Source organism: Rhinopithecus roxellana, chromosome 19, assembly GCF_007565055.1.
Source record: "Rhinopithecus roxellana isolate Shanxi Qingling chromosome 19, ASM756505v1, whole genome shotgun sequence".
Lineage (NCBI taxonomy): Eukaryota > Metazoa > Chordata > Mammalia > Primates > Cercopithecidae > Rhinopithecus > Rhinopithecus roxellana.
Window position 1 is genome coordinate 37,220,860 of NC_044567.1, and position 72,089 is coordinate 37,292,948.

Below are 72,089 nucleotides of genomic sequence, written 5' to 3' on the forward strand. Positions count from 1 at the left end.
GACACTGTCACAGCTATTTTAGGACCTGAAATGTTTATATGAGCCTATTCCAAACTCTAATACATAAACAATGAGCTCAGAACTGTACACAAAGGGAAAGAAAAAAACACTGACAGTGCCCAGGTCCCTCATCAACTCCCCAGAAGTCAAGGAGGTCAAGGCTGGTCTCAAACTCCTGGGCTCAAGCAATCCGCCCACCTCGGCCTCCCAAAGCTCTGGGATTACGGGCACAAGCCACCACACATGGCCTAGTAAGTTCATTCCATATGTTTGGAATGAACGTGTTTCCAAGGATAAAATCTTACAATGACATCTTTCTTACCTGTAAGATACCTGAAGAGCAGAGAGAGGGTCCCCAGGCTGGCTAAACATCCAGAACACTGGGGGAGATTTAAAAGCACAGATGTAAATGATTGTGCCTCTCCCCTTACTTACTGAGTCACAGTCCCAGGGGTGGAAGCGCCCAGAGATCTGTCTTTTCAGAACTTCTCCGGCTCTCCAGATGGTGCTGACAATCAGGCAGATTGACAGCCAGTGCTGCAGGCAGCTCGTCCCAGACGTCGGGAGCAGGGGAGTCACCCAGGGCTAGGTCAGACTGAAGGTTCTGGTGGACCAGGGGTGGGGAGGGGCTTGAGAGTTGGCCTTTCCAACAAGCTTCCCAGAGAGGCTGGTTTGCTGATCCTCAGACCAGGCTTTGAGGGTGCACAGCACTTTTCCTCTACGTGTGTGTCCACATACCTGGCGCCTTTGTTGTTGCATTGCCCCAGGTATAAAGTGCAGGGTGCCCCCTCTATGCCTTCAGCCCTGTTCTCTCCCCTGTTGACCCCCAAATCTCTGGGGCTTGGACTTGCCTTTATAAAGGGAGCTCTCAGCTCAGGGGTGGGCCCTCCCCACTGGCCCCCTCTTCCCAAGGCCCAGCATCAGCAGGAGGTGCTTGAGCAATTCATCCTGAGGGGTCTATGTGGTGTGAAAGGCTTAGGGACACCATTCTGTTTATTGTCAAGGGTCAGGAAACAAAGCCTGGAAACAAAGTCTGGAAATGCTCAACTCAGTGGTGATGAGTGACAAGATAGGGCGGGGTGCGGAGGAGACTCGCGCACACAGCAGGACCCAGTGAGCGCCAATTCTTCCTTCTAACACTGGCACCAAGGAGAGACCGCTGTCCCTTCCCATAAAGATAGTGGACAAATGGAAGCATCGCTTGGTGTGCCAGCTCCTTTGGGGCAGGAGAACAAGAGGTGACTTGAAGCGGGGTCGGGAGCCCCATCCCAAGCACAGTGGATGCTGAAGGGAGTCCCAGGCTCCCCAGGTCCTGGGCTTCTCTTGATTCTCAATGTTAAGCTTGTTGATTGAATATAGTTGGTTAATGTGGACTCCAAGGCAAGGAAGACACAGGCCAAGAACCAGGGGCTTCAGTCAGCTCTGAAAAGTCAGGAAGAACATTTCTTTTTTTTTTTTTTGAGATGGAGTCTCACTGTGTTGCCCAGGCTGGAGTGCAGTGGTGCGATCTCCACTCACTGCAAGCTCCCCCTTCCCGGGTTCACGCCATTCTCCTGCCTCAACCTCCTGAGTAGCTGGGACTACAGGCACCTGCTACCACGCTTGGCTAATTTTTTGTATTTTTAGTAGAGACGGGGTTTCACCGTGGTAGCCAGGATGGTCTCGATCTCCTGACTTCGTGACCTGCCCGCCTCAGCCTCCCAAAGTGCTGGGATTACAGGCGTGAGCCACCGCGCCCAGTGAGGAAGAGCATTTCTAACATCCAAATGCAAACGTCTGCCACCCCGGGCTGCTCCCCTCTGGAAACTGAACTGCAGGGCACAGCAGGGCCCAGGTTTGCCTTTCCTAATTCCCTGCACCACCCAGCTCCCACCTCCCTCACTGTGCAGGATAAGAGGTCCACACACCCATTCCTTCTCACCTTTGAAATGGCAGTGGTGGCTGCAACGTGGGAGCTGAGGGCGTCCCGAGCGGGTGAGACCCCCACCAGGGGCCCTGGGTGCCTGCCGGCCACAGGCTGAGCCATCCAGGCTGTGCACAGCCACGCCTCAGCTACCAGGATTTCCTTCCTGTGGAACTGGGCCTTCCATCCAGAGAAGCTTGCAGCAAAGAGCAGAAATGGGTTTTCTCAGCCGGGAGTGGTGGCTCACGCCTGTAATCTCAGCACTTTGGGAGGCTGAGGCAGGCAGACCACGAGGTCAGGAGATCCAGACCATACTGGCTAACACGGTGAAACCCCGTCTCTATAAAAATACGAAAAATTAGCCAGGTGTGGTGGTGGGAGAATGTAGTCCCAGCTACTCCGTAGGCTGAGGCAGGAGAATGGTGTGAACCCGGAAGGTGGAGCTTGCAGTGAGCCGAGATAGCGCCACTGCACTCCAGCCTGGGTGAGGAGCCAGACTCTGTCTCAAAAAAAAAAAGTGGGCTTTGTCTCTGCTGGTGTAGGAAAGCTGTAGCAGGAAGGTGGTACCAACAACACACAACTGCCTGTCCCGTGTGGAGTCCCAGACCTCCTGCCTCCCGGCTTTCCTGCCCCTTTCCTTTGTAAGTGTGCTCTTTAATTAAGTGTCCTCTTTTTAATTGTGTCCAAATGTTCACACTGCCTCAAGTGATGCTGGAGCCACAGCCTGGGGCCACTGCATGTCTCTCCTCTGGAGCAAAGGGTCTTTGTCACAGTGTTTCTCTAAAAGCATATCCATCCTGAGTGAGTGACACTTAATTTAGAAACAGGTACAACTGGTGAAGAAAAGGTTGAGCATTAGAAAATGTCTCTGGATTTCAAAGAAGTTGGCCACTATCTATGGAGAACTGGGGGTAAGTAACTGCTCTTTAAGTAAATGAGGACAGGCCAGGCATGGTGGCTCACGCCTGTAATTCAAACACTTTGGAAGGCCGAGGCGGGTGGATCACTTGAGGTCAAAGAGTGTGAGACCAGCCTGGCCAACATGGCAAAACCCCATCTCTACTAAAAATACAAAAATTAGCTGAGCATGGTGGTGTGCACCTGTAATCCCAGCTATTCAGGAGGCTGAGACAGGAGAGTTGCTTGAACCCAGGAGACGGAGGTTGCAGTGAGCCGAGATTGCACCACTGCACTCCACCCTGGGTGACAGAGCAAGACTCTATCTCAAGAAAAAGTAAATGAGAACAAAATCCCAAAGGCTAGAGCCACCGCCCAGAGCATGCTCAGGATCGAAATGCTCCTGTGGTTCCCTTCCCGCCTGAATGCTCTATTTTAAAATGAAGGTCCAGGACAAGCGGAGAGCATGTCATTACTAAGGCTCAGTGTTAAATAGAGACACTTCCACCAATGACAGCCACAATGGGCCACCTGAGCTTTCTTTGGTTTTCCCTGCCATTTGCGTGGTCCTCGACTGCACTTGAACGAGGAGTCCTGAGGGTGCTCACAGCATGGTCTATGGACCAGCAGTACTGGGGTGACCTGAAGCTTGTGTGAAATGCAGCATCCCAGGCTGCTGTGATGCCAGGAGAGGGTGAAAGAAGAGACAAGAGCAGATGCCTCAGCTAAAAAGAAAGCCAGAGGAGAGGGTGGGTATTTAGGGAGTGGGGATTTTTAATTTCAAGTGAATTCTGTAACTAAGGAAAACAGGCGGTGGTGGTGGGGGTTGGGGCTGGGTGTTCTGGCACTGTCCCTAACAGCAATCATAGTGCTGGTTTGCTCCTGTGCTGCCGTCCCTCCTCTCTCTCAGCAATAGGAAGAACACGTGTGCTTTTGATGCATGTGGTGCAGCAGGCCTGGGATGCTGAATTTCACACAAGCTTCAGGTAACCCCAGTGTTGCTGGTCTGTGGACCACGCTGTGAGTAGCAAGGTCACAAACTCCCCTGAAGGAGGGGAGTAGCTGGGCTGGGTTTCTGAGAGACCCTATTATGATTGGAATACTTTGGGCCTCCCTTCTTGAGAACATAAAACAGCTGCTGGGTGTGTTGAAGCCATATTCACCCCACCACAAAGAAGGTCAGCACCTTTCTCCACACAATGGTATAAGGTTTTGTTTTCATATAAAACCTCAACAGATGAATGAGGCCACTATCAATAATTTCAGAAAGAAAGGCTAAAATACCAACTATTTTTTTTGACAGGGTCTTGCTCTGTCACCCAGGCTGGAGTGCAGTGGCTCGATCTCTACTCACTGCAACTTCTGACTCCCAGGTTCAAGCAATCTTCTTGCCTCAGCCTCTGGATTAGCTGGGACTACACGTGCATGCCACGCCTGGCTAATTTTTGTACTTTTAGTAGAGACAGGGTTTCACCATGTTGGCCAGGCTTGTCTCGAACTCCTGACCTGAAGTGATCCACCTACCTCTGCCTCCCAGAGCGCTGGGATTACAGATATGAGCCACCGTACCCGGCCCCCAAATACCAACTATTCTTTAAACAAAAAGATTATTATGTTGGAGGCACAGTGGCTCATGCTGTAATTTCAATACTTTGGGAGGCCAAGGCAGGCAAATTGCTCGAGCCCTAGAGTTGGAGACCAGCCTGGGCAACATGGCAAAACCCTGCCACTACAAAAAGTTTTTTAAAAATTAGCTGGGCATAGTGGCATTCATCTATAGTCCCAGCTACTCAGGAAGCTCAGGTGGGAGGATTGCTTGAGCCTGGGAGGTTGAGGCTGTAGTGAGCTGTGATGGCACCACTGCACTCCAGCCTAGGTGACAGAGTGAGACCCTGTCTCAAAAAAAATATATATATACACACACACACACACACACACACACACACAGACACACACACATACATTGGGAGAGATGTCCCTCATAATTAATCTAGGTTAATACAGATGATTTTATTTAACAGCTGAAATGGTTCTGTTACCTGGGAGCTTGTTTTATATTTAGTTGATCTTGGAGGATCCATCATGAACTCCCCTAGAAGTGCCCACAGTGACGTGTTCCACGAGTGCTTGATGGAAAACCATATATTTCTAAGGCTCTGGTGGCAGGCAGCAGTCATGCAATAGCATGAGGAAAATCCATTTAGTAGAGTTGTCCAAAAGTGCAATGGCCTGGCTCAGTAAGCTGTAAATTATCTGTCCCTGTGAGGAGTAGAAAGTGAGGATGGAGAAGGAAGGAAATGCCAGACAGGGGTTGAACCAGACGGGCTTCTTCCAGCTGTCAGCTTCGTGACTACAGGTACTGTCCACGTCTCCAGGATCCACCTGTGATGCCTCTTATAATGTAATCACTTACCCCCATTTTTCTTGGGCAGTTTATTCCAACAAGTGAGCTATGGTGCAGGCATTGGGCCATGCAGTATCTGTTTGACTTTCAGGGGCTTAGGTCAGCTTGGTGGAGTTCTCTGGGTCCCTCTAGAGAATCATCCAACCCAGGGATGGCCTGCAGGGTCCCGCCCCACCCCTAAAGCACTTACATTCACACAAAATCCTGGAGCTGAATATTCTCAGCAGGCTTATTCCTCATAGCCAAAAGCCAGAAACAAATCCAGATGTTCTTCCAGGAGCAAACGGTGAAACAGTTGGGGTCATTGTGGAAATGGAGGGAAGCCTTTGGAGAGATGTATAGGAAGAATGAACAGGACTCGGTAATGGATTCTTTATGATGTGGGGGGATACAGGCTGAGGAAACTCTTCTAGAGTCTGGAATGGGGTCCCTAGGTGAGCCGTCACACCATTTATTTAGACAGTAAGTCTAGGTCACAGCCAAGTCAAGGAAGATGACCTAGACTATAGAGCGGGATCAGTTTTAATATGTAATGTCAAAGAGACATTTCAGCCTGGAAATCACTTAGGCAGCTGTACATATAATTCTGAGTGGAGATAAAATCTGGAGGTTGTAAGAATAAAGTTAATAATCAATGCATTAAAAATCAATTTGGTCACCCAGAGGGCTTGGGGTTCTTTTTTTCCAGCATACCAATGAAAGAATAACAGAGTCCGGGGTGAGTTATGACGCACTTCAGATTTTAAATCCCAAGCAGGGGTTGTGAGCACACTGGCAAAAATTGAGGAGGAGCATCCAGAAAGGTAGGACATTCCAGAAGGAGAAGCATCGGTGTCAGAAGCCAGGAGCAAGATGGAAACAAAAGGGAGCCACTTACCTGGACTGCTCCTTGGACGTGGTAAATGGAAAGTGGCCATTAGATTTTCCATCATGGAACTGTCAAAAGACAAAAGTACAACAGATTTAGTTTAAATATCCTAATTGGCTTTCTTTGCTATTCTAGAATCAGGCAATACTTCATTCCATAAAACAGACTGAGCGTTCCTCCGAGCAGAGTTGGGGAGATGGGCTTTATGGATAGAAAAGGCTGAAGCAGAAACAGAGAACAAAACATGGATTGGTTGCAAAGTTACTTTCCTTGTAAACATGAAAGCAGACGGGAGGGACTGCCTATCATGCTGGCTAAACCTGGCCTGTTGGGGGTTTGCCTTTTATCTCTCTGTGTCCTGACTTCTCAGAAGGTCAGATCAACAACTTAGTTTTGGTTTGGAAAGATGGAACTTTAGCGCAAGGAACTCCATTCCAGTCTGGTCTTGTTACTGAACTGAACCTGGGTCGGCTTGCCCTGTGCGGTAAAACCAAACACCCACACCCAGGTTTGCAACAGGAGAAAGGAGGGTGTTAACTTGTAGGACACCAAGCAAGGAGAATGGGGCAGCTTACGCTTCAGACCCAATCTCCTGGATGACTTACAAGCAAGGGATTTTAAAGGCAGGGGAACATTTCAGGAAAGCAGAAGTTACAGGGAAACCATAAATCAATACAGAGGGTATACCTTGGTTTGGCCCAAAAAGGTGGAAGCTCTTGAAGCAAGGGGCTTACAGGTCATAGGCGGCTTCAGGATTCTTTGATTACAATTGGTTAAGGAAGCCAGGCTTTCTCTAAAAACTTGAGGTCAGCAGAAAGCAATGTTAAGGTCTGGCCTATGGGCATGACTCTCTCCAGGCCCCTGAGGAAGAAATTTAGAACAAAGAGCAGCTGTCAGAGTGTAGCCCTCAGCTCTAGGTCACCTAAGGTCTCTGTGATAGGAATATAATTATATTATATTCCATGTTATAGGAATATAATTCTTAATTGACTTTTTTAGAGTTGTTTTGAATTCACAGCTGAAGGAACTTAGTGTATTCCATCCCAAAATATGCCACTCTGACATAAAGATTATTTTGAGCTGAAGGCAACTGAGACCAAGCAGACACAGGACAAACTCTCTGCCCTACCCCCATCTACCAGAAGGGCAGGATGGCTCTTACCAGTCCGGAGGTGGCACCAGAAAAATCAACATCACAAGCATGCCAAATCAAGCTTATCAGTCAGCTTCGCCCCCACATATCTACCTTCCCACAACTTGTTATCCAAAGAAGCTCAAGGTCCCCTTCCTTTGTCTTTCCACTTCTCTACAAATATATTGCTCTCCCATTAGGGTGCTAATACACCCAAGTTCTAACCACCTTTTTGAGTTATTACTTATCACTGAGCTCTCCCATGTGTATTTGTGATATAGGAATTAATAAATGTGTTGTTTTCTCTTGTTAACCTGGCTTTCATTGGTCTAAATTTGTGGAGCCAAGGCAATAAACCTAAGATGGGTGGAGGAAAGATTTTTTCTACACCTATACAGCAAAATTGAGCTGAGCGTGCAGAGAGCTCTCATATGCACCCCTCACCCCCCACCCGGCAACACACACACAGCCTGCCCTACTGTCCATGTCCTGCATCAGTGGGGCACATTTGTTACTACTGCTAAACCCACACCAACATATCATTATCGCCCAAAGTCTGTGGTTCACATTAGGGTCACTCTTGGTGGTGTGTTGTCAGTGAAAAGAGCCAAACTCTGTAAAATATTTGAAGAGATTTATTCTGAGCCAAATATGAGTGACCCAAGGTACAGCCTCAAGAGGCCCTGGGAACATGTGCCCAAAGCAGTTGGGTTATAGTTTGGTTTTACACATCTTAAGGAGACATGAGACATGAATCAGTATACGTGAGATGTACATTGATTCAGTCCAGAAAGGTGGGACTGCTCGAAGGGGGTCAGTGGGAGGAAGGCTTCCAGGTCATAGGTGGATTCAAAGATTTTCTGATTGGCAGTTGATTGAAACAGTTATTATCTAAAAACCTGCAATCAATAGAAAGGACTATCTGGGTCAAGATAAGGGGTTGTGGAGACCAAGGTTCTTACCATGTAGATGAAGTCTCATGGGGGTTGCCTTTAGAGACAATAGATGGGAAATGTTTCCTATTTAGACTTTTAAAAGGTGCTAGACTTTCAGCTAATCTCTAGAGGATTGGGAGGGCTTGGAAGGGGAAAGAGTTAGTTATGGTAATAGAGATTCTTTACAGATGCAAATTTTCCCCATAAGAGACAGCTTTGCAGAGCCATTTCAAAATATGCAAAAAAAAAAAATCGTATTTTGGGGTAAAATATTTTTATTTCCTTCTTTGTCATATGATGTTATACAAGAGTCGGGGGGAAAGAAAGTAAGCTGTGTTATATATAAGGTTAAATAAAGCCCATCTGTTGAGATGTTATGGTTTACAGGGTATGATTCCCCAGGCCCCTTAGATAGGAATTTGGGCAAGAGAGAAAAAATGTCAGGTTAGTCCTCAATACATTCTGTGGGTTTGGACAGATGTCTAATGCTGTATTGTCATATCATACAGAGCAGTTTCACAGTCCTGCAAATCCCCTGTGCTCTGCCTGTTCATCCCACTCTCCCCCAACCCCTGCCAACCACTGCTCTTTTTACTGTCTCCATAGTTTTGCCTTTTCCAGAATGTGACAGAGTTGGAATCTTACAGTATGCAGCCTTTTCAGATTCGTTTCTTTCAGTTAGTAATATGCATTTAAGGTTCTTTCATGCAGCTCAATAGTGTTTGGCAGAGACTCAAAGGCAGGGAGAGGAATGGGAAATCTGTGTGGTGGAAAAGGTGAAGAGGAGTCCTGATGGGGTTGCCAGCTGCTTGAGGAAGCCAGAGGCGGCTGCTAGTGAAGTGGCCTCATTGTCTGGGGTGACACCCAAGGTTCATTGTCTCACAGCCACAGAGATAAAGGACATGGACACAAAAAGGGTGGGGTTAAGAGTGGAAATTTAATAGGTGAAAGAGAGAATAGCTCTCTGCTACAGAGGGGTCCCAGAAAAATAGGTTGCTGATGCACAGTGAAATGCAAAGAGTTTTATAGATGAGCTAGTGGGGAGCAGTGTCTGATCTACATCGGGTGCAAAAAAAGTTAGGACCAGATGTGCCATCTGCATAGGGCACAAATCTCTGGACACCCCCACACCCATCTTTTATTACACAGGTGGGTAGCTACTCCATGTTGCTTATTTCTTTCTTACTGTGCATGTGTTACCAAAAAAAAAAAAAAAAAATAAGGAAAGGTGAATCCCCCATAGTGGACATGTCTGGCCCCAGGTAGTATTTTTTATCAGTGCAGCTGCAGGCCTCCCCCCAGGTGTTTCCATCTTCCTTATCTATATCTGCAGCTCAATCTTTCAGGCTGCTCTTTGTTAGAAAGAAACGCTTTCTTGGGTTCTGCCAAGGACTGGTTTGCCCTATCTGCCTAAATAATTTCTTCTATCTCCTATATCACTGAAAGAGGGGATCCTACCTGACTGGAAAGAGGGTGCCTATTTGGTTCTCCCTTTTAGTCCTAAGTTGGAAGCAAGGGCTAAAAGGTGGGAAGCCATCAGTGCAGTCCTGACCATTAGGGTTGCTGTGTGCAGAGGTGTAGTTTGGCTTTTCCAGTTGGTTACTTCACAGGCTGTGGGTCAGAGCATCACCAGGTTCTTGGGTGGGCTTTTTAAATCCCACGGACTGAAACCCTTCTTTATTATCTCCAGTCACTTGAACATCTTTCTTTGATAGAGACAGTTTATTCAATGTTGTTACTTAGAAAAAAAGCTGCTGCTACTACTACTACAATTACTATTTATAATAATGGTAATAATGACAAGAATGATGAATCACAGCAAGGACCAAATAATTATAATTACTGATTTAATATTTATGCATAAATATTTATTAAAATATATAATCTATATATTACATATTTTATACTATGACATTTATAGTATCTACATAATTATATATTATTGTATATTTATGACAATTTATATTTATAAGTAACATAATACAAAGAAGAATATTACTACTACTACTACTACTACTATAAACCTCAGGACTCTCCCCCAACTCCAACATAACCGAAGATCCCCTTTAACCGTCTGGCCACCCAATCCCAAGTTGCCCTTGCCGGTCGAGCTTGCTATATATAAAGGCGGCCGCCAGGTGTCGCCAGACAACCAGCCTGAAAGCCAGCCGGAGGGATCTGGATCCAGGGCAGGCTGGCAGGACGCCAGCCCTCGTCCGGGTCCACCTTGGGTCGCATTCCCATCTCGGGGCTCCCTGGCAGGCATGAGTGGAACCGTGAGATCCCTGGCAGCCAAAAAAAAGCCTTGGAAAATTTGAGGGGAAGCGCCCGGGGCCAGGGACAGCTGCCGGGCTGGGGACAGACTCCCCAGCGCCTCCCGGGCCAGATCCCCACCCAGAGTGGACTTCAAAATTCACCGGAGTCGGCCTGCCTCGGCCTCCCCAGGGGCATTTAGAAATTTCTGCGGACAGAAAACCCCTCCTGTGTCCTCTTCAGAACTATAACTGTTTGTATCTAATCACTATTTATGTAGATTTAGTATTTATAAAGTATAATTTATACTTATGATTCTATAAATTTATATTATTTATATTCATATAGTTTTTAAATGTAAATAAATTATTATTTGTTTATAATACTTGCTTATAACAATTACTATTGCTATATAAACCTCAAGTTCCCCCATCCCCCTGCCCCTTCCCTTCCCTCCTTACCTCCCCACAGGCCTCCCTCCACGCCCTTCTCCCCTTCCCTTGCTCCCTTCCCCTCTCCCAAATTCTAGTTGCCCATCTGCTTGGTTGGGCTGCTGGTGGATCTGATCAACTTTCTGAGGCCACATCAAAACTGCAGAAAAGGCTGATCGACCCAGCAACTCTAACAAAGATCATCCATCGGACATCTGGTCACCCCTCTATCCCGGAGCCAGAGGCTGCAGGCTCTTCCCCGGTGGGGAAGGTGGGGCCCCAAAGTCCAAACACAATATCCCATTATGCAGACCGCAGCTAAATCCACTGCGCCTTCCCCGTTTTTCTCGTACTGCCCAAGTCAGTCTCCACCTCCGAGACAAGACACCGAAAAAGGTGTAAAGCTCAAATCGGATGATCACGACCCACGCGTGGCCACGGACGGTGCCATATTACCCTTTGCAGTCCTCCTGGAACAACCCGGCCGGTCCTTACCTCCGGGGCGGGGCTCAGAGATAATGGGTGTAATGGAAGGCCTGAGGACAGGGGCCCAAGCCAGTCGGCGTCCGGGCGGGGTACCCCATCCCCCATTTACACTCTCAGAAGGCCCATCGATTCCCGCGTGTACTAGTTGACCCGCTCAGGCCACAGCACTCCGAGTTCAAGAGCGCGCCTCCAACGCTGACCTGCAGGTTTAATCTCCGACGAAACGGCGAAGAGTACACCCGGCAAAGCTGGGCTCATCCTGCCAGTGCTGCCAGTCGCCTGAACTCTGCACCCACCCTGTGGCCAGATCCCCTTCCTTGCCGGCTTCTCCAGAGCGCTGGAGAGTAAACCTTAACAGTGCAGCCAGGTGGCACCCGACAGCCGGTGCGAGCAGCCGCGGATCGGATTGGCATAGCTGGCGGTAGAGGCCTCTCCAAGTCCCAGGCCACCCGGTAGCGCCTTTCTCAGCCGGGGGCGGGCAGAGGAGCTCTCAGTTGCTATGGCCTAGAATGGCGCGACCCCGCAGCCGAAGGGGACTTGAAAATATTTCCTAACCACCGTTCCGCTCCGAGGACTGCTACCTGCTAGGACAGACCGCCCACGCGGCTCCAGGAAGGGCGATCTTCTCCGCGAACCGGGAACGTTTCCGGAGACCCCCGGGGCCGGCGCCCAGCCTCATCTTCCCAGTGAAGCGGGGTCCCGGGCTCTCTGCGGATTCGAAAGTTTTGAGGCGGGAGAGACCTTGAGGTTGAAACTGTGAAAGGGAGAACGTGGTGAATCGCTTTTATCCTATCTTTTCAGAGTGGGGAAGCCTTTCTAAACCACAAAATAAACCCAGAAGCCATCAAGGAAATGATTGATCAGCTTGACAACATAAAGTTTGAACAAAATACACAAGCAAAGTCCAAAGATAACAAATGACTGTGGGAATCGCTTCTGCAAATACGCGGACGATAAGAATATTGATTTCATTCACAGTAACCAAGATACCGAAGCAGCCTAAGCATCTACCAGTGGGTGAACAGATAAAGGAAATGCGGTGCATGTACACCATGCCCTACTATTCCGCCTTTGAATAAAAGGAAATCCTGCCATTGGCGACAACATGGATGAACATGGAGGCCATTGTACTAAGCAAAGTAAGCCAGGCACAGAAACAAATACCACTTGGTCTCTCCTGTATGTGGAATCTGAAAATAGCTGAACTCATAGAAACGGAGAGTAGAACGGTGGCTACCTGAGGCCGGGGGAAGGGCAGGAGTGGGGAGATGTTGGTCAAAGGGTACAAGGATTCAGTTAGACAAGAGGAATACGTTTTAGTGATCCACATGACACGGTGACTGTAGTTAATGCATTCTATATGTCAAAATTCCTAAAATAGTAGATGTTAAATATTCTCACCACAAAAAATAGATGAGTTGGTGATGGATATCTTAATTAGCTTAAAGTAATTGTTCCACCAATATATACATATATCAAGACATCACATTGTATCCCATAAATATATACAATTATGATTTGTCAATTAAAAATAAACTTTAAAAATCGTTTGAAAAGATGTCAGCATTATTTACTACAATAACAAAAATCTGGGGTAGGGGATGATAGCTATTCATTAAGAGGGGCTGGGTTAAATAAACTCCAGTATATCCACACCGTACACTGTGTGACTTTTGTTTTGTTTTAGATGAGATAAATGTCGATGATGAAATGTTAAATGAAGAATTTAAAACAAGAATTGAGTTACCCCTACTTCAACACATTAAATAGCTAGTAAAGACCGTGTGGTATGGACAGAGGGAGATGATCTACAGAATAGAAAAGAGATAGAAAACGAATGCATCCAGGTGGTTTTTGACAAGCATGTGAAAGCAACTCGTGGGAGGAAAGGTGGCCTTTCCATCAAATGGGAGTAGGGCAATTGCACATCACAGGCACAGGAAACAAGCAGGCAAACCAAAACCCTTGACCGAGACACTGTCAACTTTAAAATCCTAAGCCCCCACCAAACGAATGGACCCCCTCTTGGCCAAGGGGACCTCAGGAAAATCTTAAAAATTTAGTTCCAGTCATAATGGGATGGGAGGTCAGGCGTGCCTCATTATACCCCCTGCCTTTTGGGGTTTAGACCAGCATTAATGTTAACATAGAGATCAGAAGACTGACAGAACAGACTCTGTGGCAATAAAATACCAAATTATAAACAGGACTTAAGGCCATGCCAGGCAAGGGTTAAGTCACTAACCCTACGCCTAAATAAACTGTGTTCTTAGGGCCACAAGGTTTTTCTTTTTCTCTAGCAGCTAAACAACCACTTGCCTCGAGATGGACAAGATTAAAACAATGTCCAGCTCCACCACCCACTGACTTACTGAACTCCTGCTCTACTAGCCATAACTTCCTGATAAGACTACCAACCATGGAGTGTCTCTGGCTGGTTTACAGAGGCTGCACACTTGTGTGCCTTCATGTCCTGAAAAGACCTGTTGACATATAGGACCTAACTGTAATACATTTAAATGTTAAGTCTCCACCCCAAAGTGAACATGGGTCATATGCTACATGCACGTCTGTTCGATATGCATGTGTCAGCACCACCTTCATGAATATTCATAGCTCCTCCTATAACCTGTTGAATATGTATGTTTAGCCAACCTGCTCAGCATAAAGCTCCTACCCCAACCCCTCCTCCTTCAAAGTGCCTCTTTCTGGTCCCTTGGCTGGGATGGCCACCTTGCAGGCTGTAATCCTTATGAGAAATAAAGTCTTCTCACCTTTCTAAATGGATAAATTGTGGGGGTTTTACCCTCACCCCTCATACAAACATTAACTCCAAATGGATCACACATTTCAATGTAAAATGTAAAACTATAAAACTTTAGGGAAACACAATTCTTAGAGACTAATGGGATCTAGGCTAAGAAAGGAGATTTTGTACTTGACATCAAAAGTATGATTCATAAAGAGAGATGGTTAAATTGGAAGTCATCAAAATTAAAAACCCAGGCTCTGTGAAAGGTCCTCTGTTTTTTGTTTTTTTTTTCCTGAGATGGAGTCTCACTCTGTTGCCCAGGCTGGAGTGCAGTGGCACAATCTCAGCTCAGTGCAACCTCCGCCTCCCAGGTTCAAGCGATTCTCCTGCCTCAGCCTCCCAAGCAGCTGGGACTACAGGTGTGTGCCACCAGGCCCAGATAATTTTTGTATTATTTTTTACACATTTCTGTAGAATTTGTGGCTTGCAAATATTTTCTTCTGATCTATACTTTGTTTTCATCCTCTTAACAGGACCTTTCAACTGGGTGTAGTGGCTCACGCCTGTAATCCCAGCACTTTGGGAGGCCGAGCCAGGCAGGTCACCCGGTCAGGAGTTCAAGACAAGCCTGACCAATATGGTGAAACCCCATCCCTACTAAAAATACAAAAATTAGCCAGGAGTGTTGGCGGGCATCTGTAATCCCAGCACTTTGGGAGGTAGAGGCGGGTGGATCGCGAGGTCAAGAGATTGAGACCATCCTGGCCAACATGGCGAAACCCTTTGTGGATGGAAAAACTTCATTCAATGTTTTTATAACAATGACAAATAATAATGGTAATCATTACAATAGTGATGAACAACAGCAACAATAACTATTATCATTATTAACCTCGGGGGATGAAAGAGTAGGGTACAGACTCTGGAGAATGGCCACCTACCCCTGCTGGGTCCCAGGGTGGCTGGAGTCAGAGCCCCAGGTTTGCGCATGCAACATGCTCTGTGAAGGCAACGGGCGAGCAGCAGGAGGAAAGGTAAATAGCTCTAAGAGAGTGCGGCAGACCAGTGAGGACCCTGGGAGGGGAAACGGGGAAGGGCGAGCAGGGAGAGGGACCCAGTTTGGGCACCCACTGCCTGGTCAGTGAGCTGCCAAAGCTTCCTCCACAAGGGCTGGACTGGTCCATGCCTGCCTACCCGGCCCCAGGCCAGCAAACTGCGGGCACCAGCTGATGGTGCACAGAAATATGCACTCCGGATGAATCACACACCTCCATGTTAAACTAAAAGAGAAAACCTCAGTAGAGAATGCTAAGCTTTTGTGTCCCCTGCAGAAATGTTCTTCAGTGTGGCAGAGCAGAAACCCAGGTGGTAGGCAGTTGGCTGGTGTGGTGCCAGGGCAGAGCGCTGACCTGTTAGAGCAGCCTGGAGTTTTGCCAGCTGTGACCCACCACGCCACCCTCTGCATCTGCAGGGTAAGACCTTCAGGTTTAGCACCGCAAACCCAGGCATTTGGAGCCTGTTGGGCCAGCATCGCTGATTAGGTGCAGATGGGCCTGCTGACTTCACCTGAATTGTAGCTGCCAGCCTTCTTGAGAAATGGGGGTGCAGATGGGACTCAGCAGGCTGGGGCCTCGGGTACACCATTACTGCCTGAACACACGTCCCCCAGGCACTTGGGGCCCCCAACACCCAAAGCGGCCACGAGGTGCTGGTTCTCCCTCTGGCTAGGGGAAGCAAGGAGACAGCAAGTGTGGCAGCCAGGGCTGGGCCTCAGCACTCCCAGGGTGGTGGGGATGTGACAAGTGCCATCAGGCCAGGTCCACTGGGAAGATTTGTAGGACTGGGGCTGCCTGCTGGCCTTGAATCCTGAGCCACCCACCAGTGGCAAACTGCAGTTTTGTGGACTTTGACCCTCCGGCACCTCTCTAAGACAGCTGGGACAGGGCTGGCAACAGCAGCACCAACGCCTGTGTGTCCTGAGCAGGGCGTGCTGCACTCACAGGCTCCAAGCAACAACATCATTAACATTTTTCCCCACTGCAAGGATCATGCAAACCCTACCAGTTTCGTTCCAATGTGTTTCAGAAAACATACTTGAACACAGACCGGGAGTTTTGACAGATAGGCTTTAGGAGCTTTGTCACCAGCACTAGAACACAGGGATCTCCCGACGAGGTGCTCATGGACCTGTGGGGCCTGGAGGCCAGGGGGCTGGGAGGACCTGGAGTGGCCGTCAGGGAAGTCTCAGAACCACGCCTCCTCCTCCCCTAGTCACCCAAGCAGACCAGGGAGGGGACATCTGTCATTCTCTGTCACTTTCTTCTCCACCCCACCACCTATGCATTGAACACAGACGGCGCATGAAGCCGCGCCGTCTGCAATCAGCCACAGCCACTGCTCCATCCAAGGACTCTCCACCGGAGGCCAGCAGGATACCCTGGGCTTCCTGCAGGGGCTAAGCTGTGCAGGGCCCCAAGGCAATGAGAAAGGTTCAGCCTGGAGGCTGGTGGTTAGACACAGGTCCTCGAGGGTCCCTTTAAGGTCTCAACCCTAGGATCCCATGGGTTGTTACCTCAACCGTATTTTATTTTAAATGTTTTAATTAAAATAAGTTTTTAAAAATGTGGAAATCCCTGAGAATATTCACTTCTTTAAATACAGTGGGAATAGGTATGGATGAAGTATGTTTCTCCTCTTTTAATCCAGGGGTGCTTCTCAGAACTCTTCCAAGTGCCAGATCCTGGGCCACTGGCAGCTTGGTCCCGGCAGCAGTTCAGTTACCCCATCATGGCTGGGGCACCAGGGGAACCCCACAGGTGGGCAAAAATTACCATAGACTAAAACCTAGGCAGTTTAACACAAGCAACCAGCACCAACATCATGGTACTTGATCTTCCGACTTCCTGCACTACCAATTCTGTCTCATCACATTCTCCTCTGGCCTCTCAGCCCCCAGCATGCAGGCTTCAGCCTCTGTTTCTGCTGAGGCCCTTTCTCCATACACCCTAGAACACAAAACACAGGACAGAAACAGAGACTTTACTGGGAATACTGACATTTAAAAACTTACCAGAGATATGAAAAATCAACTACATGAAATATGGCGATACATTAAGGCTTTGTGAGTAAAAACACAATAAAGGGTGGGTGTGTAAAGCTATTTTCCAAACATCCTTCCAAACCAAGGCTTTTGAGGGAACAAGTCCTCCCAGCAGGTGGCAGGATAGGCCCAGCAGTGTCTTCAGCCCATTGCTGTCACGAGTTAGGAAAGGCTGAATTCTATTTTACATGCAGAAGAAAACATTTATTTAATTAAAGACACAGGCTACAATACAGTTCTTCATAAAACACTAAAATATTTTATCGATATCTTTCTGTTGCTTTGTCTCATGAAAGCACGATTTCCTTTGTGAAACCTGAAGTTTCCTATTCTATCAATGAGAAGGTGTATCAAGCGGATAGTCCATCCAGTGTATCCAACATCAGCTACAAAATGTCTCCCTTTTCCCTCATTTTGCCTTTTTCCCTTTGTCATTCTTGAGTCTCTGTTAGTGCACTGAGGAAGTGAAGACGTGTACTTAAAGAAATGCCAACCTCTGCTGAAGATCAGATTCCATATTTTGTATTTTAGTTGATGTAATGATGACTTTAGTTATACTGACTTTAGTTGATGTAATGATTCTAATGAACAGGAAAGATTTTGTTTCCTATTTTAAAAGACACCACTGAATCATGCTGAATATTTTTCAATTTATTATGGATGTGTATTCAAGGGGTTGCCATTTACCTGCTTCAGTCTTCCTTCTAAACCAATCCTAAGACATACCTAAGCTGAATTCATATCACATGAAAATTCATCACATGATGTCCTACTTAGATCAAAAAGTATAAAAACGGACGTAATGGAGAAAGATTTCATTGCAACCAGGACAGAAAGACATTAAGGCACACAGTGCTGAGAGCGGCGTGCTGACAAGATCTCTGGTGGGAGACCATTGCCTGGACACCTGCTGGGCTTTGTCCTGGACACTATTCATTCACTTGAGCATGTTTGGTACCCAGGGTTCCTTCAGGTACATCAGTATTCGGTGGCGTGCCCAGAAGTCACATGACTCTCATGTTGGGGGTGCAAAGTCAGACTCAACTTGCTTTGGGAAGTTTTTTTGGGTGCAGGCTGTGTCAGGAAGCTTCGTGGCAGGGAAAAATCAACAGCATCAGCTAGAATGGAAGTACGTCAACTGATGATGACCCTGCACATGTGGCTTCATTAGCAATGCATCTGCCAGTCTCCAGAACAGTGCAGATTCAATGCAATCCAGGAGGAAATTCACTCACGTGACCAGGCAAAATGCAACTAACAATTCACGGTGCTTTTCGGTTGTGGAGACCTTTCTCTGTGCTACTGTTTCCCAAAGGAAAGCTGTGTCTTCAGAAACAAATAAACTGATCAAGAGATACTGTCAAATGTTTCATGTAGAATTGTTTCTAATCTTCTAGCTACAGGGTACTTTGTGACCCAGAGAGTGCGCCACTCTCCTGCCTGTGCGTGGGGCTCATCTACTCTCAAGCCATCCAGGGTCTCTCAGTGCTATAATTCAGAGGATCTGAGAGAGCACAAGGGAGACTGTTGACATGAATGATTTGCTCTGTTGGCTACACCTGTCTTACATGTGTCATTCAATACCTTTATATATTATATTTCAGGACATTCCAGGTCTCATGCAAATCTCGCAGAGGAAATTTTCCAAGGGTTTTAGACCCTCCTCTCGCATTTGGGAGGTTTTGTTGATTTCTAACTTCAGAAATGAGGTGTTGGAACATGCCATGTTCCGGTTTCCATGGCCACCACAGAGCTGGATGACAGGGATGACCACAGAGGCACAGTCCTGAAAGCATTGCACAATAAGAATGCAGAGCATCTATTCAGGGTAGAGAATGGTTACAGAAACATGCTCAGCTTGTCATGGCAGGTACAGTGGGCATGGGAAGTGGGCACAGGAAGCTCAGCTGGTGTCTTCAGGGGCACCCCCAACCTCTGCTGTGATACCAAAGGAAGATGTAACTCACCACAGGGAGGAGGACCCCGCATGGTCCTGCTCTGTCCTCTTCAATCTGCTTGGTGCTTTTGCTGTTGCAGAGCTCCTGTGAGGCAGGGTGCCATGCAGCAGCAGCACTGAGGACAGCGTCCACAGTAACAGCCTCTCAGATGTGTGTGAGGCACACGTGCAAAGTCAATGGCAGGCCCGGTGCTATGACATGAGCAACTACTTTTTACAATTATTTTAAAACAATATATGGCAACATTGGGAAGCTGCCTTCCTTTAAAATGGTTCAATGTTTTTAGTTTGGACAAGCCATGACTAAATTAATTTTCACATGATTGTGTGCAGGCACAAGCTCATGCATGAGGCATGACCAAAAATAGTTCTGCAGAGATGAGGCCAGTCTACAAGCCAAGGGCACACACATGACAGGGGGCACCTTTCGATGATGGGGACACAGGAGGAGCATGCTGAGAAACCCTGTGAACCGACCTTCCCACCGCCAAGGTTGCAGCCTCCACCACTGCAGCTCTGACTCACAGTTTACACTGCTGAAGTTAAATAAAATACAGAGATAAATCTCTAAACTTAACACTGATTATTTAGGAGGCAAGAATGGCAATGTGGGGCATACTCACAGATCAGATGGTCTTTAGTATGTTCCAAGAACAAATATAAAGTTGAGAGTTTTTATTTTAAAATTCATGTGGAACCAAAAAGAGCCCACATAGCCCACGGGCAATTCTAAGCAGAAAGAACAAAGCTGGAGGCATCACGCTACCTGACTTCAAACTGTATTATAGGGCTACAGTAATCAAAACAGCATGGTACTGGAACAAAAAGAGGCACACAGACCAATGGAACAGAATAGACAACCCACAAATAAAGCCGTATACCTACGAGTATCTGATCTTTGACAAACCTGACAAAAACAAGCATTGGGAAAAGATTCTCTATTCAATAAATGGTGCTGGGATAACTGGCTAGCCATATGCAGAAGATTGGACCCCTTCCTCTCTCCATATACAAAAATTAACTCAAGATGGATTAAAACAGAGGTTCCCAATCCCTGTGCAATGGACTGGTACCAGTCTGTGTCTTGTTAAGAACCAGGCCGCACAGCAGGAGGTGAGTGGCTGGTGAGCAAGCATTACCACCTGAGCTCCACCTCCTGTCAGATCAGCGTTGGCATTAGATTCTCATAAGGGTGCAAACACTGTTGTGAACTGCACGTGTGAGGGATCTAGGTTGTGAACTCCTTTTGAGAATCTAACTAATATCTGATGATCTCAAGTGGAACAGTTTCATCCCGAAACCATCCCACTGCCTACTGCTCTCTGTGGGAACATTGTCTTCCACAGAATGAGTCCCTGGTGCCAAAAAGGTTGTGGACTGCTGGATTAAAGATTTAAATGTAAAACCCAAAACTGTAAAAACCCTGGAAGACAACCTAGTCAATACCATCCTGGACATAGAAACGGACAAAGATTTCATGACGAAGACACCAAAAGCACTTGCAACAAAAGCAAAACTTGACAGATGGAGTCTAATTAAACTTAAGAGCTTCTGCAGAGCAAAAGAAACTGTCAACAAAGTAAACAGAAAACCTACAGAATGGGAGAAAATATTTGCAAACTATGCATCTGACAAAAGCCTAATATTCAGCATCTCTAAGGAACTTAAAGAAATGTACAAGAGAAAAACAACCCCATTAAAAAGTGGGCAAAGGACATGAAGAGACACTTTTCAAAAGAAGACATACATGTGGCCAATAAGCATATGAAAAAAAAAAAAACTCAATATCACTGATCATTAGAGAAACACAAATCAAAACCACAGTGCGATACCTTCTCACACCAGTCAGAATGTCAGAATGCCAATTATTAAAAAGTCACAAAATAACAGATGCTGGAGAAAAGGGAACAATTGTACACTTGGTGGGAGTGTAAATTAGTTCAACCATTGTGGAAAGCAGCATGGCAATTCCTCAAAGAGCTAACAACAGAACTACCATTTGACTCAGCAATCCCATTTGGGATTTATATACCCAGAGGAATATACATCATTGTACTGTAAAAACGCATGCACACAAATATTCATTGCAACACTGTTCACAATAGCAAAGACATGGAATCAACTTAAATGACCATCAATGACAGATTAGATAAAGAACATGTGGCACATAAACACCATGGAATATCATGCAGCCATAAAAAATGAGATCATGTCTTTTTCAGGAACATGGATGGAGTGGGAGGCCATTATCCTAAGCAAACTAAGGCAGAAACAGAAAATGAGATACCACATGTTCTCACTTATAAGTGGGAGCTAAATGATGACAACACATGGACACATAGAGGGGAATAGACACTGGGGCTTACTTGAGGGTGCAGGGTGGGAGGAGGGAGAGGAGCAGAAAACATAACTAATGGGTACTGGGTTTAATACCTGGGTGATGAAAAAATCTGTACAACCAACGCCCATGACAGAGTTCACCTATGTAAACTGATAACAAACCTGCACATGCACCTTCAAACCTAAAATAAAAGTTTTTTTTTTTTTCTTTTTTTAAAGAAAGGTGAGAGTTTTATTAGAGAAATGTTAGGTACGGCTTGGAAAGAAAGCATATTGGCTCTGGCGAAGCTTCTGAGAGCTGGCGAGCTCTGACTAGTGAGTGACAGCCGGAGGTAAGGTTGGTCTTTGAGTCAGAGCAGTGTGTTTGAGGAAATATGAGCTTAAACTGGTCCCCGGGTTACAGTGGGCCTTTTCAGCAACTAGTCTTGTGGAAAAATCAATTCTCAGAACAGGTTCTCTTGGTATGACCAGTGCTCTCGTCCTGCAAGCCTGTCCCCATGCCATGAGCACCCAGTAGACAGTCCCTCAGGGCCGGGGGTCATGGGGCTTCTGCGTCGTGGGCAGCGAGGACTTCAAGCGTCCTCTCCATTTCCGGGTCACCCCCAGAAGCAAGGCTGCCATAGCTAATTTGTGTATCAGAGATGTAATCACAGCCATGACCCAGGGAAATACCAGCCATAGGGCACACTGGGAAACTCAGAACAAAATCAAACAAAATCAAAATTTGCTCTAGGGACCCTCACAGTCCTGTTGCTTTCTGATAGCTTTACGCCTAGCAACAGAAAGCCTTTCTTTGCACCCTCTTTGCACTTCTTTTCTTTGAATATTTGGTGAAAGAATCATTCCAATGACTGCTTTGTAGTCAGTGTGATGTTTGAAAGGGTGCTGTAGATCCAGGAAACCCTGACAGAGAGGCTGTGACAGAGTGTACTTAATTTGCATTCAACTTTCTTTTCATTCCATTCCTTTGTGAGAAAGGGTCTAAAACGGATCTGTGATATTAAAGCCTGTGGGTGGGCCATCGGGTGCAACTGCGGCATATGCAGCAGACTGTGCCCACAGGAAATGTTTCCTAGGAACTTGCACTGTATTCCCTGTTTGATGTTCTAATTATATGCTAAATTGTGTGCCTCTGAGCAGCAAGCAGGAACCCTTGGAAGGTCAAGCACCTTCTCTGGGGCAGCAGCACCTCTGCCTGAAGACCCAGAGGCAGAATCTGAGGGCAGAGGCAGCAGCAGGAGCGGGACTGAGGCCAAGGCCGCTTACCTTACCCCATCATGACAGTAGGAAGAAAACGCCCTAGGAATCTCTCAAACCCACTATTCATTATGACTCTCCCTCTGAAGCTCAGGCATTCCACCCTCCTCGGCCTCCCAAAGTGCTGGGATTATAGGCCTGAGTCACCATGCCTGGCCTAAATACATAATTTTAGAATTATGTGAGACCTTGAGATGAGCAGAGACTGCAACATCCTTCATTTCTGAATGCATTTGTTGAGTCTATAGGAATAATTGGGTGGAAAAGTAAGACTATTATAAGCAAAGCAGCATTAATGCCAAAGGGAGAGGCAAGTTGAGATTTTTACCAGTGCAAATTGGCTGACAGGGCTGCTAATGAAATTCTCCACATAAGGAATCTGGGTGACTAAGCAGTGGTTCTGAAAACCTGATGGCAGGCAGGTTGGAAAATAGAGAGAAGTTGCTTAAGCCCTGATGGAGGGTGGGGCCTGATCCCATTCTGGAAGCTTCTAGAGACAGAACCCAAGTCATCTAAACTACTGATTGAGGACAGGCGGGCTCGGTGGCTCAAGCCTGGAATCCCAGCACTTTGGGAGGCCGAGCCAGGCAGATCACGAGGTCAGGAGATCGAGACCATCCTGGCTAACACGGTGAAACCCCGTCTCTACTAAAAAAAAAATACAAAAAACTAGCCGGGCGACGTGGCGGGCGCCTGTAGTCCCAGTACTCTGGAGGCTGAGGCAGGAGAATGGCGTGAACCCGGGAGGCGGAGCTTGCAGTGAGCTGAGATCCAGCCACTGCACTCCAGCCTGGGCGGCACAGCGAGACTCCGTCTCAAAAATAAATAAATAAATAAATAAATAAATAAATAAATAAATACATAAATTGAGGACATAACCCTCTAGCTCCATAACAAAGGAACAAAGCCCGTCCTTTCTGGAAGAACTTACCAACTTAGGTGTCTGCTGCTATTTTGTATTTAAATTGTGGCACGCAATAGAAAACTAGAAGACATGAAAAGTTTTAAGACAATGTGATTCCTGATAAAAAAATTAAAAAGCCTAATTCTGTGAAGAAAGTTTATGGTAGCTTGATGTGGATAGCATTGAATCTATAAATCACTCTGGACAGTATGGCCATTTTCACGATACTGATTCTTCCTATCCATGAGCATGGAATGTTCTTCCATTTGTGTCTCTCTTATTCCCTTAAGCAGTGGTTTGTAGTTCTCCTTGAAGAGGTCCTTCACATTCCTTGTAAGTTGTATTCCTAGGTATTTTATTCTGTTTGTAGCAATTGTGAATGGGAGTTCACTCATGATTTGGCTCTCTGTTTGTCTATTACTGGTTTATAGGAATGCTTGTGATTTTTGCAAATTGATTTTTTATCCTGAGACTTTGCTGAAGTTGCTTATTGGCTCAAGGAGATTTGCGGCTGAGATAATGGGGTTTTCTAAATACACAAACATGTCATCTGCAAAGAGACAATTTGACTTGCTCTCTTTCTATTTGAATACCTTTATTTCTTTCTCTTGCCTGATTGCCCTGACCAGAACTTCCAATACTATGTTGAATAGGAGTGGTGAGAGAGGGCTACTGCTGTCAAAACACCTTCAAGGCAATACAATTAGATGAAAGTATTTTAAAAAAAAGTTAAAAAGTCAAAAGAAGTAGAACTATAGATGATACAAATACAGAAATCAGTAGATGAAAAAAATTAAAGTAATTTAGAAGAAAAAATGGATGAATTGGTATACAAATGAAGAATTTCAGCTGAGAAAAGGAAAATGAAAAGAGAAAATTCTAGAACTGAGAACTGTAATGTTGGACGTGAACAATTAATCTGATTATCTTAAAGTAGAATGGACACAGAAAAAAAAAGTTATTGACTTCAAATAAGGTCATTTGAAATTCTCTAAACTGAAGCACACAGAGGAAAAAGAAATAATAATTTTTAAATTGGTAATCAGAGCCATGTAGGAGAATTTCAAATGGTATCATATTGGTATAGTACCACAAAATTGGAAAATAAAATGGGGAAATAATACCACTTACAATAGTGGCTAAAAAAACACAAAACCATAAAATACTGAATAATAATCATAAAGAACCATGTGTAAGACCTGTACATTGAAAATTATTGAAATAAAAAAACTAAATAGAGAAATAATGTCGTAAATTAGAAGTCAAAATGTTAAGAGGCCGTTTCTCCTGATATGTATATATTCATAGCCATCATAATCATATCGTTTCAAATTCTAGCAGGTTTTTAAATTCTAGAACTGAAAACGTTTATTCTGTATTTTATTAAAAATGCAGAAGAGTCAAGGCAATTCTTACAAAAAAAGGAGGACTCACCATATTTCCAGGCAGAATAAAACTACATTAATTAAGCCAATGAGTGTTAGTACACAGACAAATATACCAATAGGCCTAAAGAGCGTATACAATGACTTGATTTTGACAAATGCACCAATGCAGTTCAATGGGTTAACGGAGCGCTCTCTCTCTCTCTCTCTCTCTTGCTCTTTCTCTCTCTCTCTGGTTTTGCTCTATTGCCCGAGCTGGAATACAGGGACATGATCATAGCTTAATATAACCTTAAACTCCTGGGCTTAAGTGATTCTCCCTCCTCAGGCTCCTGAGTAGCTAGAACTAGTTTTTGTAGAGATAGTGTCTCACCATGTTGCCCAAGCAGTGTTCTTCAATTTAAAATACAAATATTTCTGGGGAAAAATATGTCAAAATGTAAAAAAAGGTTTAAAAAAATCAGTTAACATTGACCATTTACATTATTTCTTATCCTAAAATTAATTCAATATAAACATAAATGTCAAAAACTAAAAACTTTAAAGCTTTTAGAAGGAAACATGCACAAATTTCCTGGTGTAGCAAGTGTTTGTTTAGGGCAAATAAGGCCTATCCATTTTAAAAAGTTGAAAAATTAGGCTTGAAATTAAGACATTTTGCTCACAGAAAGATAAACTTAAGGTACTAAAAAGATGATCCACAGATTCAGAAAAAATATTCATAAAGCATATAGCTGACAAAGAATGTGTATCCACAAATCAACAATAACAGAATAATAAGCAACATACTTTTTAAAAATGACCAAAAGATTTGGACACTCAGAAAACCAAATATCCATATGGAAATAAGCATATTAAAATGTTCTCAATTGTCATAGCTAATGCAAATTGTATGTACAGTAAAAACAACTACATATACTAAACAGGCTCATGTATGAAAAACCTGAAAAGCAAGGAATGATGAGAATGTAGAGCAACTGGAACTCTTATGGTGAGAATCTAAAATTGTACTACCTCCTTGCAAAACTGCCAAGTAATCTCCAATAAAGTTAAAATACTTTGACCATATGAACCAGCAATTTCACTCCATGTATGACTGTGTATGTCTGCAATCAGCCGTCAGGTAGCTAGCTGGTTTCCTTAGGAAATGGTGCCATTTGGGGCTCTATTTGTGTATCTGTTATTAGCAGGTTTTGTACTTAACGATGGGGATCATTTGTCAAGCTCTGTATAACCTCCACACGTCATTAGGGCCTTGTAGTACATGACTCCATTGAGCAAAGAGAAGAGTGGCGGGGGAAAGAGACTGATTGACATCAGATAAAGGATCTTGTCTATTTAATTCTTAAGGTCCTAGGTTGTGGATACCCTCTGGTGGGCGTTTATGCGGCACATGATCATCTTTATATGCTGCACCAAGGTTCAGTCTCAGCCTTTGTTGTTACCAGTTTATCAGTTTTGTTCTTTCTCCATCCCTGAATAAGCAGCCAGCATATAGCATTGGCTATAAGTTGGTGTTGGTCTTTATCATTGGCTGTCTCTAAATCATGTGAAGTAAGCAACCAACCCACTGGGAGGACAGCCATTCACTGCTGTCTTTATCTTTCCTTTATTTTAACTCATGGCAGAACATAGTGCAGATTTATTTACCAGCCAGGTCGGTCTTGTTTCATTTTTCATTAATTGGTTTTAGAATACTTTCTGTAAGGCTGTAAGTGGTGGAGTAAGAGGCAGCCATGGGAGTGGGCCCTGAAATCCAAAGCACTTTGTGCAGTTTACCCATGCACTCAGCACCTGTCAGTGCCGGATTCCATGCTATTCCCATCTCACAATGCAACAGCTGCTGAAAATGTTCCAATTTTATGATTTGGTAAATTACATAACACCAAGTACGTAACAGGCAGTTTCTATTGTGTAGATACTTGGTGTCACATGGTTATGTATTCCTAGAGCCCAGTAGCAAACCGGGGACTGCTTTTCAGACAGCATATAGTTGTCAGGGAAAGAGGGAAAGATAACATGGCTTAACTCCAAAGCTCTCAGGGCCTGCACTGCAGTTCTTATATTGGGGTTTGCTAAAAGCTTTCTTTAGCATCTCTCTACGACAGATCTTTCCAAAACAATTACGATTGTGGGTCATAAGTTTAAAGGGACAGGGCAGCTTGCACTGCAGCCTAAACTTGCTGCAGAGACTTTTTTGCTCCAAAGTCCTGCTCAAAACCATGAGGAATTCAGTTAACTTAGTAAACACCTTGGAACAGTAAGGCTGAATAAGTTATAATTACCCCCAAATCTAGAGTATCATCACCTTTCATTTTTCTTTATTAATTGGCAGGGGTAAATATAGTGGTTGATTTTTACTTTATAAAAGAGATCCCAACATACCACGGATCAGAGGGTCCAGAAATTTCACCAATGTAGCAGGCCTCTGAGTTTCATGGGTGTTTATCACCCTCTCTCAGGTACACATGTATTTCTTCCTACTCACTAGATACAATGAAGAAAATGTCATCAATAAAATGAACTGGCAAAATACTTTGTAGGCCATCAGGAAAATAAAGCTCCCTTTAGAATATATTATGGACAGAGAATGGGAGGGCTGATGAGTGACAAGGGTATAATAGTATACTGATTTTCCTAGTATATAAAGACAAATTGCTTCTAACTAACTTTGCTGGTAGCAATAAGGAAAAAAACTGTCAAGTCATTATCTGTATACTAGGTGTCAAGGGTTGTGATGCTTTGCGCTCTAAAAAAACACATCTCAAAAGATAGCTGTAATCAACATCACTCTCTGTTTGTGTTGATGTGTACCAGAAGACATTAGGCTTTTGTGTCAATCAGACAAAGTAGAAATGAATGAATACCTCCCATGCCATGGGTAAGAGGATATTTGGGAAGGACTTATCTAGAAGAACACCAATTGGTGACCTGAACCATAGAGAAAGGGCTAACGGTTCTTGAAGTACTTGGAAATGTAGTCATGCAAATTTGTGGCCTCCAGCCCAGAGCTACCAAAGCAGAGACTTCTGGAGTGGTGCTTAGAAACCTGTGTTTTAACTAGTCCTCCAGGTGATTCCGGTGTGAGCTAAGGTTGGACAACCACTGTTCCATTTACAGGCTTAAATTCTAGACTTAAATTCATCATAGATTTAATGCAACTCTTAAAAGCTCAAGTTAAAACATTAAATCATGAATCTGAAGTGACTGTTTCCATGTACATAAACTCATCTTAAGTCTGATATATATATATATAAAGATGAGTTTATATATATATATAAAGATGAGTTTATATATAACTATACACGAGTTTATATATATATATAAAAATATGAGTTTATGTGTGTGTGTATATATATATATATATTTCATTTGGATCTAATAACCCTAAAATCCACTTATGAGAATGTTTCTCAGACTCCTGCCAAAACAAACTTGGTGAATACTTTCATTTTCTGGACCAAGTCTTATACTTCAGGTTGTGATCAAACTCTTCTTATGAGCCTAAAGGAAATAAGTAATTGTAGTGGTGTCTCATAAGGCATTGGCTGTGATGCAACCTGTTGAAGTTTTTATGCAAGAAGAGGCCTAGTCCTTTTTAAAGGGGGAAGAAAAGGTAGCTTTGTTGGCAAAAGAGTTCCAGCAGTATTTGGTGGTTTAGAGTTCACAGAATTATTTGTGTCTCTTTCAATACCCTGCCTTGGCTGTATCTCAGATTTCCCATACTTCCAGTCCAGTGGCTTTATTTTAGTGTAAGATACCTGCAATACTTATAATCAAGCCTTGGGCTTATATCTTGGCCATAATTGTCCCGAGACACCCGCTGTCTTACAGTCGTTCTAATTTTTCACCCACAATCTGAGTTAACGTTCAAGGCCTTAAGTTTTTTCTTTTCTTCGTTTGTGCTCTCCTGCATTATTATAATCACTTTTGTCATCAAAGCAATGAGGGGCCATAGGCGATCCCCCAATTCCCTGCTCTCCATTTGCATTCATAACACACCACCACCAGTGTTAATCTGGGTAACTGTGAGTCTATCACGTGCCATTGGTTTCTAGGGCAAGAAAGTAATTTGTGCTGTACTTAAGCATATGAGCAATGCAATGCTAAAGTCCCACTTCCTGGGGCCACTTTGGTACAAGTGACTTATTACTCAAGAGTTTAAGCAGGAAAGAAGTGGCTTACTCATTAAAACAAGGTAATTGATTTGAGTTTAATAAAAGTGTTTTTAAATGAATGAGCAGGATTAATGGAAAACCAACAGTAATAAATGATTTTCACTCTTGTTCCTGAAGTAGCAAAGGAAAGTAGATTGAGGGAGTAGTTACTGGAACCCAGAGGCTGAATCTCCAGCTGTAAAAGAGAGCCACTCACTTTACAGAAGCTGTGGCCTTCATTAGAGGAATATAATCACTCCTTGGCCATCCAGCAGGAAGACAGTTGGCTGAATATTCCTTTTGCTCTCTAATCTCATGCCAGTGCTTCTTGTCTGATGATGCCTACCAGAATCCAGGGTTCAAGGGAGCTCATTGATGTAGTCCTTAAATTTTGTCTTCAAGAGTTTGTGGAGAAAAGTTGAGAGTGGCTCCAGAGGGAAAAAGGAATAAAGCATCCGGCATATATTTCCATTTATTTAAGTTTTCTTTATAACCTTTAAATAAAGTGTTATCCTACAAAAAGTTCTTACATATGCTTTGTTGAATTTATTCCTAGTGTTTTGGGGGTGTTGATATTTCAAATGGCATAGTTTCATTGCATTTCTATTTGCTGTTGCTATAAATAATTGCAATGAAAATCAATATGTTGATTTTCTGTCTGAAAAATTTACTAAACTCTAATTTTAAGTTTGTCTATAATTTTTTTCATTATCTATTGAGACAACTTTTCACTTGTAAATAATGAGGTTTTTATTCTAATTTTACAATCTTTGTAAGTTCCCTCTCCACCTTACTGAGCTGGTTAGGATTTCTTAACATGTTATATTGAAAAAGAGTGATGACATTAGAATTCCTTATTTTGTTCCTAATTTAAAGTGAATATTTTAATATTTTATTATTGCATATACAGAATGCTGTTAAATTTTTTACAAAAACATTTTATCAGGTATATTGTTATCTTTTGCTGTGTAACAAGTTATGTTAAAAATTAGTGGCCTGAAACAACAATACATATGTTATCTCATATTACCTGTGAGTAATGAACCTGGGAGCACCTTAGGTATATGATTCTGTCTTAGGGGGTCTCTCGTAAAACTGTAGTCAAAACTTCAGCCAGTCAGACAATAAGTAGTAGTCAAAATATCAGCCAAGGGTATAGTCATCAAAAGATCGACTGGAATTAGAGTACTGGCTTCCAAAATGGCCTGCTCATATGGTTGGCAAGTTGATGCTGGTTGCTGAATGGAGACTTTAGATAGGTTCCGCATGGATCTCTCTCTAAGGCTGCTTACATGCCCTCAGAACATACCTGCTGGCTTCCCTCAGAGTGAGCAATCTAAGAGACAGCAAGGCAGAAGCCAAAATGTTTTTATAACATCCTTGAAAGTAAGACACTGCCATTTCCACATTATCTTATTGAGTACACAGATGTGCTGAACATCATGGAGAAGTGTGAGATAAAAGTTATGGAAGGTCACTTCTCGGACTGAGCTTCTGCACTAGACATAATCAGTCCGGACTAATACAGAATCGAGTCACTCATGCCAGCTTCCACGTAATCAAACAGAACTTAGAAAAAAACATTTTCCAGAAAACAGGAGATTCATAGAAACCCATCCAAACGGGCCCCTTCAACATGAACCAGTGCAGTAAGAAAGTCCTACTTTCACTCTATAAGGAAAGTTACTTTAAAACAACCGGTCAACTTTTTGTTTCTTATTGCTGCTTTCTTTTTTTTTTTTTTTTTTTTTTGAGACGGAGTCTCGCTCTGTCGCCCAGGCTGGAGTGCAGTGGCCGGATCTCAGCTCACTGCAAGCTCCGCCTCCCGGGTTCACGCCATTCTCCTGCCTCAGCCTCCCGAGTAGCTGGGACTACAGGCGCCTGCCACCTCGCCCGGCTAGTTTTTTTTTTGTAGTTTTTAGTAGAGACAGGGTTTCACCGTGTTAGCCAGGATGGTCTTGATCTCCTGACCTCGTGATCCGCCCGTCTCGGCCTCCCAAAGTGCTGGGATTACAGGCTTGAGCCACCGCACCCGGCCCTTATTGCTGCTTTCTTCAGTCTTTTCCCGCCTATAAAGAGCTCTCCCTCTGCTCAGCTCAGGGAAATGCCTTTCGGTTTCCCAAATGGGATGCTGCTCAACTTATGAATTACTAATAAAATCATTAGATCTTAAATTTTTTGAAATTTTGTTCTGTGATAGAAGAAATTACACAAATACATGAAGGTAAGAATAATCAGGAGGTAAGAATTACCGTGTGACATTTCAGAGACCAACTACCATACCAGGTTAGTATTTTTCTTCTATTCTATTTTTTCTATTAAGAGCTTTGCAACAGATTGTTCCATTTTTCCATGTTCCTTTTGAGCATTTGTTGAGATGATTACAAAGTATTCTTGTTTTAATATGTTAATGTGACTAATTATATTGATTATCTAATGATAAGCCAACCTTGTATTCTCAGGTGTATTCCAAAATTGTCATAGTGTATTCTGCTGGATTAAGTTAATATTTTCTTTAGAATTGCATGAGTGAGATTGGCCAATAATTATTTTTTTTTTTTTTTTTTTTTTTGAGAAGGAGTCTCGCTCTGTCACCCAGGCTGGAGTGCAGTGGCCAGATCTCAGCTCACTGCAAACTCCGCCTCCCGGGTTTACGCCATTCTCCTGCCTTAGCCTCCCGAGTAGCTGGGACTACAGGCGCCCGCCACCTCGCCCGGCTAGTTTTTTGTATTTTTCAGTAGAGACGGGGTTTCACCGTGTTAGCCAGGATGGTCTCGATCTCCTGACCTCGTGATCCGCCCGCCTCGGCCTCCCAAAGTGCTGGGATTACAGGCTTGAGCCACCGCGCCCGGCACAAGCATTCTTATACACCAGTAACAGACAAGCAGAGAGCCAAATCAGGAATGAACTTCCATTCACAATTGCTTCAAAGAGAATAAAATACCTAGGAATCCAACTTACAAGGGATGTAAAGGACCTCTTCAAGGAGAACTACAAACCACTGCTCAGTGAAATCAAAGAGGACACAAACAAATGGAAAAACATACCATGCTCATGGATAGGAAGAATCAATATCGTGAAAATGGCCATACTGCCCAAGGTTATTTATAGATTCAATGCCATCCCCATCAAGCTACCAATGAGTTTCTTCACAGAATTGGAAAAAACTGCTTTAAAGTTCATATGGAACCAAAAAAGAGCCCGCATTGCCAAGACAATCCTAAGTCAAAAGGACAAAGCTGGAGGCGTCACGCTACCTGACTTCAAACTATACTACAAGGCTACAGTAACCAAAACAGCATGGTACTGGTACCAAAACAGAGATATAGACCAATGGAACAGAACAGAGTCCTCAGAAATAATACCACACATCTACAGCCATCTGATCTTTGACAAACCTGAGAGAAACAAGAAATGGGGAAAGGATTCCCTATTCAATAAATGGTGCTGGGAAAATTGGCTAGCCATAAGTAGAAAGCTGAAACTGGATCCTTTCCTTACTCCTTATACGAAGATTAATTCAAGATGGATTAGAGACTTACATGTTAGACCTAATACCATAAAAACCCTAGAAGAAAATCTAGGTGGTACCATTCAGGACATAGGCATGGGCAAGGACTTCATGTCTAAAACACCAAAAGCAACGGCAGCAAAAGCCAAAATGGACAAATGGGATCTCATTAAACTAAAGAGCTTCTGCACAGCAAAAGAAACTACCATCAGAGTGAACAGGCAACCTACAGAATGGGAGAAAATTTTTGCAATCTACTCATCTGACAAAGGGCTAATATCCAGAATCTACAAAGAACTCAAACAAATATACAAGAAAAAAACAAACAACCCCATCAAAAATGGGCAAAGGATATGAACAGACATTTCTCAAAAGAAGACATTCATACAGCCAACAGACACATGAAAAAATGTTCATCATCACTCGCCATCAGAGAAATGCAAATCAAAACCACAATGAGATACCATCTCACACCAGTTAGAACGGCAATCATTAAAAAGTCAGGAAACAACATGTTGGAGAGGATGTGGAGAAATAGGAACACTTTTACACTGTTGGTGGGATTGTAAACTAGTTCAACCATTATGGAAAACAGTATGGCGATTCCTCAAGGATCTAGAACTAGATGTACCATATGACCCAGCCATCCCACTACTGGGTATATACCCAAAGGGTTATAAATTATTCTACTACAAAGACACATGCACACGTATGTTTATTGCGGCACTATTCACAATAGGAAAGACTTGGAATCAACCCAAATGTCCATCTGTGACAGACTGGAATAAGAAAATGTGGCACATATACACCATGGAATACTATGCAGCCATAAAAAAGGATGAGTTTGCGTCCTTTGTAGGGACATGGATGCAGCTGGAAACCATCATTCTTAGCAAACTATCACAAGAAGATAAAACCAAACACCGCATGTTCTCACTCATAGGTGGGAACTGAACAATGAGATCACTTGGACTCGGGAAGGGGAACATCACACACTGGGGCTTATCATGGGGAGGGGGGAGGAGGGAGGGATTGTATTGGGGAGTTATACATGATATAAATGATGAATTGATGGGTGCTGACGAGTTGATGGGTGCAGCACACCAACATGGCATAAGTATACATATGTAACAAACCTGCACGTTATGCACATGTACCCTAGAACTTAAAGTATAATAAAAAAATTGAAAAAAAAAAGACGAATTTTTCTATTTCTGTGAAGAATGGCATTGGAATTTGATAGCAGTTGCATTTAATCTGTAGATTGCTTTGGGTAGCATTGAAATTTTGACAATATTAATTTTTGCAATTCATATAGGATGTTTTTCTATTTATGCCACTTTCACTTTCATGAATGTGCTACAATTTTCAGTATACACGTCTTTCACATTCTCCATTAAAATTACTCCTTAGTCTTTCATTTACTTATGTATTTCTTTTGATGTTATTATAAGTAAATTTTATTAATTGATTTTTTCACATAATAGTTTTTCACCAGTGCATAGAAACAAGAATACTCTCTGTATTATTAATTTTGTAACTCTCAACTTTATTGAATGGGTTTTTCAGCTTTAATGAGTTTTTTTGGTGGAGTCTATCATTTTCTCTATGTTAAGATTACACTTTCAGAAAACAGACAGACTCACCCCTTCCTTTCCTATTTGAATGCCTTTCATTTCTTTGCCTTGTATAGGTACTCTGGTCGATTACACATAATGTCTTCAACATTTGTAATTTGACATCAAATCCATCTGTTGTAATAAAACGATTGCTACTTTTCAACTTGAAAACCTGGACGTTTATCACTACTCTCCCTTTCTCTTGGTCCAGATCTTATATTTAAAAAAACCTATCAATGTAATCCAGAATAACTATTTTTCTTTAAAAATTTCAAAAGCATTAAAACATTTTAATCTAAAAAGTTTTAAATTTTCTATGTCAATGATTTTAAACTGTGCTCTCAAAACAAATCCAATACCTTTAGTAAAAAGTTTATGTTAATTCCTACACTATCGCTGGGTCTAGCCAAGAGTTGACCAAAGGTGATATTAATAGATAGGCTTATTTATTACCTTGTTCTCACGGTTCTAATGTAAGTCTTGAAAATCTAGTAAAAATGTGGAAAGATTATAGTTGCACAAACTCCCTCTCATGAGTCACAGTTAATCCAGAATATCATTTCTAAGTTATCATAAAGCCAACAAGTAAATATAGTGTTTAAAAAGAATTCTAATTTTAGTAAGTATATTCTATAAATGAAACATGTAATTGATAATATTTACGGAATATCACACAATTGTATTTATTTACACAGAAAGGAATCAAAAGCGTATCTATTATGTAATATTTAAGTGACTAAAAATACTTGAGATAGCATTGCTACATAAATGCTATATAAATGCTGACAGAAACAAAAATGTCATTCCTTACATTTGCTTAAATATATTGTGACACATTATAAGTATTTTTAAAATACATCACTAATGGTTGGGTCAAGTGGGCAAAAATGATTGTAAGTATTTAACTGTGGAAAAAAAATTAGTACAGGGGATAGTATTCATGTGATAGAAGGACTTTAAATGGAACCCAGAGATTAGCAGCAGCAGCGGGAAGTTTTAATTACGCACCAGGTGCAGAGTCTAGGATACAAAACAGAACTGTAGATAAGTCTGACTCTTTCCAGCGTAACTAGGAGACGTGGCTACCCTGTCTGGAGGCCTTACATAGAAATCGGCCCCAAACCAGGTAAACGGAACAATTTTCCAATATCAAAGAATCAATTATGACATTACAATACTTCAAAAATTTAATCTCTGACTTAAATTAGACCAAATGGATAAATTTTGAAGGTATTTTTATTTTACCAATGATTTTGACACCGTCTTTATTTCCCAAAAATTACTGGAGTTACAAGAAATAAAAGGCATTAGTGCTTCTGTTTTTGTGACAAAATATTTAAGAGCTTTCATTTTCTTTTAAGCCAAGCCATTAGAGCTCCTTTATATATACATCACACACAACACTTCTCGACAAAAGATCTAGCAGTTGTTAAGTTTTTCTTTCCCATTTTATGAACCCTAACACAACTTCCACAGACCATCTATGAAATGATTACACTTTCTGACTTGTCCTGTATTTCCCTCTTTCATAATTAGTCATACTACTTTAGAACAAGAATTTGCCATACAAGATCCTCTCTCACGTAACATTTCTTTCCTTCATAACTTTTTAGCATAAATACATCTTCACATCCACAACTTTCTTTAGATCTCTCTCCCCTACTAATTTCTGATGCCCACCCAAACCAAAAAGGTCACATAATGCAAGGCAAAACAGAGGAGAGCCTGAGATTTTGAGAGGGACCTACCTGCTTAAAGTTCTTGGGGCTCCATGAGGAAAACAGAGGTTTCTCCTAAAATGGGATTTGTGGCACCTTCTGTTTTTCTTTAAGGAGTCCCAGGCTGTCAGAAATTACCTTAGATACTCTCATGTGGGCATCAAGACAGACTAGGGAAATCATTCAGACAACTGAGCAGAAAAAGAAACTACTATCCCCACTGTAAATTACGATGGATAAACTGAGGCACCATGCAGAATTCATGTTCACATACAATTACAGGGTCCACAGCTCATTCTCTTACCATCCTGTAATTTTGCAGACTCTATGCCCAGTCACTGATGTACCTGTATGGTAGCTCATGGCCCACTTAGACCTTAGAACCTGGGTCTCATTCCTGCTCTACAGCTATATAATTTAACAATTTTCCTCTGAATTTGTTGGATTCTAACCCAGGATATCTCAAATTCTATTAATATTACTGAATCTTAAAAGGGGGCTGTGATGTCTTTAGTCTTTAGAAATATTAAACCTATAAAAAAACGACTATATGAGGTTAATTAGTATTCAAATTTCTATATGCTTTAAAATATGAATGCAATGTATTGAGAAACACACCTACGAAACTGCACCCAATCAACTCTGGACAAAAGTTTAGATATTATTTCTTCAATATAAGCTATCTAGCGGTATTTATACATAGTCTTGCATATATCAACAGTTTCTTTCATGCTCACAACCTTAAAAATAACTAAAAAGTGTCCAAATTATAAGCCTTACACATTCCTGCGGGCTTGAAAAATGACACAATATAGATTGTCTTTAAAGCGATCAAGAAAATGTATAAACTTCTAAAGGAATCAGTAAAAAATAAAGAAAGTTCACATCAAAAGTAGTAATACTAGGAATAAAAGAGGGCTCAACACTGCAGCTACTTAGAGGCAAAAGTTAATAAAGTCTTGTTTTTGGTTGTGAATCTTTGCCTTAAAACATTATACATGGCCGGGCGCGGTGGCTCACAGCTGAAATCTCAGCACTTTGGGAGGCTGAGGCGGGTAGATCACCTGAGGTCAGGTGTTCTAGACCAGCCTGGCCAACATGGTGAAACCCCGCCTCTACTAAAAATACAAAAATTAGCCAGGCATGATGGCAGGTGCCTGTAATCCCAGCTACTCACGGGACCAAGGCAGGATAACCGCTTGAACCCAGGAGGTGGGGGTTGCAGTGAGCCGTGATTGCGTCATCGTACTCCAGCCTGGGGGACAAGAGTGAGACTTTGTCTCAACAACCACCACCACCACCAGCACTACACATGATTCTCCCACATTCCTTTTTCTCTTTCAAAGAGGTGGGGATGAATCAGGTTTGCTCATGCAGCTGACAATACTCTTGAAAATGGTGGCAGAGAGCTGGGCGTGGTGCCTCACACCTGTAATCCCAGCACTTTGGGGGACTAAGGCAGGTGGATCACCTGAAGTCCGCAGTTCAAGACCCACCTGACCAACATGGAGAAAACTGTTCTCTACTAAAAACACAAAATTAGCCAGGCATGGTGGCGCATGCCTATAATCCCAGCTACTCGGGAGGCTGAGGCAGGAGAATCTCTTCAACTCAGGAGGCAGAGTTTGCAGTGAGCCAAGATTGCCCCATTGCACTCCAGCCTGGGCAATAAGAGTGAAACTCCATCAAAAAAAAAAAGAAAAAAAGGAAAGAAAAGAAAGGAAAGAAAAGGAAAGGGAAAAGGAAAAGGAAAGAAAAAAAAGGAAAAGAAAAGGAAAAAAAAGAAAAGAAAATGGTGGCAGAGAAATAAAGTGAATACAGTTCACTTAATGATCTCATAAATTAGCACTTACTAGTCCTGTGACTCTTGCAAAGCTCCAGACAACTATGTGAGAGAGGGGAAATGGCTCTTTGCTACCAATATTTTGTGTGATGCTTCGTTTTTTGATAACTTGAATAACTACTTACAACACATTAGCCCATTTATACCGGAGGTTGCAATTTTTTGAAATTTTGCATGTGTGAAAAATCAGACCTTGTCGATGACCTTGAGCAGTAGGATATAAGTAACTCCCTCATGCTTACCATTCCAACGATGGAACACTAGGCATAAGTGGGTTAACACAATCATGAAAGCATAGGTATCCAAATAACTAATTATACGACAGATTTTTTTTCCTCATCTCTAAAACACAGTAAGGGACCAGTTACTCTGAAAATACAACACAGTGACAACTAGTTTCTTTTTAACTGTTTTGGTTTGTCGTTTGTTATGACCATTGCTGGGCATAAAGAAAACAGAGAAGAAGAAACAAGAATGGAAACATGAAATAGAAGCAGCAGCAAAAGAAAATGAGGAGCAAGATGAAAAGAAGAAAATACAGGCTAGAAGAGAAAGAACAGGTGTGGGAATCAGAAGGCCTATTACGAAACCTTTTATCCCCTCTCCAATTCATGAAAATGTCCAAGACTATCACAACAAAAAAGCAGCAAAAAAGATACACAAAGAGTCACCCCCTAAATTTTGTTAAGAATGAGATAATGCTGCCACTCGCCTAGCTCAGTCACCAGCAGGAGAAGGGCACTCTCCAGAGATTGCAGGAGGAGGGGGAGGACTCCTCCTTTCCCTAGGTGCACCTCCACCACTGCCAACGCCGGCGGTACAGCACCCGCAGGTTCCTCCCCACCCCAGGTCGGGCTGGGCCCTGCAACACTCCTACTCCCCGTCCCGGTTCCCAGACTTGCTGCTGCTGTCACCACTAGCACCGATGCCAATACAACCACTGTCACCCTCAATGCAGCAGCCCACCCTACAAGGTTCCTAACACTTTGCCCCCGCGGGCATCCTCCTACCACTCCAGTCGAGTTGCAGTCTCCGTTGCTGCCACCAATCGCGCATGAGGTGAGCTGCAGAGTCACGCTATATGAAAGGTTCCAGCGTAGCACAGGTGACTTCTCCTCCTCGTCCGGCCTGGCTTGGAGTAGCTGGGCAGGCAAAGCCAGAAAAACCTAGAATGGGACGCAGGGAGTGGTAGTGTTAGAGCCTCACCTTGTCATGTTGGCAACTGGGTGGCAGGGACCAGTTTCAGTGAAGGCACTCACACCCATCCTCCAAAGTCCAGCCTATCCTTCTGGCAAAAGCTGGCCAGGAACTGGGGCCTGGGGTGGGTGTTGAGTGCCTTTGCTGAAACCGGCCCCTGGCCAGGTGCAGCTGGACAGAAATTGCTGGACCCACCAGGCTACGCTCCTTGCGAAGCAGGAGTGGGAGAAACTCAGACCCAACCAGCCCTCCCCACCCAAGTGCTGGTTCCCGTTCCTGACACCTCCACCTACAGTGCCCTGTCCCCACAGTTCCCCGTGATACCTACTAATTCCTACCCGGTAGTCCCAGGTGGTCTCTGCAACACAGCGCCTGGGGCACGGGCTAGGGAACCACGATAGGTGTGGAAGCCCTACCCTGCTCAAGATTGCAGGAACAGGAGGAGATCACCTTCTAGAGTTCAGAGTTCAGCAAGAAGAGAACGGTCACCAGAAGGAAGAACGAGACCACTGCTGACACTGTCACTGCCACCTCCACAGCCCACCAACACACCGCTGGCAGTGTAACTTCTGACAGCATTCCTAACCTGCCCCCTGCTACTGGCAGTGAAGCCCCCAGATAACACACCCAACATACCCCGTGCCAGTTGCAGGCAATGTAACCCCGATATACCCCCAAAACACCACCTCACAGGCAGTGTAGCACCTGATAGTGCCCACAATCTGACCCAGCCATGGGTGTTGCTGCATAGTGCCCCAATACCACCCCACCCTGCCCCGCCATGGGCAGTGCAGCTCCTGATAGCTCACCGCAAATAAGGACAGAGCAGCACCCGACGATGCCCCTAAACCACCCCCTACTGCCAAAATTGCACCTCCAGATAACCACCCAACCCGCCCCCTGTCGCGGGCAGTACAGCAAAAAATAGCGCCCCAACCGGTCCCCAGCCACTGGCAGTACACGTTAGTGTACACAACTCACCTCCCCCGAGAACCTCCGCCACACCGTGGGCAATGTGGCCCCTGATAGCCAGCCAACCCACTCCACCACCAGCAATGCAATCCCACAGAGTGGCCCCAACCACTCCCCTGCCACAGGCAATGCAGCCTCGGGCAGTGAGCCCCAATAGGGCATCCAACCCCTGCCCCCAGAGGTGGACAGTGCGGGCCCGGATAACTCACCTACCCCATGACATTTCTACCACTCTGGCCGAGCTGCAATGTCCGAAGTCACCACCAACCGCAGCGAGGCCAGCCGCGGTGGCGCAGCCTCCAGCATGCGTCAGTGCCTCCGCCTGGCAGGAAAAGCTCCCGCTGCTGGCTGCCCTCCAACCGCTCTGTCGCCACCATCAACCGCAGCTCCGGCTCCAGTCGGCAGAAGCGTCGGCCCCCTCCTCGTAGTTCCCTAAGCCAAGGACCGAGCACAGACACTGAACAGCCTGAGATGACCTCACGCCGCCTCAGCATGCTTTATATACTGATGTTACGCCACACGCAGTTCCTGGACTACATGGTCTGATTGGATGGGAGAAAAGCCTCCAGGCCTACTCTGATTGGACTTTATTTTCATGCTGTGATTGGTTGTCTTAAGACTTGCTCTCACCCAATAAGAACATGATAATAAAGTTCCAATCAGAGTAACCCTGGAGGTTTTTTTCATGTCCAATCAGAACACGCCATCCAAGAATCCTCATGTATATAAGCTCAGTATATGCAAGATGCTGAAGGGAAGTGAGGCCCTTCCAGGTTCCTGTACTTTCCTGTAGAGCTGATTAGTGCCTGGCTTAGAGGATCGGGAATGGGTAGTTACCGGTCGTTTGCTGAAGGCTGGAGCCGTGGCATAACAGCTCGACTCACTGCTGTTGGTGGTGGTGGCAACTGAGACAGCAGCGCGGCAGGAGCAATAGGAGGAGGAAAATAGCTTTGGGATAGATGGAGGGGAGTCAAGAGGGTGGTTAGTGCGAAAGGGAAAAAAGGATAGCAAGCAGGAGAAAGTGTTGCAAAAAGACCGTGGGTAAAAGATGGTGGGAAAAAAAGTTTTTGGGTAGATGGGGGGATAAACAAGGTGGGCAGCGGGAGGGAGGGAAGGTTTTGCAGAAAGGTGGTGGGTAAAAGTTTATGGGTAGATGGAGAGGGAAAGAGGGTGGCAAGAGGGAGGAGGAAAGAGGGTGGTAGTGGGGGCAAACGGGGGCGAGCAGTAGGGAGAGAAGGTTTTGTGAAAAGACAGTGGGGAGAAAAGTTTTTGGGTAGATAGAGGGGGAAAAGAGGGTAACAAGTCGGGGAAGGAAAAAGAGGGTAGCCAGCGGGAGGAAAACAAGATTCTGTGAAAAGACAGTGGGCAGAAAAGACAGACGGTGAAGAAAGAAAAGATGGTGGGTAAAAAGAGTTTGGGTAGATGGAGAGGGGAAAGAGGGTGACGAGGAGCAGAAAAGAGGGTGGCTAGAGGGAGCGGGTAAAGAGGGTTGGGGAAAATAGTTTGGGGTAGATAGAGGGCAAAAAAGAGAGTGGCAAGCAGGATAGGGCAAAGAAGAGTACGAGTGGGAAGGGGGAAGACTTTGTGAAAAGACGGTGGGGAAAATTTGGGGGGATAGATGGAGGGGGAAAAGAAGGAGGTGAGCAGGAGTAGGGAGTAGGCTTTGCGAAAAGACGGTGGGGAAATGTTTTTAGGTAGTTGGAGAAGGGAAAGAGGGTGGCAAGGAGGAGCTGGGGGGGATACGATGAGGAAAACAGTAGATGAAAGGGGAAAAGAGGGTGGTAAGCAACAGGAGTGGGGAGAAGGCTTTGGGAAAAGATGGGGGAAATGTTTTTGCTTAGATGAAGGAGCAAAGGGTGAAGAGAGTGGGACGGGCAGAAAGAAGGTGGCCAGGGAGACAGTGGGGAAAAACAGTCAGGAGAGTGTTTGGGTAGATGGATGGGGAAAAGGGTGCTGAACGGGAGAGTAGAGAAGGGTGTGCGAAATGACGGTGAGGAAAAAATGGTAGGGAAAATGTTTTGGGGTAGATGGAGGAAGAAAAAGGGTGGCGAGGGGGAGGAGGCCAAAGGCAGTCGGGAAAAGAAGGTGGGGAAATAATGGTGGGAGACAAAGGTTTGGGGTAGAATTTTTTTTTAATCAGATTATTTGTATTTTTGCTTTTGAGTAGTTTGAGTTCCTTGTATATTTTGTGTCTTAACCTCCTTGACTGATGCATAGTTTGCAAATACCTTCTTCCTTTCTCTGGGTTGTTGCTTCTACTGATTGCTTCCTCTGCTTCGCAGAAGCTTTTAAGTTTAATGTAATTACAACTTTGCTTTCGTTGCTTGTGCTTTTGACAAGTTTAATGTAAATACATCTTTGCTTTTGTTGCTTGTGCTTTTGATGTCTGTTAGAAAATTCCTTGTCCTAACCGATTTCATGAAGCATTTATCCTATGTTGTCTTCTCTAGTAGTTTCATAGTTTCAGGTCCTACATTTAAATTTTTATTTTGAGTAGACTTTTGTATATGGTAAGATAACAGCTTAGATGTATTCTTCTACGTGTGGGTGTTGGGTTTTCCTAGCACAGTTTATTGAAGAGATTGTCCTTCCCGAATGTGTGTTCTTGGTGTTTTTGTTAAAAATGAGTTGACTGTAAATGAGTGAATTTATTTCTGATTTCTCTATTCTATTTCATTTGTCTATGTCTGTCTGTCATTCCTTTGTTTCTCTATCTCTCCCCCGCCCCTTTTTTAGATCGTACCATGCTGTTTTGATAGTACCTGCCTTACTATAGATTTGTAATATATTTTGAAATCAGGTTGTGTGATGACTCCAGCTTTTCTTTTTATTCCAGATTCTTCGATCTATTTGAAGTATTTTGCATTTCCATGTGAATTTTAGGAATTTTTTTTCTGTATGAAGAATGTCTTGTAATTTAACACGGATTGTATTGATTGTGTAGATCACATTGGGTGATACAGATACTTCAACAATATTCTTCTAGCGCATGGACGTGGAATATCTTTTCATTTACTTGTGTCTGCTTTAATAGCTTTCATCTATGCTTTAGAGTTTTCATTGTGAATCGTTTGTCTTTTTGGTTACGTTTATCCCTAGATATCATTTTATTGGTAATGAAATAGGTTTCTTGATTTCTTTCTTAGGTATTTCACTATTGGTGCATGAGTGTGCTACTCATTTTTATATATTGATATTGTATCTTGCAACTTGACTAAATTTATTATTTCTAGTAGGTTTTTTTGTGGAATCTTTAGGGTTCTCTTTCTACATATGATCATGTCCCTTGCAAACAAAGACAGTTTGATTTCCTTTTTTTCCAATTTGGGTGTCTTTCATTGCATTCTCCTGTCTAATTGCTCTACCTAAGACTCAGTACTATGATGAATAAAAGTGGTGTAAAAGTAGCCACACTTGTTCCAAATCTTAGAGGAAGCACTTTTAACTTTTCCCCGTTGATTATGATGTTAGCTGTGAGTTTGTCATATATGACCTTTATTGCTGCTGACGTATGTTCCTTCTATACTCATGTTGTTCAGTTTTTGTCATGAAGGAATGTTGATGTTTTTTCAGCATTTACTGAAGTGATTATATGGTCTTTGTTCTTGATTCACTGAATGTGATGTCGCACATTTATTTATTTGTGTTTATTGAATCATCCTCATATTCCTGGAATGAATTCCACTTGATCATGGCAGATCATCGTTTTATGTGTTGACAAATGCAGTTTTCAAGTGTTTGGTTGAGGACTTTTTGCGTCTGTGTTCATCAGGGATATTTGCCTATGGTTTTCTTTTTGTGTTGTGTCCTGGTTTGGTTTTTGTACCAGGGTCATGCTGTCCTCATAGAACAAGTTTTGAAGCCTTCATTCCTCTTCATTTTTTTGAGGAATATTTTGAGTAAAATTAGTATTAGCTCTTTTAAAAATGTTTGGTAGAATTCAGCAGTAAAACCATGATTATTGTGTTTTTCTTTGATGGAAGACTTTTTATTACTGCTTTAATTGCATTACTCATTATTGTTCTGTTCAGGTTTTTTATTTCTTCATCATTCTATCTTGGGAATTTGTTATGTGTCCAGAAATTTATTCATTTCACCTAGATTTTTCAATTTGTTTTCATATAGATGTCTTTAATAATCTCTTACCATCCTTTGTATTTCTGTGTTATCAGTTGTAATGTCTCCTTTTTCAGCTATGATTTTATTTGTTTCCTTTTTCTTTTCCTTAGTCTAGTTAAAGCTCGTCAGTTTTGATTTTTTTCTTAAAAAATCCCAGTTCTTTGTTCCATTGACTTTTTGTATTTTTTGTTTCCATTTTTAAATTTTCCTCTTTAATCTTTATGATATTTTTTTCTACTAAATTTAGCGTTTCATTTTTCTTGTTTTTCTCATTACTTCAGGTGTACTGTCAGGTTGACTATTTGAGATCTTTCTACTTTTCTGATGTAGGCATTTATAGCTATGCACTTTTCCTCTTACAACTGCCTTTGCTGCATCCCACAGGAATTTTTATGTTTTGTTTCCATTCTTACTTGTTTCAATAAATGTTTAATTATTTTATTTTATTTATTTATTGGTTATTCATGAGCATGTATTTTAATTTCCATATATTTGTACAGTTTTAAAAGTTCCTCCTGTTACTGATTTCTAGTACTATGTCACTGTGGTCAGAAAAGATACTTGATATGATTTCAGTTGTTAAAAATGTGTTGTGACTTGTTTTTTGGCCTAACACATAGTCTGTCTTGGAGAATAATCCATGTGCTACTCAGTGGAATGTGCGTTGTGCAGTTGCGAAGTGGAGAGCTGTGTAAATATTAGGTTCATTTGGAATAGAGTACAGTTTGATGATGTTTTGTTGTCTGGGTGATCTGTCCATTGATGATAGTGGGGTGTTGGTTATAGTGGAGCATTGAGGTTTTCTATTACTGTATTGCAGTCCATCTGTCCTGTAAGGTCTGTTGATATTTGCTTCTGTGATTAGTGCTTGAGTACTGGTTGCATATGCACTTATAATTGTTATGCTACTGTTTACTTCTTTCTGATTATATGATTATCTTTATTTTTTTTTCCTTTTTTGACTGAAAGTCTGTTTTACGTAAGTAGAGCTACTCCTGCTTTTTCTGTTTCCATTGGTATGGGATATCTTTTATCATCCCTTCACTTTCAGTCTATATATTACATATGTCTTTACAGGTGAACTGAGTTTCTTGTAGGTAGTATATAATTGGGTCTTATTTTTTAATCCATTCAGCCCCTCAGTCTTAGAGAATTTAATTCATTTATATTCAAGGCTATTACTAAAGGTAAAAACACACTCCTGCCATTTTTAACTTGTTTTCTGGTTGTTTTGCTACTCTCTCTTTTTTCTTTTGTTCTTTCTCCCTTCCTCTTTCTCTTCTCTCTGATCTCTCTCTTTCTTTCTTCCTTTCTTTTCTTTCCTCCTTCCATTGCTTCCTGTTTTTATTTGTAGTAAGGTAATTTTTTTCTGGCAGTGTGTTTTAATTCCTTGCTTTTAATTTTTAGGGTGTCTGTTATCGATTTTGTTTTCTGGTTATCATGAGGCTAAACAATATAATTATAACAAGTTACTTTAAACTGAAGAAAACTTAACTTTGATTGGTCTCAGCTACTCAGGAGGCTCAGATGGGGGATTGCTTGACGCTAGGAGACCGAGGTTGCAGTGAGTTGAGATCGTGCCACTGCACTCTCCAGCCTGTGTGACAGAGTGAGACCTTGTCTCACAAAATAAATAAATAAATAAAAATGCAATAGCTTATAATGAATTCTGATTGTAAATTTTGAGATGATGATTGATAAGGTATAAAAAAGAAAGTGGAAATCATTCGTAATCTCATTACCCAAAGATAACTACTACTAATGTTTTGGTACATATGCTTCCTAATTCATAACCCTCTCTCCCTCACACACACACACAAATGTATGCATACAATAGATACATTTTACACACAAATATAATTTTATTGTAGCATTTTAAGAAAAACAGCTTTGTAATTTTTTATTTAAAAATATTGTGAATATCTTTTGTGAATAATATTCATATAAAATATTATACATCTTAGGCCAGGTGCAGTGGCTCATGCTTGCAATCGCAGCACTTTGGGAGGCCGAGGTGGGTGGATCATGAGGTCAGGAGATCAAGACCATCATGGCTAACACAGTAAAATCCCGTCTCCACTTAAGAAAAAAAAAAGTTAGCCAGACATGGTGACACACGCCTGTAGTCCCAGCTACTCAGGAGGCTGAGGCAAGAGAATCGCTTGAACTTAGGAGGTAGAGGTTACAGTGAGCTGAGATCGTGCCACTGCACTCCAGCATGGGCGACAGAGTAAGACTCTGTCTCAAAAATATATATATGTTATACATCTTAGTTTTAAGATTGTGGTTTCTGCTCTTTGGGGTGGCAGGTACACTTCTTGCTAAAATGAGTCATCTCAGTGTCTTTGATTTTCCTTCTCTCCCCTAGGCTATTGCTTTTGGAAGGGGGCCTTGGATCTCCCTCTTGTTTGCTTGGGGCAAGCATAGTATCATGGGGTTATGAAAATGTTGCCTGTGCCACGTAGCAACACTGGCTCCAGTTCTGAAAATAAAGGTAACGTAGGAATTTTTGCTCTCTGATTAATACTAAAATGTAAATAAAGTGATTTTAGATCATTGTAGCAAATGATTTAGATATAACTCTGTGTTCCTTTTAATTAAGAGCTCAGGATTTCTTCACGGTATGTTCATTGCCTGCTTTATCAGTAAAAGTATAGTAGAGACGGGGCTTCACCATGTTTGTCAGGCTGGTCTCGAACTCCTGACCTCAGTGATCCACCCTCCTCGGCCTCCCAAAGTACTAGGATTACAGGTGTGAGCCACCACACCTGGCTGCCACCTTCTTACTTAGATGGAGTCTTGTGTGAAACACACCATGGAACTCATGTTCACTTACAGCTGGGAAAGGCTGACCACCTTGTGTGATGAGATTGGAGCCTGTCTGCCACACCTCCCTGTGTGTCTCCGCATGTCCTCAGGCCTGCTGGCGGGGCGGGGGCTCCCTTGTCCTGATCTCTTATGCAGAGGAAGGACATGGCATGTGTTGAGAGCCAGCCTGGAGGTGGTACATAGTAACTGCCCAGCCAGTGGAACCCAGCAGGAAAGTGAGAACTGTTCTTTTCCTTCCTTTTTTTTTTTTTTTTTTTTTGATACAGAGTCTCACTCTGTCGCTTAGGCTGGAGTGCAGTGGCATGATCTTGGCTCACTGCAACCCCTGCCTACTGGGTCCAAGTGATTCTTTTGCCTCAGCCTCCCAAGGAGCTGGGATTACAGGCACCCACCACCATGTCTGGCTAATTTTTGTATTTTAGTAGAGACAGGTTTCACCATATTTTCCAGGTAGGTCTCGAATTCCCGGCCTTAAGAGATCTGCCCACCTTGGCCTCCCAAAGTGCTGAGATTACAGACATGATCCATCGCGCCCAGTCTGGAACTCACTTTTCCCTTTTCTCTTCGTTTTCTTTTCTTTTCTTTCTAAATTTGACACAGAGTCTTGTTTTGTCACCCAGGCTGGAGTGCAATGGTGTGATCTCGGCTCACTGCAACATCCACCTTCCCGGGCTCAAGCAATTCTCCTGCCTTAGCCTCCCAAGTATCTGGGACTGCAGGTATGTGCCACTATGCCCAGCTAATTTTTCTTTTGTATTTTTATTAGAGACAGGCCAGGCTAGTCTTTAACTCCAGACCTCAACTGATCCACCTGCCTCGGCTTCCCACAGTGCTGGGATTCCAAGCAGGAGCCACTGTGCCTGGCTGAACTTCCCTTTTCTTTCCATTTCTTGGTATTTGGAAAGTGAGCAGCCATGGAACAGCCAGTGTTTTCAACTGGTGCAGACCCATCTGGTATGCTCGTAAGGCTTCTAGCTGAAGGAAGTGTCCACCCTGCAGTCTCGCTGGCATCCCATCACCTTCCAGAAGCAGGACGCCAGCTGTGTGTGCTCTTGGCCCACACTGAGCCTGTGCTCGGGGTGCTGCTCTTGCCAGTTTTCCCACCCCTTGTTTTGGATGAGGTCCCTGCCCGGCTGGCATGGGAAACAGGATGGGGAGTGGTCACCACTGTGGTTTGTTGCAGAGTGAGTTTTGTGGCTGCCCTGCCTAGGCCTGGCTCCCATGTTTCTCCCACTTGGCTGCAGCTCCAGCCCTGCCCTATCTCCCATAGCTTCCTGCCCAGCCCCGCACAGCAGCCTTCCCAGCACCCAGAAACGGTACAGACCCCACAGAACTCCAGTGTCCCCTCCCCTAGACCTTTACATATACCTGGTAAGTTGGGCCTGGGGCCCACAGCCCCATCATGTGAGCTGTATGTGGCCTGGTGGGTTGAGGTGCTAAGGTCACCTCAAAATTACAAAATTTTGTAACAATATTGTTTTTTCAGTTTTTTAAACTATGATCTTTCTTACATTTTCTGTAATACCAATGCTTTTGATGAATGAATTAATCATGGACACCTGCTTAGAAAACAAAAATATATACAGAATTTTGTGGTCTACTTCCTCAATTATATAAATCATTACATTTTAAAGAGCATGAAGTCACCACGCTGAGGAAAATGTAAATGTGTAAACCTCAAGTTTGCCATTATCTTATAGGAATGGGTGTGCTCAGTTACTTGGCAGCTGAATTAAACCTTACTCTAGAGCAGTGCTCTCCACTAGTAATATAATGAGAATCCCGTATGTTATTTAAAGTTTTCTAGTTACTACATTAAAGAGTAAAGAGATGCAAGTAAAATTAATTGTATCAATGTTTTATTTAACCAGGTATATATTATCTATAATTTCAACATGTAATCAATATAAAAGTTATTAATGACATATTTCATTTTTTTTTTCAATACAGTCTTCAAACTTTGGTGTGTCTTTTATCCTTACAGCACATCTCGATTTGAACAAGCCACACTTAAAGTGCTCAATAGCCATGTGTGGCTGGCTAGTGGCTACCATGTTAGACAGTGCAGCTCTAGAGTGGAGATCAGGCAACTTTTCTCTAAAAGGCCAGATAGTAAATATGTTAGGCTCTGCGGGTCATACAGTTTCTGTCATAACCATTCAGTTCTGCCTTTGGAGCATGAAAGTGGCCATAGACAATATGTGAATGAACAGGTGTGGCTGTGTTTAACTAAAACTTTATATTTACAATAGCAAGTGATAGGCTGGATTTGGCCTGTGGATGGCAGCTTGCAGACCCCACTGTGGGGCACTAGGTTTGTAGGCAGTCTCTGCTGTGCATGTGGTTTCTTGTTTCTTATGTCAACTGCAAGGATGAGATACATGGATAGAAACACTGGGTGTTTAATGAAACATAGGGGGCTTATGAATACTTGCTTTTTTTCTATAACCTATAGACTTATTTCCTTCGATTATAATGGCGTCGACACTTTGATAACTATTTCACTAAAACCCTACAGGGAAACTAAGCTTCTCTCAACTTGTATTCATTATGGTAGAATGTCATTATTATGTCTGGTTATATCTCCATTTGGTTATTGATGATGCTAGTAACAATGAACTTTATGTTGCTGCAGCTCACAAATGCTTTTCATCTGCAAGAAATTAACTAGTCATCAAATGCTTAGTAGCACAGAAATTCTCAAGTGGTTGCGGGAAATTTTGATCTGCAGGAATAAATTTCTTCTTAAAAATAAGGTAAGCAAAATGACATCTTTAAAAAATGGAAGAATATTTGGAATGGTAATGGGGAGAGATTGAGAAGTGTTTTCTAGCCAAATTAGTTTCTATTTCAGCTCCTCCTTTCTCCCAAGGTTCTCAAAAGGATATATATGTGCAGAGAACAATGGCTGGCAAATCAGCATTTTAAAAGTTATTCGGAGGCTGTGGCCTTAAAACCACACTGTTGATGAATTCTAGTTCTAGTTGAGTTAAATAGGTCTCTGTGGGGCAGGCCTAGGAAAAGTGGGGACTGCTATATCCGAAGTAGCTTGAGGAGCATATTCCATCTTTACTCTCAAGTTCATACAGAAGACATAATTCATACATTAAATTTGTTTTAACATGTAGCTTCTATAATGAAGAATTCTATTATGGTGTAGATTTGGGAGTACTTGATTTAATGAGTTTTTGTCCATTTCTAGAATCATAGCTCTGAGAAATTGTAAAGGCCTAGATGTCATGACTAGTCTAGTCTAGAGAATTATCTATCAAGAAGGAAAAGGGAAAACGTTGAGGGTCCTCAATCTAGATTTATTTCTATTCCTACAGTAAGGGTTTCACCTCTTGAAAATAACAGGAGACCCATCCTGGCTAACATGGTGAAACCCCGTCTCTACTAAAATAATACAAAAACTAGCCGGGCGAGGTGGCGGGCGCCTGTAGTCCCAGCTACTCGGGAGGCTGAGGCAGGAGAATGGCGTGAACCCGGGAGGCGGAGCTTGCAGTGAGCTGAGATCTGGCCACTGCACTCCAGTCCGGGCGACAGAGCGAGACTCTGCCTCAAAAAAAAAAAAAAAAAAAAAAAAAGAAAATAACAGGAGACTTCTTCATTGGGGTGGAGTGAAATTTTTGAGATTCTGAACTATTGAAACATAGGTTGTGGAGGATAGAGAAGAGCCTTAAATTTTTTTTAACAAATAGTTTCTATAGTTAATGAATTTAGGGATTCTCTTATGGCCTAGTTTTAGGAGTGCCTGATTTAATGAGTTTTTATCTGGTACTAGTGGCATAGCTGTGAAAAACCTTAAATGTGTGAAACTCATATCCTTTTTGTTACTATACTGCTTGTTGTTAATAAATTGTCTCTGTTTAGAAATAGACTAATGGTGAAGTGGTTTTATTCACATCTGGCCTATTTGATGTGCTAATGCAGCAGAATTTGGCATTATTCCAAAGATACGGAAAGAGATTAGACTTCAGACTTTCATGCCCTTGCCTATGGTGTAATCTCCAGAATACGAGTATGAGGAATTCACTAATGAATTCCTAGTGCCCTGGTCAGCACAGTCACTCTTGTGACATACTTGGTGTATATACCGGGGTTAATTACTGGTCCAGAATAACTTAATCTCAGGAGTTAATTTCTAGTTATCCCAACATGGCACAGGATAAAATCTTATAGAAAAAAAAATCTTTGTCATCGAGATTGAATCATAGTTTTCACATGGTAGATTTACGTTCATGTTTTACTTATGTTTATGTTAGGTTTAATTTATATTTGTAGAATCTGCTGTTTCTGATGATTTAGAGAATGGATGGGAAACTGAAAGAACTTTTAAAGACATTAAGTAAACTAACTGTTCTAATGGGTTTCTAGTGAATCTCCTTCAAAGTGGGGCATAGAGACTGAGAGGTTTTCTAGGAGAGTCTCAAACAGGAAGACAACTCAAACAAGTATTTATTCCTCTTGGTGGTCAGTGCTTCAGTAAAGCTTATTTATTTATTTTTTTCTAGCAGGCAGATAGAAGTTCCTGTCACTTTCTCCTTTTTCATGGAGTAGGATGTGATATTCCTTCTAGTGGAAATACCAGTCAAATGTCCATAGATCATGAAGAGTTACTACATACTCCTAGAGACTCTTTCCAGAAGGGAAAAGGGAACTCCTCCATGGTCAGCTTCTTTTGTAATTTTCCTGTATCATCTTGTGTGCTCTATTTGTTTTCTGAATGAACTTTGGTAAATTTCATCTAGGTAATACAATGTAATAGTGAAAAACTGATTAGACTCCTGTTCTATCACTGCTCTTTGTAGAACTTTGGGTAAGTTCTTAACATCCTTGTTCCTCAGTTCCTCAACTTTAAAATGGGGGCAATAATAATTCCTGCCCCAGAGTTGTTGTGAGTGTTAAATAAAAGGATGTGTAAATAGCACTTGACACAAGCTGTATCTGATAACTATAGTTATTATAAACCTCCACCCCATAAGAAACCATGCATACCACAGAAATGTAGAATTTGTATCAGCTAACAAAGGTACAGATTTACGGGGATGAAAACAAAGTATTTTGCTTCATGTTAAAGATAAGTGTTTCTCCTATCACAGGTGGGAATTGAACAATGAGAACACATGGACACAGGAAGGGGAACATCACATACCACGGCCTGTTGTGGGGTGGGGGGAGGGGGGAGGGATAGCATTAGGAGATATACCTAATGTAAATGATGAGTTAATGGGTGCAGCACACCAACATGGCACATGTAAACATATGTAACAAACCTGCACATTGTGCACTTGTACCCTAGAACATAAAGTATATTAATAATAAAAAGATAAGTGTTTCTGTGATTTGTGTTTGTGTGTATAATTTCTCTTAAATATAAATCATATTTTAAGTGAAAATATCAGATCATTACAGAAGAGTTTATTTTCCAGACCAAAATATTTTTCATCCCTAATTTTTAATACAACCTCGCTAAAGAAAAAAAAATCTAAGCAGTATTGTATTTACTATTCTCTGTTTTACTTGTAGAATTTGCATTTATTTATCAACTATTTTCTCCATTTTATGTTTGGGGAATAGATAATTCAGAATCAAGTCTATCTTCTACGTCAATATTTAGTTCTTTTTATGCCCTTGTTTCAAAGAGTGCTGCAGTGTACTTGTTTTATTACTTCCCTATAGCAAGTAGGTAGAATTTCCTGTTACTTTCTCTTTTTTTATTTTATTTTATTTTTACTTTTTTATTTTTTGGAGATGGAGTCTCGCTTCATTGCCCAGGCTGGAGTACAGTGGCATGATCTCGGCTCACTGCAAGTTCCGCCTCCCAGGTTAACACCATTCTCATGCCTCAGCCTCCCAAGTAGCTGGGACCATAGGCACCTGCCACCATGCCCTGCTAATTTTTTGTATTTTCAGTAGAAATGGGTTTTCACCATGTTAGCTAGGATGGTCTCAATCTCCTGACCTTGTGATCCACCCACCTCGGCCTTCCAGAGTGCTGGGATTACAGGCATGATCCACACCACACCCGGGCCAAACAGATGATTTTTTTGTATTTCATCTTTTGTTAGAAATTACATTTGTGGTGGGAGGGAGCTATTTTTTTGCCATAAATTATTCTATTTGACATGGAAACAGTAGTATGGATTTAAATATGTTTAATATCTTTCAATAAATTGTCATCTTTAACCATGTTCAAAGTATTACACTTTTGGCCAGTGGGGGCCTCTTTAAAATTCATTCCTAACCATTTTTAACTTGACCCTTATTAGTCAGTGTTGCTGTCTGGTATGACAAGATGTTTCAGGGTCATTATGTCTTTTTTTTTTTTTGAGACGGAGTCTCGCTCTGTCGCCCAGGCTGGAGTGCAGTGGCCGGATCTCAGCTCACTGCAAGCTCCGCCTCCCGGGTTCATGCCATTCTCCTGCCTCAGCCTCCCGAGTAGCTGGGACTACAGGCGCCCGCCACCTCGCCCGGCTAGTTTTTTGTATTTTTTTTTTTTTTTTAGTAGAGACGGGGTTTCACCGTGTTAGCCAGGATGGTCTCGATCTCCTGACCTCGTGATCCACCCGTCTCGGCCTCCCAAAGTGCTGGGATTACAGGCTTGAGCCACCGCGCCCGGCCCATTATGTCTTTTTTATTTTTCCTTTCGCTCCATACACATAAGCAGCCATTTCCTAAAGGAGTCCAGATTCCTTTTACTGGGAAATGGTAGTTCAAGTTTACAATTGGGTGAGGGTTACTATGGGATTGTCACTAGTCATTGCTATGGGATTGATCATTAGTCATTAGTATGGGATTGGGCATTGTTTCTAGGCATTTTCAATGGAGATAAGTAAAATTATGTTTTCTTAATACAAAATAAAATATATTGACTTTATGTAGTTACTTCTATTTCAAATTCAAGACTATATGTTCTTTACCATTACTTTCATCTCCCATGCTGAAAGTCTTGGGTGTTTAGAGACACTAGGAGTGATAGAATTACAATACCACAGAAGTATCTGTTTCCTTGATTCTACAATACATGCAGGATCAAGATTTATCTTCGTTTTGTCACTAGAGTATATTCTACTAGCAATATACAGTTAATATAACTTGAAATCACTGAGAATACTTCCTCTCTTTATGATTCTACCATTAAAGAATTAGATACAGATTTCAGTTCATTTATTTTTTATTTCTAGACTTCTTAAAAGTTTAGTTTTATGTTTATGTAAGTTGCATAGTTCTAAAATGAAATCTACAAAACAATATGTATTTGATATAGAATATGGATTCTCTTCTTGTCACTTCTACTTTCTTTCTTTTTATTTCCTAAAGGCAACCACTAATTGTTTTAAACATTTCATTCTTCTACTGTTTTGTTTTGCTTCTTAGTATAAGAAACATATATTTCCATCTCCTCCCTTGTCTTAGATGAATGGAGCATATTGTGTATATTTTCTCCATCTTGTTGATTTTAAGATACATTCTGGAGATTATTCCATTGGTTAATAGATTTAGACTTTTTGTTTTATGTTACATTTAATTTTAGACATGTCTTCTATTTAAGTGTCATTGTGTCGTCCATGTTATTTGCTGTTTTGGCATATATAAATAATATACATATATACATATGTACACATATATACATATATACATGTGTACAAGTATATACATACATATATATGTGTGTGTGTATATATATATATAAATTTTTTTTTTTGAGACAGTCTTGCTCTGTTGCCCTGGCTGGAGTGCAGTGGAGCTTAGCTCACTGCAACCTTTGCCCCCTGGGTTGAAGCAATTCTCATGACTCAGCCTTCCAAGTAGGTGGAACAATAGATGTGCACCACCACGGTCGGCTAATTTTTGTATTTTAATGGAGACAGAGTTTCACCATGTTGGCCAGGCAGGTCTCAATTGCCTGCCTTGGCCTCAGTATATATTACTGTATTTAGAAAGATTTATCATTCAGACCAGCATTCAGACTGTGTAATGGTAAGGAATTTATTGTAGAAATTAGATTGTATACAATTTTGAGGGGACTAAGTGAGTTGTGTATCTGGAACAGGGAATCGGAGGATCAGAGGAGTCCACTAACTAGATAGTCCAAATCAATGAGAATGGGTAGACAAGTTGGAGCTGTTCGGGAAATCTGAGAAGTCAAGTATATCCAGCCACTGAAGTGAGATTATGAAGGAGGAGCTTGAGGAGGGCACTGTGGGAAGCACAATCACTAAGACAGGGTTTCATCATGTTGGCCAGGCTGGTATCGAACTTTTGACCTCAAGTGATCCACCTGCCTCGGCCTCCCAAAGTTCTGGGATTACAAATGTGAGCCACCACACCTGGCTGTTTCTCTGATTTTTGTGGAATGCTTAGGGAGATTCAAAAGCTGCATTTCAGCTCCTGCCATCTTCTAAAAGTCCCATTTTCGGCCCTTCAGGTTTTTTTTCCTCCATAATGTTTATAATCAACTTTACGAAGTTCTGTAGTTTCTGTTCTGCTCTCTCCTTGATACTTTAAAAATGCCCTCGCATTTTGTTTAGTACTTTTTTTATTTTTATTTTTTGGAGATGGATTCTCACTCTGTCACCAGGCTAGAGTGCAGTGGCATGATCCCGGCTCACTGCAATCTCTGCCTCCTGGGTTCAGGCTATTCTCCTGCCTCAGCCTCCCAAGTAGCTGGGATTACAGGTGCATGGCAATACACCCAGCTAATTTTTGCATTTTTAGTAGAGACTGGGTTTCACCATGTTGGCCAGGATGGTCTCAATCTCCTGACCTCGTGATCTGCCTGCCTCGGCCTCCCAGAGTGCTGAGATTACAGACATGAGCCACCGTGCCCGGCCTATTTAGTATTTCTTTTTTTTTTTTTTTTTTTTGAGACGGAGTCTTGCTTTGTTGCCTAGGCTGGAGTGCAGTGGTGTGATCTCTGCTCACTGCAAGCTCTGCCTCTGGGTTCACGCCATTCTCTTGCCTCAGCCTCCCTAGTAGCTGGGACTACAGGTGCCCACAACCACGCCCAGCTAATTTTTTGTATTTTTAGTACAGACAGGGTTTCACCGTGTTAGCCAGGATGGTCTTGATCTCCTGACCTCGTGATCCGCCCGCCTCGGCCTCCCAAAGTGCTGGGATTACAGGCGTGAGCCACCGCGCCCGGCCTAATATTTCTTTACTATCAAATTAATTGTCTATTATTTACTGACCTAACAAACTTGGTCATTGCCCCTTGGTCTCTTCCCATCTTTAGTGGTACTATGTTAAAAATGAGAAAGTTGCCGGGCCCTAGGAATTAAGTGAATATGACTCAGAGGAATAATTCCTAGGGCCAACCACACCCTAGAATTGTTTCATCAAAATGGAGAGGTCAAACACTGGGTAACAAGCCCTTTGCCAAAGTCTCCACACTGTTCCAATTTGCCTTTGACTTGAGGACTCAGCAAACACTGACAGTGGACTGAGAAACTGAGAATGGCTTGATTTACAGAGCACTCCTCTGTCCCAGGAAGAAACAAAACACTGTAAATCACCAGGAGAAGACCGAGGTTCTAAAGTGCCTATATGAGCTGGCCTTACTCCTCACACTGCCTGGAATCAGTTTCCAATAGGTAGCATGCCCTCCTAAGAGGCAGAACAGAGAGAAACAGCTTCTGTACATACACCATTAAATGACTCAGATGAAGAGCCACATCAGTCACTGTCCTCTTCCAGGAAGAAGTCTTGACATCACTGGGGGGAGTTTCATAGTAGCTCCTGCTCTCTGTCACCCAGTTTTAGGGGGCTTCTGTCAGTACTAGGGGTTATGATGTTTAGTGGTACGAAGGAGGAGTGCCTAACTTTTACAGCCTTGCCCTGACAGCACAAGCACCTCAGTTACTACAATGTTTTTCCAGACAGTCTACCCAGTAAATGCAACCATGGCCCACTTCCTTAGGATATTGGAGTGTCACATGTCTTCTTTATAGTGATTACTCAAAACATCTATAGAAGAAGATCTGTCTATCTATCTATCTATCTATCTATCTATCTATCTATCTATGTACACACACACACACATACACACACACACACATACACACACACACACATACTTTGTTTACATCAATGAGATACTCATCTGGGTTTTACGGATATGAAATCTGGAATTCTTTTATCTTTCTTACAGTCAGACAGTTACTCCAGTCGTATTTTATAGCATTTGTTTTGGCTTAGTTTCTTCCTTCTAGATTATTTAATGACCTCATCAGCCTGAGAATTTAAAATATACACCTTGTGATTATACGTTTAGCTGAAATGTACTTATGTGTTTATTTGCTCACTTAATTTCTTGGGACTTTGGATGTGGGACTGGTACTGGTGACTGTGGGGTAGGTAATAGTGGCCCTACAGTTCCTTGACTCTCTAGGATTCTGGAAGGAACGTTGTTGTTTGAGAATTAACCTAACTGTATTTCTAGCAGAAGCAGAAAAGATCACATGGAATTCAAACAGTGAGACTCCCAGTAGCATAAGAGAGCACGTCACTACTTGTCTCTGGATTCCAGTTTCCTATACAATGAAGGTGTTGGCCTGAATGACAAAGGTCTCCTGCTAGCTCCATCTATCTACCCACCCATCCATCCCCAGCAGGTTAGGTGATTGGGCTTATTACACATGTTATTTTCAACTTTCCTGTCTTGTTACTATAATTCCAGAGTGAGTCCTCGTGTATCTCCCTGGGCTCCTATTCTCCAATCGCAGAATAGGGACCCTCTCCAATTGGCCTCTTTCTACCTGCAAGGGAGTTGGTTTCAACCTCAGCTTCTCAGACAGGAGAGGTGATTGGGTTCATCCCTTTGTGAAGAATCTTCAAAGCACAGCCAAAGCTGGAAAGGAAGACCCGTATGAATACAGGTGGACACCTTATTTCTTGTGAGGAAGACCATGAAGAATAGCTCCAACAGAGGAGCCTGGACTACAACCCTGGGCAGGCGGCACCACCCACCCATCCACAGGTGACCTTGGTCCTCCTTGCATTTACAGAGTATGACAGCAGGAACATCTGTGGAGATCATCTGCCAACTGTAATTTTGGAATATGATATGAGCTGGGATCAACTTTTATTAAGCCTGATGCTGTCTTTTGCTTCAAGAGTTAATCCAAAATTTACCTGCTAAATGCAGAAATTCAGAGCCAAATCAGACAAAATAACAAATGTGGTCCCTTCCCTCTAAGAGCGCATAATCTAAATCAAACAGCATATATTGATAATGGGAAATTCTGGGCAACTTTCAAGAGAATTGAATCAAATATTGAGATTACATCTTGGTCTTAGGTTAGTGACTTTTAGTGTACTTGGGGTGGGGCAAGTGTTGTGGGTTTAGATCCTGACAAGTGCTCTGAGCAGGACAAATCACTATCTGTAGCCAGTCGATTAGGAAAGGTTCCATGCTGGAGAGAATTCCAGGAGGTCAACAGGGCATTTGGGAGCATGGCATTTGGGAGGAGGCAGGTGGTGCAGGAGGAAGTCAAAGGCAGATGGGAAGAGCTCACATAACGAGGACCAGTGTTTTCCAGAACCGTACAGTACTTGGCCACTTAAAGTAAGGCACTGCCAAGTTCACTCTCTTTCTGTCATTATTCATGTGTTTCTGGAAATTCCACTTCCTAGGATGCATCCAATTACACCCAATCTCTTCACCTTTGCATATGGTATTAGAATTTAAATGAGCATGTTAAATTTGCTCTCTCTATCTAAATTTGCACTAAGCTCTGGCAACTATTTCCATTTTAGTGGTTTAGTAAGTTATAACTACTGTATTCTTTCAGCAAGCAAACAATACACACCATACAGCTGGAGAAAGAAGAAAGGTTAGAGAAGGAAGAAAGGTTAACTCTTCCCACTTACTCATTTCACAGATGGAAACACGGATGTTCCCAGAAACTTGGTAAAACTTGCGTGGTGTGTGACTTTGGGAACACAGCCATTCTCTGAGGGTGATGCTTTTTATATGTGGCCTGGAGTTTGCTTCCTGATGATGTACTGCTTCCTGCCCAGGCAGCCTCAGCTGGGCTCCACTATCCCTGCTCTGGTACCCACTCCGAACACTTAAGAATGCCTCCTGTCTGGAGCCAGTATGAAGGTAACAGAGAAGGAAAACCTGGATTTCAGCAGATTAAGTGGAGGAGAGGAGAGAGACTGAGGAAGAAAAGAAAGGTTGCAGACAAATGAAAACTGTCTTGTGAAAGTAAAGTGATTGACATGGATCACCTGGATTATGATTATTTAAAAGGCAGTTCACAAACAGAAATCCCAGAAAGGTTTAGAGCAAACTAATGACTTCTGGTGAAGACTGTGAATTTGAATCTATACATTCCAATACACTTATGGGGGAAAAGAAACTGCTTTTAACTTACAAGTATTCTATCTAGTCACTCAGAGTTTTTTTTGAAAACGGAAAGTAACATTTCTCTATTAGAGGATTCAATTCTACTATGGCTGCAAAAGGATTACTTCTGGACTTAGAAGAAAATCAACCTATATAATCAGCCTAATCAGCCAGACCCACTCATATATATTAGTGGACCTGGCTTCTGTTCTAGGCCAGGAACTGAGAGCTCCTGACACTTTGTAACAATGTAATAGGGGATAAAATGTCAGAAATTTCAGTGAAAATGGAGGTTAAGTTGCGCATTTTGAAAGCAATTTTTAGGTATAAGGTAGTAAGTAGCTAGTACTTATGTGCCAGCAGTTCAGAAAGCAAAACTGAGAATTCAAATGCCCAGTGGCCAATTATTTGTTGCTTTGTACATTTGGGGACTATAAGCAGATGGACATGAATAACCACACACACCCCTGGGTTTATTTCTCAAAACATATCACACATTCCTAAGTTTCCTTACAGGTCTTTTTAAAGATTACTCTCAGAATGTGCCCAAAGAGTCCCTGAACAAATGCTATTCATTCGGGTAAATATAACAAAAATCATTGAACGATATCAGCATTTTAAATAGCTATTATAATCCAGAGGTTGACTCCTGTATTGCCCTATTCAGTGTCTATATGTTTTGTAAAGCCTTACATTGACTTGTGTACTTTAGCTAACTGTGACACCTGTGGTCATTTTCTATAAAGAAGTTGGTCTTTAAGCTGTTGGTAATGAATGTAACTTGGTTTCTACTGGAGAATCTGATTCAGCTTACATCATTTTAACTTATAGCACTTTTGCCAGGAATGAAATCTAAGAGTGCAAGACTGCACTGTTTTTCCCCAGGTCTGCAGAGGTCTGTTGCTTTTAATGGGTTATGTGTAGGACAGAAGGATGTGACTCATCTATGCACTTAAGAGTCATAAAACAGTAATGCAAACAGCTCAGCGTCAGTCATAACATTCATTGTATGTACCACACCAAATGTGCATTACCATTTAGTTTTTGTTATTTTAAAGGAAAGTGGGCATTGGTACCCAGTGAACAAACAAAGTATTTATTAAGTTTATTTTCATAAGTGTCATTAACATAACTGTTTTCAGTGAGCACAGAACAAGTGTGAGGAGCTCTTTGTTGTCAACTGAACATCCCTGACACCTCTTCTAATGTCTCCCTGCTTCATGGAAGATAAACCGGGACTGTAGTTGTAATTTGCAGAATTCTCTTCTCTGTGAGGTTCCAGGAGAGACCATCCAGGAAGAGGCACTCATATGAGGAAGGAGGAAGGCAAGTCCAGTGTTCTCCAGAGGCAGTTGTAGGCACACGCACGGAGAGATGTAAGGTTCAAAGCAGCTTTCAGATGAACTTTTGGAGAAATGCCTTTTGTGCTGTGAGAGGAGATAGATGTCTAGAGCATCTCTGGGCTCATAAGTTTAGCAGTTTCCCAGGTGAGCTCCTGGAAATCATGTGCTTCAGTGCTCCAAGCAGAGTGTTAACAATTGCCTCCTTGACCTTCACTTCCCTAACGGTTGCAGAAGCTTCACTTTCTTGTCTTAAAACGATCAGTATGTAGAAGACACAGAGTGGCTTCTATTTTCCTGATAAGATTGTGGCTGATACAAGAAGTAGTTATTAAAAAATTAATAAAAAATTAGAAAAGGCAGAATGCATAAATCAGATTAAAATAAACTGCCAGTGGGCTATAATTACTATAAAAATAACATGGTCAAAGGCCGATGAAATGGAAAAATGAAGAAATCAAAGTCAATCAAATAATTAATTGATTAATTACAGAACAATCAATTAAATATATTAAATATTATGTTTATGTAATTATAATTTATCTACTATCTGGATATTATAATTTGTAAATATATATATTATATATATATTTATATAAACTGGGAATCTAGATTCGGTATCATATGATCAGTAACCAGTATGAAGTGAGCACAGCAAGCAGGAAGTAAGGCCCTGGTGAGAGACCACACCCCAGCTAGAAACAGAGGAAATTAGAAGTTTGATTCACTTATTTATTCATGCAACAAATATTTTTGAGCACTTACTGTACCCCAAGTACTGTGCTACATGGTGGAGGATGCAACATGAACAAGATAAACATGTAACTGCTCTTAAAGTGCTTACGGTCTACTTGGGAATATGGACAAGTGAATAGCTAACTGTCATTGAGTGTGATGTGTGTCATGATGAGAGAAGTACATCGTGTTGTAGGAACACCCAGAGGCAGGAAGTAGGGTGTGGGGTGGGGAGGAAAAAAGACTTCCTGAGAAAGTGGCTTCTAAGCTGAGACTTGAAGGATGAAAGGAGGTTAATGGTCAAAGTGCATGGGGTAGAGGAGATGGAGGTTGAAGAGGGAGATCAGAGAGTGTTTTGGTAGGCACCCTATTGTCAGGTGGTAGTGGTGGTAAACTCCAAAAGCAATGGGGAGACATCGCAGGGTTTTAAGTAGCAGAATGATATGATCCAGTTTATGATTTCAAATGATGGCTCTGGCTGAAGCATCAATAATGGATTTCAAGAGAGCAACATGGATGTGGGGAGAACAACTAGACCCTGCTGTAACAGTCCACATATGAGATGTCCATAACTTGGACATGGCAGTGGGGATGGAGAGAAGTTAGCAATTACAAGAAATGTTTAGTCGATGACTGGTGGAGAGGTTAGAGAATGGGAGAAGTCAAGGGTGACTCATTTCACACATACGGAAACTGAAGCTTAGAGGGATTGCATAGCTTACCTAAGGCCACGTAGCCCAGAACAGTGGTGTTGGGATTCAAACCTCAATTCGGTTGACTCTGGAGCCTTCACCTTTACCTCTAAACTCTGCAGTGTATGAACCAGAACAGGCCATGAAGGCTCAAGTTTTAAAAAATCGTTAGAATGAAGTTCTTGTGTCACACAAATTGACTGTTTTGTGTTAATGTGACACAGTGGTTCTGCTGAGCTCTCTTCATCTCTTGTCATTACCTGTACTGTATTTTTTCTACTTGACTTATTTTCATAATTTTTCCCTCTGTGTGTGTGTAAATGTTGTTGTAACTAAAGGAAAAGGGAGTGGGGAAAGAAGATTATTTCGCCTTCTCACTGAAATTTTGGTTTCAATCTTAAGTAAAACCAGAAGGCATTTTTCCTTTACTTTTTACAGTAGATATATATATATATCTGTAACTGTGTAAGTTCTAGAGGGTAAAAACCACAACCAGCTGTCATGTTTTGTTTGCCAAAATGACTAAGATAATGGGTAAGATAATGGGTAAGGCTGAGAAAGCTGTAAAATAATTATCCCATATTGCTCCCAAACACCCACCTCTTCTGTTATACGTGAGACCTGTTAAACAAGTCTGATGTAGTTGGAAACAAATACTGACATACCCGTGATTATAACTCCCATCTATTTGTGGACGAATGGCAAGCCTCCCACTCCTGAACAAAACCCTGTGCTAAGCTCCAAACACCCAAGGACATCCCCAGCCAAGTAACCCGGGCTCCTTAAACTTTATGTGCTGTGACAATCTCAGCTGAGCTAAGGCCCCTCACTACCACCCCTCTGGCTGTAGGATCAAGAATGGATTTCAGAAGATCAAAATTACTACTTCTACTATTACTACCACCCCCCGCCTTTTTTCCTGAAACCTGTACCAACCAAGTCGACAAAACCAGATGCTTAGAAGTTAGTCTAGATTCCTCTTTCTCTCCTATTCCTCACATCTCATCAGCCACTCAATCATAGCAATCCTACCTCTTAAATACCTCTTTAGTTTTTTCTTTCCTCTTCATTTCCACTGTGGCTGTCTTAGTACTGGCCACTGCTTCCAAATTCCTGATGGATATTAACTTTTGTGATGCAGAAACAAGAAAATGGAATGCCTAGTAATTTGCAAACTCATAAGTTGTTCTGTATTTAGAGTAATGTATTACTTATGTGTTTTTAAAAAAATAAAAATTGGTCATAATCATAAATAATGAAGAATTTTTCTGTAATAGGATTATACTAAAAAATTGAGAGGCTTTCTGTAAAGAAAGAAAAAGAGGTAATAATAAATGCTTTGCTGCTGTTACTATGAACCAAAATATTGTGACATAATTATGTATTTCAATAACACGTAAAAATGGCTAATATACACATTTGATAACAGAAAACATTAGAAGAGAAAATAAACACAAAATCAATGCCAAGTAAAGATTATTGGCACACTGAGTGATAATACAACAAATATTAAATATTTGAAAAATTATCCTTAAAATAAAATTGTAAGACACATAGGCATGAATTTCACTGTCAAATAATTTTGGACAATATTAGGACAAATATTCCAAATGTAGAAAAATGCCTTTCATCTTGTGTTACATTCATTGAATTGATTGGTTAAAGATGTGTTCAAAAGCATCTTCAAATTGGGAGTCAGGGAACATGCTCCTTCAAATAAGTTCATTTCCTTTTTTAGCAATGAAAATATTTTATCTAGTTGTTTTCGTTTTCATTTGTTCATTGAAAAATATATTCTGTTTGTTAATTCAGATTTTAGATCAGTTTCTGATTTCTTACTAGAACATTATAAAACAACATCAATTTATTCTCTTTGTAGTTTTTTTTTGGGGGGGGTCAACCTACTTGAAAAGAACATCAGTGAATAGTAGATATGTAAACACTAGAAAATGCCAACAATTCGGGCAATACTCAAATAACACGACACTCACATCTTCTAACAAGGTTACCATCACCCACATGGATTTGCATGACAAAATTGTCCATTTAGGGATTTACTTTGCTTCCACAACTTGTATTTCTTGGCATACTACTTATAGGACTTATATAACATATGCTGTATGTATAATCTTATTAATATTTATTTCATTTGCAAGAGTGACTGATTACCAGCAGACAGGGCTACCAACATACACTGACTCCATGATCACAGCCCTAAGCAAGACTGATTGGGCTGTGACTGCTTCTCTCTCACATGCCTCTGTCTGGTTTTCAGATATGTCAACCTTAATACTTATCTCTGTGGCTCAGGGTTCCTATTCTTACTTTTGGCATGATGTCATTAGGTTCCTTTTAGCCAGTAATGTCTCTTTGTTAATTGTTAAGCTCTAATTCTCACAGGAGAATTATAATACTTTCATTTTTCTGATTTCTTGACTGATTTTTCTAAAATCCGGGACTTAGAAAAATATAAATTTCTTGAGAAATGTCAGGGAAGAATTCTCACATGGAAACACCATTATGGACCCTGTAATGTCTTAGTCAAATAATCACTGTATAATACTGGTCTCTGGCCTCTTGCCCTGTCTCCTTTCAGTGTGTCCCTCCCACTACTTATTCTGTAAAATGGACATGAGCTTACCAAATTGTGTTATAATTTTAAAATATGCTTGCCTTTTCCACGATACTGCACATTTCTTAAAAGCAGGAATTGAGTCTTAGCTCTTGATCTCCAATGTCTAGTAATGAATTGATACATTTTAGGTTCTCAATATATGCATGATAAACTGAGATGAATTAAGTTGAATTTATTTGAAATAGAAAGATACTGAGGACTTTGGTTTTGGAAACCTTGTAGGTTGAGACAATACACCTCTCCCATGACAATTACCTGGGAATTCTAGATAATATACACTAAAAACTTTAAAAACAGAGTTGAGTTCAGAAGAAAAAAACAAGGAAGGCTTTAGGTAGCACAAATAAGCAAAGATCCTGACAGCTAGAGCCATAAGCACTGAAGTTGAAATGCAGCTTGTGGGTGGGCCAGGGCAGGGCTTATGGGGAGGGAGTCTGCAGGGATGATGTAGTTTTAGATCAGGAGTAACCATCTAGGAAGATGTGTCATTGTGCTCTTCAGGTCAATATTAAGAAATGCGAATTGGAAGAACAGATATTTCATGCACAAACAGTGGCCCCCTTCTCACTCTTCCCATAGGTCTTTTGCCTATTCTCCCTCCCAGTGATGCTGTGTTGAGGGCAGAGGTACGTTCAACATTGAATGAGACCACATTCAGGCTGTAGTGATTATGCCCTAAAGAGTTCAAGATGTGATTGGAAGAAGCCCTGTTCTATGTTTATACTATTAAATTCTGAATAGTAAGCTTAACATGACCAGAAAACAAATTATCATTCACATCTTGCATACACTGGAAGAGCTTCCATTTGTGGTCATCACGAATGATGCACAATTGCAACTTTTGAGAGTCATTGGAAGCCAGTATTCATGGGCAGTATGATACATGATGCAATGCCACGAGTAATGATGCAACCTGCGTTAGTTGATAAACGGTTTTAGGGAACTGCAGAGGCAAGGAGATCTATGTTGTTTCAATAGAACAGGTTCCAAAGAGTTATGCATATATTATAAATTATTTCAACTCACATGTCCCATGATTTTGATAATATATTTTTAAATGGAATTGTTTATGTGGACAAAATATGTCTGCCCAGCGCCTTGCATACCCTATGGGTAACTCTGCCCCTAGCTTTCTCCCAGCCAGGTCATATTTTAATGTGCTTGTTTTCCCTTAGGCAGAATGGGAGTAAATTCTGAAGGAGTAGGACCCAGGAAGATGGAATAAAAGATTAGATCAGGCAGAATTAATTAATATTGGAGCAGTCACCTGGAATTCTAGATGTAACATATTGACTCAGACAGTTATGATGTGATTCTTTTTTTTTTTTTTTTTTTTTTTTTGAGACGGAGTCTCGCTCTGTCACCCAGGCTGGAGTGCAGTGGCGCGATCTCGGCTCACTGCAAGCTCCGCCTCCCGGGTTTACGCCATTCTCCTGCCTCAGCCTCCCGAGTAGCTGGGACTACAGGCGCCCGTCATCTCGCCCGGCTAATGTTTTGTATTTTTTTAGTAGAGACGGGGTTTCACCGTGTTAGCCAGGATGGTCTCGATCTCCTGACCTCGTGATCCACCCGTCTCGGCCTCCCAAAGTGCTGGGATTACAGGCTTGAGCCACCGCGCCCGGCCATGATGTGATTCTTAACTGAAGCCTGGATTCAACAATGACTTACAGCATGGTTTCTCAAAATTTAACATGCAGTAGAATCACCTGATGATCTTGTTGAAATGCAGATTCTGATTCTCTAGGACTAGGGTGAGCCTGGGGTTATGTATTTCAAACAAGTTCTAATTCATAGATCATATTCAAATAGTAAAACCCTAAAATCAATAATATAGAGAAAGAGGTCTAATGGCTCAAGAGACAGGACTGTTGGAATGAACTCAACATGAGCAGCTTGCTCAGTCACTGCTTAACCATCCCAGGAAGTCCTAGAGGACATCCCCTTCCTTAAGATACAAAACTGCGTTGCTCAGGAGAGCATCAGAATTAATTGAAAGTGTTGTGGCTATCTGCCATAGGTCAGAGATCATGGTGGGCAGATGTTGCAATGAAGTTGAGTTCCCTGATTTCAGTGGGAATAATGGGTGTTGGTATGGTAGAGCCCTGGTGGTGATGCTTAGCCATCAAAAACATGTTTGTACAAAATTATCATTACATGCTGCTGGAATAAAGGGTGCCATGGTTTGAATGTTTGTCTCCCCCAAATGTAAATGTTAAAATCCTAGCCTCCAAGGTAATGGTACTAGGAGTAGGGTCTTTGGAAGGTGAATAGGTCATGAGGGAGGAGTCCCCATGAATGGCATTGTGCCCTTATAAAAGAGGTCTGAGAGACGACCTCTCGCCCCTTCTGCCATGTGAGGACACAGCAAGAAGGAGCTGTTTATGAAGCCTGGCCCTCACCAGACACTGAATCTGCTGGCACCTTGACCTTGGACTTCCCAACTTCTAAAACTATGAAAAATAAATTTCTGTTGTTTATAAGACACCAAATCTATATTATTTTGTTACAGCAGCTTAAATAGACTAAGACAGGGGCGATCTATATTTTTACTCACATGGATCTAAATGATGGCAAATTGATCAGGTATGCAAAGAAATAGAATGGATAGACAGTCTGCCAAAGTGCTAACTGAAATGTAAAAGTGCAAGTATTCTAAGTTTAGTGGGCAAAAATAGAAATCAAGACATTGTAATAGGGTTTCATAGTCTCTTACACAATTATCAGACATAATTCAGTTCAAAAAGACTTGGAGTCTTCCAATTGAGGTGAAAGTTGGGCCCCTTTGGGAAAGGACCCTTGAGTGTTACCACATGTATATGCTGTAAATATTTCTTCATGTCTTTCCCCAAGAAACTAGCATCCATTAACTAGAGTGACTGCACTGACAACAGAGAAATAAGCAGAACATTTGGGTATTCTTAGACACTGACTTTGAGTTGATTCTAATCTCTAGAGTTCCACAAATGCCTTGGAGTTCACTGGCAAGAGTGAGGACTTATGAATGTTAGGGGATAGATGGACTCCTGACTCAAACTTGTCTCACTGTGGGTTCAATAAAATAAGGAACCTAACCTACTGTTATCCCTGCCCCAGACTATACAGTACAACTTAGAAATGCTTAGTAACCAGCATAATCTCCATATTGGTTATCTGATCTGTGGAGTGATAGCTATTAGGTTAAGATGGACCAAAAAGGGTTCCTCAAAACTGACTTTCTATAAGGGAATTTCAGACATATTTCCTCCACTAAGAACTTCTAAAAAGCAGCGGGTGGTTATTCCTATGGCATCACCCTTTAATGAACATGTTTTTCTTTGCTGGTAAAAAAGCTATGTGGGTCTTTGAAGATGACTGTGGATTATTTCAAACTTAATCATGTGGTAACTCCAATTCAAGCTGCTGTTCTGAAGGTGGACTATTTACTGGTGAAAGTCAACAGATCTTCTGGCACCTGGTATGCAGCTATTGACCTAGCAGATATTTTCTATTTTTTTAAATATGAAATTTATCACTTTAATGATTTTCAAATGCACAATTTACATTCACATTGTTGTTTTATAGTTTTTTTTCTTTTTGTATATATATCAATAAAGATAATCAGAAGCAAATCAAAAGGTTTGCTTTCAGCTGGAAGGGTCAGCAGTGCACTTTCACAGTCTTTCCTCAGAGTCATGTCAATCTCCTGCTCTCTGTTGTAATATAATATAATATTGCAGGATCTTAGGCATCTTGCTATCCTACAGAACATGACTCTGGTCATTATGCTAATTAGATCTGGTGGACAGGAAGTATCACATAGCTTAAATGTATTAATAAGACATATGCATGCCGGAAGATGAGAGATAAATGCCATGAAACTTCAGAAGGCAGAAAAATCTGTAAAGAAGGCCATGGGCCTAGATTATGTCAGGATATCCTCCTGTAAGTGAGAGACAAGACTGTATCTTGAACTGCCCGCCATGAAGAAAGAAGCAAAGTACTTGATGGGTTGCTTTAGATTTTGCAGGCAAATATCTACCACATTAATATATTTACCAGGTAATTTATAAAGCTGTCAGTTTTGAATAAGTCCTGGAGCAAGAAACTATAAGACAGACCCGGATCACTGTGTAAGCTACCCTGACACTTGTGCCTTGTGACTTTCAGTTCCAATGGTAACTAAAATGTTTCTGACAGACAGGGATGCTTTATAGAGCCTCAACTAAGACCCAATGGGAGAATTACAGCACAGACCCCTAGGGATTTGGAGTAAGCCTGTCCATCTTTGCCAATAACTATGAAAATCAGTTCTTGGATTGGTAACACACTCTGCAGAAACTGCATGCCCGACCAAAAGACACCCACTAACTGTGACCTAAACATCCATCATGAACTGGATATTCTCTGATCCACTAAATAATAAAATTGGACACAGGCAGTATGTTAAATGGATATGGCAGATCCAGAATGCACAAATAAATTCCAGGAAGAGGTGGCTTAGATTCCCATGGTATCAGTTACTACTCCACCACACCCTCAACCCATAGCTACAACCTTATGGAACATTTTTTTTTTTTTTTCTGAGATGGAGTCTCACTGTGTCACCCAGGCTAGAGTTCAGCAGCATGATTTCAGCTCACTGCAACCTCCGTCTCCCAGGTTCAAGTGATTTGCTGCCTCAGCCTCCTAAGTAGCTGGGACTCCAGGAGCATGCCACCATGCCTGGCTAATTTTTTGTATTTTTGGTAGAGACGGGGGTTTTGCCATGTTGGTCAGGCTAGTCTCGAATTCCTGACATCAGGTGATCTGCCTGTCTTGGCCTCTCAGAGTGCTGGGATTACAGGTGTGAGCCACCGTGCATGGCCCCTTATGGAACATTTTAAGTGACCAATTAATAGAGAAAGAATAACCAGAGGCCCAGCGTTGAAATGGATGTCCATAGTATATTGGTACCGGCTGGAAGCGGATGATGGCTCCTGCATGGCAGTGCAATTCTACCCAGGAATGCCCTTAAGCACTGTGATAAAGGGAAGTCACCCCAGTGGGAGGAACATCTGGAATATATCTGGTTTCCCCTTTGTATGGAAGGAAAGTTGGCCTGAGGTATAAATCTATATGGGCCTACCTTGCGCTATTGTGCTTTGCTTAACTGTGTTTCACAGGTATTGTGTTTTTAACAGACTGAAGATTTGTTACAATGACAGTCTATCAGCACCATTTCTCCAACAGCATGTTCTCACTTTATATTTCTGCATCACATTTTGATAATTCTTGCAATATTTCAAACTTTTTCATTATTATTATTCTGTAATGATGATCAATGATCAATATCTTTGATGCTACCATTGTAATTGTTTTTGGGAGGCACAAACTACACCATGTAAGAACTTAATAAATGTGTGTGTTCTGACTGCCCCACTGACCAGCCATTAACTCTTCTCTCTTCCTCTGGTCAGGTCTCTCTACTCCCTGAGACACAGCAATATTGAAATTAGACTAGTTAATAACTCTACAATGGTTTCTAAATGTTCAAGTGAAAGGAAGAGTCACATGTCTCTCTCTTTAAAGCAAAAGCTAGAAATGATTAGGCTTACTGAGGAAGGCATGTTGAAAGCCAAGATAGGCTAAAAGTTAGGTATCTTGTACCAGTTAGCTAAGTTGTGAATGCAAAGAAAAAATTCTTGAAGGAAATTAAAAATGTCACTCTCATGAACACATGAATGATAATAAAGTGAAACAGACTTATTGCTGATGTGGAGAAAGTTTGAATGGTCTGGATAGAAGATCAAGCCAACCACAGCATTCTCTTAAGGCAAAGCCTAACCCAGAGCAAGGTTGTAACTCTCTTCAATTCTATGGAAACAGAGAGGTAAGGAAGCTGCACAAGAGAAGTCGGAAGCTAGCAGCGGTTGGTTCATGAGGTTTAAAGAAAGAAGCCATTTCCACAATATAAAAGTTCAAAGTCATGAAAAAGGATGAGTTTGCGTCCTTTGTAGGGATATGGATGCAGCTGGAAACCATCATTCTTAGCAAACTATCAAAAGAACAGAAAACCAAACACAGAATGTTCTCACTCATAGGTGGGAACTGAACAATGAGATCACCTGGACTTAGGAAGGGGAACATCACACACCGGGGCCTATCATGGAGAGGGGGGGAGGGGGGAGGGATTGCATTGGGAGTTATACCTGATATAAATGATGAATTGATGGGTGCTGACGAGTTGATGGGTGCAGCACACCAACATGGCACAAGTATACATATGTAACAAACCTGCACGCTATGCACATGTACCCTAGAACTTAAAGTATAATAAAAAATTAAAAATAAATAAATAAATAAATAAATAGTTCAAAGTGAAGCAGCAAGTGCTGATGTAGAAGCTGCAGCAAATTATCCAGAAGATCTAGCTAAGATAATTGATGGTGTCTACACTAAATAACAGATCTTCAATGCAAATGAAGCAAACTGCTTTCGGAAGAAGGTGCCATCTAGGACTTTCACAGATACAGAGGATAAGTCAATGTCTGGCTTCAAAGCTTCAAAGTATAGAATGACTCTTCAGTTAGGGTCGAATGCAGCTGGTATCTTGAAGTTGAAGACAGCGCTCATTGACCATTCTGAAGATCCTAGGGCCCTTAAGAATTATGTGAAATCAATTCTGTCTGTGCTATATAAATGGAACAACAAAGCCTGGATGACAGCGCATCTGTTTTCAGCCTGGCTTGATGAATATTTTAAGCTCACTGTTGAGGCCTACTGCTCAGAAAAAAAGATCCCTTTCAAAATATTACTGCTTATTGAAAATGCACCTGGTCATCCAAGAGCTCTGATGGAGATGTACAAGGAGATTCATGTTTTCATGCCTGCTAACATAATACTGATTTTTCAACCTATGAATCAAGGAGTAATTTTGAATTTTAAATATTATTATTTAAGAAATACATTTTGTAAGGCTATAACTGCCATAAATAGTGATTCCTCTTATTGATCTGGGAAAAGTTAAGTGAAAACTTTCTGGACAGGATTCCAGAAGTTGGAATTGGAAGAAGTTGATTTCAAGCCTCATCGATGACTTTGAGGGCTTCAAGAGTTCAGTGCAGGAAATAACTGCAGATGTGGTGGAAATAGTAAGAGAACTAGGATTGGAAGTAGAGGTTAAAGATATGACTGAATTGCTACAATCTCATGAAAAAATTAACAGATGAGCAGTTGCTTCTTATGGATGAGCAAAGAAAGCGGTTTCTTGAGATGGAATCTAGTCCTGGTGAAGATGCTGTGAACATTGTTGAAATGACAACAAGGGATTCAGAATATCCCATGAACTTAGCTGATAAAGCAGTGGCAGGATTTGAGAGGATCGACTCCAGTTTTGAAAGAAGTT

The 72,089-nt window shown here is 42.1% G+C and overlaps 1 long non-coding RNA gene across 1 annotated transcript; it reads right to left on the reverse strand.

Annotated features, from left to right (window-relative positions):
- Window positions 1–6,034: 6,034 nt before the first annotated feature.
- Window positions 6,035–38,905, reverse strand: LOC115894906. The gene is made up of 3 exons (XR_004055139.1): window positions 38,863–38,905; window positions 6,760–6,933; window positions 6,035–6,140 (listed from the first exon to the last, which is right to left on the reverse strand). It is a non-coding gene; the product is annotated as an uncharacterized LOC115894906 (long non-coding RNA).
- Window positions 38,906–72,089: the final 33,184 nt, after the last annotated feature.